Source organism: Bos grunniens, chromosome 5 (assembly GCF_055505025.1).
Source record: "Bos grunniens cultivar Pamir isolate PY7600 chromosome 5, Bosgru_T2T1.0, whole genome shotgun sequence".
In the NCBI taxonomy this organism is placed as follows: Eukaryota; Metazoa; Chordata; class Mammalia; order Artiodactyla; family Bovidae; genus Bos; species Bos grunniens.
Genome location: NC_141169.1, coordinates 100,855,973 through 100,928,061, shown reverse-complemented (window position 1 = coordinate 100,928,061; position 72,089 = coordinate 100,855,973). Strand labels below are relative to the sequence as shown.

The 72,089-nt window shown below is 38.2% G+C and overlaps 4 protein-coding genes across 10 annotated transcripts in view; 2 read left to right on the top strand and 2 right to left on the bottom strand.

Annotated features, from left to right (window-relative positions):
* The window catches only part of CLEC12A (C-type lectin domain family 12 member A), a 12,541-nt gene extending 1,391 nt beyond the window's left edge, over positions 1–11,150 (bottom strand). The window contains exons 1-5 of one of the 5 annotated variants that reach the window (XM_086404197.1): positions 10,916–11,150; positions 5,880–5,978; positions 5,004–5,192; positions 3,441–3,598; positions 1,288–1,391 (exon numbers count right to left, since the gene is read on the bottom strand). In XM_086404197.1, the coding sequence (XP_086260323.1) occupies positions 1,288–1,391; positions 3,441–3,598; positions 5,004–5,192; positions 5,880–5,978; positions 10,916–11,006 (641 nt within the window). In that variant the 5' untranslated portion in view covers positions 11,007–11,150. The remainder of the gene's footprint in view (positions 1–1,287; positions 1,392–3,440; positions 3,599–5,003; positions 5,193–5,879; positions 5,979–10,915) is intronic. The other 4 variants (XM_086404199.1, XM_086404198.1, XM_086404200.1 and 1 more) reach the window with 4 other exon arrangements.
* Positions 11,151–25,155: 14,005 nt separating this feature from the next.
* On the bottom strand, positions 25,156–30,302 carry LOC147372743 (C-type lectin domain family 12 member B). Its single transcript, XM_086404196.1, has 6 exons — positions 30,196–30,302; positions 28,313–28,411; positions 27,658–27,876; positions 26,995–27,149; positions 26,477–26,592; positions 25,156–25,463 (listed from the first exon to the last, which is right to left on the bottom strand). Exons 1-6 carry the CDS (start codon positions 30,284–30,286, stop codon positions 25,313–25,315), a joined length of 831 nt encoding a protein of 276 aa, XP_086260322.1. The 5' UTR covers positions 30,287–30,302; the 3' UTR covers positions 25,156–25,312.
* An 11,580-nt stretch (positions 30,303–41,882) lies between these two features.
* CLEC1B (C-type lectin domain family 1 member B) lies at positions 41,883–51,581 on the top strand. 3 transcript variants are annotated; one of them, XM_086404192.1, is made up of 6 exons: positions 41,883–42,454; positions 43,283–43,381; positions 44,449–44,562; positions 44,727–44,878; positions 48,406–48,512; positions 51,354–51,581. In XM_086404192.1, the coding sequence occupies exons 1-6, from the start codon at positions 42,391–42,393 to the stop codon at positions 51,496–51,498; spliced, it is 681 nt and encodes a 226-aa protein (XP_086260318.1). In that variant the 5' UTR covers positions 41,883–42,390; the 3' UTR covers positions 51,499–51,581. The 3 variants fall into 3 exon arrangements, with proteins under 3 accessions (XP_086260318.1, XP_086260319.1, XP_086260321.1); XM_086404193.1 differs by having other exon boundaries at positions 41,889–42,454; positions 48,460–48,512; XM_086404195.1 differs by having other exon boundaries at positions 41,891–42,454; positions 48,423–48,512.
* Positions 51,582–57,422: 5,841 nt separating this feature from the next.
* On the top strand, positions 57,423–69,223 carry CLEC9A (C-type lectin domain containing 9A). The gene is made up of 6 exons (XM_086404191.1): positions 57,423–57,614; positions 59,946–60,026; positions 63,951–64,097; positions 66,173–66,324; positions 67,428–67,549; positions 68,165–69,223. The coding sequence occupies exons 1-6, from the start codon at positions 57,524–57,526 to the stop codon at positions 68,295–68,297; spliced, it is 726 nt and encodes a 241-aa protein (XP_086260317.1). The 5' UTR covers positions 57,423–57,523; the 3' UTR covers positions 68,298–69,223.
* The last annotated feature ends 2,866 nt before the right edge of the window (positions 69,224–72,089 follow it).

The following is a 72,089-nucleotide window of genomic DNA, read 5'->3' as shown; positions in this document are numbered from 1 at the left end:
GCTATAGTCCATGGGATCACAAAGAGTTGGACAGGACTGAGCAACTAAGCATATCCCCTGTTCTGTGCTATTATTGCAGACCGACAAAGATGGAGCTGCAGTATCTTTATGACCCATATTCCTACCATACTATTTCTATCTGATGGAAAAAAACAAGCAGGACACAACAAAACAATAATCAAAACACAACCAAAGATTCTATTTGCTGCCTTGCCCAACGTCATGTATATGGAGGAATCTCGGGGTTTAGATTCAGAGTGTCAGCACCCCAGCACATATGTATGGAGCTCACTCCAGCTTCATGTGTCCTCAACAAACAAATCTGTACAAAATTGTGAGATTGTAAGGGTATCCAGTGGGCTTCCCCGATGGCTCAGTGATAAAGAATCCACCTGCCATGCAGGTGACCTGGGTTCAATGCCTGAGTTGGGAAAATCCCCTGGAGTAGTGCATGGGAACCCACTCCAGTATCCTTGCCTGGGAAATCCAGGAGCCTGGCAGACTACGGTCCATGGGGTCACAAAGAGTCAGACACAACTTAGCAACTAAACAACATCTAGCAGTTTGAGGCTGTTGTTTCTTTCTTTAGTTGAATCCTGCCTGCTTCCTAAATTTAAGGAATTATAAAACACAAATGAATTTTGGCATTCTTTTTATATACGCCTTGACCCCACCCCATTATAAGCAGAACAAATACAACATATGAGTCCATTTATACTGGCATATTTATAACCAATTTCTTACTATGTTGTACAACAAAATATTTTTTTATATCATGCCCATGTTCAGTTTATTCTCTTTACCAGAAGTGCTCTTCTAGTCAATCTCTAAATTTTTTATTAAAAAATGTCCACTTCAAATTTCAGTTATAACATAAATTTCAAAGATAAAATCTATTTTTTGTTATTCTGAGTATTATTACTGAAGCATTTACACATTTTATTCTTTTCATCTGTTGAATTAATTTGTCTGTGCATCCTCTTTCACTTGTTTTAGAATCCTAGCATTGCACAATTTTAAGTACATATTCAAGCCCAGTGAATTGTGTTGGCTTCTATAGTTTTCTTAGATAAAAGCATTATTCACAGAAATCCTTCCTTATTTGGCTTGTAGTTGTCAAGATAATGGGAAGCCCTTTGCAATAATTTTCTCATTATTAAACACATCATAGAAGTCTGATGGAAAGGGTTCTTTGAGGATACAATTTCAGTAGAAGCTACAGTGCCCCTGAGAAAATTCACCTTTACTGAAACCAGCTATTAAAATTCAACAAGAATAAAGACTTACCAGTTGAGGGGGAAAATTGTATCCAAGTTTCCGTATTTTGTGTTATCTTTCCTGGGAGATAATCTCAACCAATAGTTATTTAACTTCAGAGATTTTATAAATTCCTATAGGAAACAAAGGTGGCTTTTAAAATCATTGTCTCCCTTTTCTGTAAATTACCTCACAGTGTAATTTCTTACAAATTACTATGTCAAGGTGACATCTTTGACACTTTTCTACTATTTTCTATGCCATCAAAAAAAAACTGAGACAGAGTGCCCCTTACTGAGAGATGTCTTTCAACATTTATATCTCAGTTATTATCTGGGGGTGAAGAGATGGTTCATCGTCAAAAAACCCAAGTTAAGAGAAACATGAGTATGAGAAAAATGTAATAAGGTCAGAGGAGAATGGTTATAGACTAGAATTCAAATCCAGTTCAGAGATATGTAGCCAAAGTAATAGTTTTTTTTTTTTTCTTTTCTTTTCTTATATGCCAGTCATTTGGTAAGCAAATAACTATGAATGGATCATTTGAAAATAATAAGACTAGGCAGAAACTAGATTGATTTCCCCCCTTTTATAAAGAAGAAAAAGAATTCTGACAGTAAGGAAGCTGAGACTTTTGAAAAAAATATATTTTTGTTTTAAAATAAATATGGGATTACTATCTGAAAAACCACAAATGCCAATGAATGAGTAAACTCTAGAGAGTTGTTGTTGTTGTTATTGTTTATTTGCTAAGTAATGCCCTACACTTTTGCGACTCCACAGACTATAGCCCACCAGTTTCCTCTGTCCATGGAGTTCTCCAGGCAAGAATGAATACTGGAGTGGATTGCCATTTCCTACTCTAGGGGATCTTTTCCACCCAGGGGTCAAACCCACATCTGCATTGGCAGGTGGAGTCTTTACTGCTGAGCCACCAGGGAAGTCCAAAATGTGTGTGTGTGTGTGTGTTAGTCGCTCAGTTGTGTCCAGCTCTTTGAGACCCCATGAACTATAGCCCACCAGACTCCTCTTTCCATGGGATTCTTTATATTCTCCAAAATATAGAGATATAATTTAAATATTAGAAAAAAATAAGATAAATAAATAACTAAATCTTTCAGAGAATTCCCTTTTCCTGGGACCCAGGAACTCAGTGCAATATATCTGCTTGGCACTTGCCTTTGCCATCTCTCTTTTATTTATTTATTTGGCCCTGATGTGCCACACAACTTGTGGAATCTTAGTTCCCCAACCAAGGATTGAACCTGGGACCATAGCAGTGAAGGAGCCAAGTCTTTAAACTACTGGACCTCCAGGGGATTCCCGTTTGCCACCTAATCTTAATTCTTTTGTTCAGTTGCTCAGTCACATCTGACTCTTTGTGATCCCATGGACTGCAGCACACCAGGCCTTCCTGTCCTTTGCTATCTCCCAGAGTTTGTTTAAACTCATGTCCATCAAGTAGGTGATGCCATCCAACCATCTCATCCTGTCTTTCCCTTCTTCTCCTGCCTTCAATCTTTCCCAGCATCAGGGTCTTTTCTAATGAGTCGGCTCTTTGCATCAGGTGGCCAAAGTATTGGAGCTTCCACCTCAGCATCAATCCTTCCAATGAATATTCAGGGTTGGTTTCCTTGAGGTTTGACTTGTTGGATCACCTTGCAGTCCAAGCGACTCTCAAGTCTTCAACACCACAGTTCGAAAGCATCATTATTCTAGTATATGTAGCCTTTTCCTCTTAGTTAAAAAAATGCAAATGCAAAAGGGTGGAAACGGTGAACCTCCTTCTGTGTGATTTTACAGAATTGGTAAAACTCAGAAATAATTACAAATCTTCTGTTTTTAGATAAATGCTCAAACCTATGTCCTGAGAATTGATTCTAAAGTTCTAGTTTGGAAATATTCACAGACCTAAAGATTCTGGGGACTCCACATCTACCATCTGCCCATCAGCCTCTGAGAATCCACTGATGCTAAGGTGCTAAGCTAAAGTTTCACATGGCCTGTCTTGACTCGGTATCGTGATATGAGTATACTAAGTTCCGTTCAACTCATACCCCAACTAAAATAAGCCAGATTCATGTCTGGACTAATACAAATCTTCCCCAACATGTCTTCCCCCTCTATTCTATGTTGGGGAAAGTGACTTCTTCCCTTACAGGCAGAGATCCATGTGATCTTACCAACACACTTTTGCTTTTAATCGTCAACAGGCTGGCATTGTAGTCAGAACAAATCTCATCACTCTTTTGCCATGTTTCCTGACGTTGGTAGGCATGTAGAAGGTAGCATTTGTCATCATGCCACATCCACTCCTCTGGACAAGGTTTACATTTGTGCTCTGGAAGAAGAGCATACTTTCGTTTGGTTGTGTAGATATCTTCATAATTCTTATTATTCCCATTGTCCTCTCAGTTAAAAAAAATAAAGCATATTTACTTGTCTTTCTTCTTCTAACACCAAAAGTGAAGAAAATAAATCTTGTATTCCAGGCTCCCATATACAACCACAATGTGTCCGAAACATAATTTGAACACATTTGAAATTAAACACTTGGATTTCAGTCTATTTTCCAGTCTCAGGAGCCCTGATTAGCAACTAATTAATCTTCTTCTTTCACTTTGTCATTTTGTGTATTTCTACATGGCAATAAAGGCCAATCACAAGACATACTGCCTTTTCCAACTAGAGCATTTCCAGCTCTTTGACTTTTTGAATATTCGGGAGACTTCTTAAGATGACAATATGTTTTAGTTATAATAACTATAGAAACTGTTAGAGATATTAAAAGACTAATGCCTCCCAATTCCAAAGGTAAGACTAAACTTGAATTTTTTTTTCTATTAACTCTCATCAAACATTGAGTGACATTTAGGAACAAGGTCATCTATAAAAAGGTGATATATCTTCTATTGCTCTTCTTTTTAAAAAACATAAAGAGGTGATCTGATTTCCCTGGTGGTCCAATGTTTAAGAATCCAACTTCAAATGCTGGAGACGTGGGTTCAATTCCTGGTCCTGGAAGATTCCATATGCCATGGAGCAGCTAAGCCCATGCACCAACTACTGAAGCCCAGGCTCCACAATAAGAAGCCACTGCAGTGAGAAGCCTATGCACCACAACTAGAGTCTAGCCCCTGTTTGTCACAACTAGAGAAAGACTGCACACAGCAGCAAAGACTCAGTGTAGCCAAAAATCATATAGTGCTCAGATGTGCCTTATGCATGCTCAGCTGTGTCTGACTTTTTGCAACCCCATGGACTGTAGCCTGCCAGGCTCTTCTGTCCATGGGATTTTCCCCACAAGAATGCTGGAGTGGGTTGCCATTTTCTTTTCAGGGGATCTTCTCTACCCAGGGATGGAATTCACACTTCCTGCATTGCAGGTGGATTCTTTGCCACTGAACCCCACAGGAAAATAAATTAAAGAGGTGATCTATCCTTTCCTCTCTATATTCTATTGACTTCCGTGCCCAAAATAGTAGTGGTAAACGTCAGAATATAGAAACTGCAGACCATCTTATTCAGTAAGTATCATCTCCTGATAATTTGGGAATTATAGTTATTTTTCTGTTTTTCTTCTAACTGCACAGAAACATCAATGGGTCTTCAATCACCCACATTTAATTCTTTCTTCCAAATAATAGTTTCCTGGGAAAGGCTGCTAGCTTTTGGTGAAGTGATCAAGTGACTCCAAGGTTTAGTTCATTGTCTAATAAATAATTCAGAAAGAAATAATGGATTACCTTTGTTTTTTGTATATAACTCACGACATAATTTGGTGGCTATTTCTTCAAGTTTGATAGAAAGGTTCCTGATTTTCTGGGAACTATTTGTGTTCTGCATGAGTTGTAGAGACAGATTTCTTTGAAGTTCTTCTTTGAAATTTTGTAGCTTATTCAATTTTTCCATGCCTGTCTTCAAAGTTTTTAAATCTGATATGTGAATGTCACATTTGAAGAAAAGAGAAATGATAAAAACAAAACAAACAAACAAAAAAAAAACTGCAGTCTCTCAGTACAACCATCATCTCCTTTCCGCTGAATTAAGAACATTAAATGTCTAGGGAAGCAGTTATTTCACAGAAGTAAGGGAAAGAGACTGAATGCATATGACCCTATTTAGAGGACAAGAATAGAGGCGCAGATATAGAGAACAGACTTGTGGGCACACCTGGGGAAGGAAAGGGTGGGATGAATTGAGAGAGTAGCATTGAAACATATACATTCCCATATGTAAAATAAACAGGTATTTACATATAAGTGCTATATATAACATGGGGAACTCAACCGATGCTCTGTGCTAACCTAGAGGGGAGGGATGAGGCATTGGAAGGGAGGTTCAAGACGGAGGGGATACATGCATACATATAGCTGATTAACCCTGTTGTATAGCAGAAACCAACATAATATTGTAAAACAAGTATCCTCCAATTAAAAATAAAATTTTACATTTAAAAAATTTTTAATTGTAAAATTTTAGAAAGAGAGTAAGTACCGTGTTGTAACTGCCTAGTTTTAAGTCCCTTTGTGGACATATCATCTATTCCAAGGCTTCGATTTAAAGAGCAAAACTCACTTCTAAGTGTTTTCCCTGGCAGTAAAAACATAGGGAATACATACATATGGCTCCAAAGACTCCCAGGCCAATCAGCAGCAGAAGGCACAGAAGAGTCAGAGCCAAGGCTCCTTGACGCCATACGTGGGAAGGAACAGGTGGGTCTGTGGGAAGCAAAATTAGTAAAGACACTTAGAACGGTGTACATTTTAATTCGATTCATGTGTTCATTTATGTTGTCTTTATTTCTTTCCTCATAGGTCTGTGGTAAAGGAATGTGTTTTGCTAGAAACTCAAAGGCATTTAAAAATAACTTTTTAAAGACCAAGTAAGTCAAGAAGAAGTCAAAAAACATTGTGTTAATTGTTTTGCATGCAAACTGGTTTTCAAAGCAGAAGCTTGGGATTGATAGGCTGATTCAAGAAACAGAAGCAAAAATGGGGATGAAAAACCAGTGAGAAGGTACTGACCTAAAGGGGAAAGAAAGGGCTTCCCAGGTGGCCAAATGGTAAAAACTCTGCCTGCCGAGCAGGAGATGCGTGAGGAGTCATGATTCAATCCCTGGGTTGAGACAATCCCCTGGAGAAGGAAATGGCAGCCCACTCCAGTATACTTGCCTGGGAAATACCATGGTCAGAGGAGCCTGGTGGCTACAGTCCACGGGGTCAAAAAAGAGTCAGACATGACTGAGTGACTAAACAACAACAAAGGGGAAAGGAAATCCAAAATAGGACCATATGTACATGTATTTCTGATTCACTTTGCTTTACACCTGAAACTAACACCACAGTGGAAGCAATTTCACTCCAATAAAAATAAATAGTAAATCTATGAAAAAGAGAAAGAAAAAGAAGTGAGAAGACCAATTAATCTGAAAAAGATATATCTTGTCTGTACAAAATTGGGGAAACTGAGCAGCAAGCGGCTAACAGCAAGGTCAATTTAAGCATTCCTTCCTTGAGTTGACAAATGTGGGGTATCAGAGAAAATAATTTCCTTTGTCTATGTTTTCCCCAGAAAATACTGAGAGTTTGGCTGTGGAACATACATGAGAAAGTGTCCCTGTAATGTCCTGGGTGTTTTCCCATCAGCCAGTTCTTAGGTCAGACTGAATAGTTTCCTCAGAATTTTTTCATGCTTTGAGCAGCAAACTTTGATTGAATATTTCTTTTTTGTTGAACTGTGAACATTTGTTGAAAAGATCATTTCCCTATTAAAAAAAAACTCAAGAAATTATAAACTTCATATTATAAATTAATTGCTATTAAATTACTATGTGATTTAAATAATCATTACTTGTATAAATGGATACTAGATATTTCTTGAAAATATAATTCAGAGATAACATAACCTTACTATACTTCCTATACTGTACCTATGTCCTTCATATCACAGTTGGTGATACCATGATACTGTGAAATAGAGAGAGAATTGAAAATGAAATGTGAAACAATGTTTTTACACCTTGGACAATAGTTAACAGTGAAAGGATTACATAGTCAAGATCATTTCTAAGGTCAGAAACATGACTTCAAGTGCTATTATTTTTACACGCTTTTTCTAATTTATTTATATATTCAGTTAATCAATAGTTATTGAATATATCTGTACACTGGACAGTAGTCTGGATACTAACAATACAAAAGTGAGCAAGACATACCAGCCCCTGCTTTCACAGGAGACAAATTTTAATTATGAGAGAGCTGAGAGATATCTCTAACTGTTAAATGGTATGCATAGGTTTGAAACTGAGCTATATTATAAAGAGCATTTAGTTCAGAACTTATGGCCACTGGGAATGAAAAATCAGTGCAAAGAAATTGCAGATAGCAAGGACACCTAATTCAAAGACTCTAATTTGGAGAAAAGTTTTACCTGTTTGAAAAAAAAAACAGAAAAGATTCAGAGTGGCTAAAGAATTGTGGCCAAGGTGAGAAATGATGTTCAGTTCAGTTCAGTTGCCCAGTCGTGTCCGACTCTCTGTGACCCCATGAATCGCAGCATGCCAGGCCTCCCTGTCCATCACCAACTCCCGGAGTTCACTCAAACTCATGTCCATTGAGTCGGTGATGCTATCTAGCCATCTCATCCTCTGTCGTCCCCTTCTCCTCCTACCCCCAATCCCTCCCAGCATCAGAGTCTTTTCCAATGAGTCAACTCTTCGCATGAGATGGCCAAAGTACTGGAGTTTCAGCTTTAGCATCATTCCTTCCAAAGAACACCCAGGACTGATCTCCTTTAGATTGGACTGGTTGGATCTCCTTGCAGTCCAAGGGACTCTCAAGAGTCTTCTCCAACACCACAGTTCAAAAGCATCAGTTCTTCAGCACTCAGCTTTCTTCACAGTCCAACTCTCACATCCATACATGACCACTGGAAAAACCATAGCCTTGACTAGCCGGACCTTTGTTGGCAAAGTAATGTCTCTGCTTTTGAATATACTATCTAGGTTGGTCATAACTTTCCTTCCAAGGAGTAAGCATCTTTTAATTTCATGGCTGCAGTCACCATCTGCAGTGATTTTGGAGCCCCCCAAAATAAAGCCTGACACTGTTTCCAAGAGAAATGATATTAGAAGTGGTCAAAGGAGAAGTCAGGAGACAGATTAGAGCAGAGATGTGACTGTCACAATGGGTCAGGGATGAGGTCATCCATGACTGAAACAAGGATAATCCTCATGGAACACTGAGAGCAGAAACCTAGTAGAGTTAGATGAGAAGAGAGAGAGGGATAACTAGGAGTCTGTGACCAAAGACAATGGGTTCAACAAGTTGAGTTGTGGAAGGAGATGAAGAAATGGAGGGAAAATGGAGAGACTTAAGTGGTCAAGTGAGGATTATTTTTTGTTAAAATAGGGGTAGTATATGGCAACCCACTCCAGTACTCTTGTCTGGACAATCCCATGGACAGAGGAGCCAGGTGGGCTACAGTTCAGGGGTTGCAAAGAGTTGGAGACAGCTTAGTGACTAAATCACCATGGCCACCAAAAAGTATGTTGCTGTACCAGAAAGGGGTAATGAACTAAAGGAAGGAGAGAGAATAATAAAGCAAGAGAGAAAGTTGAAAATTGTTGAAGAAATGTGTTTGAGAAGGATACTTGGATTGAAATTTAGAACCAAATGAAAAGATTTGGTTTTTGATGAGTGAAACAGGATATTGTAAATATCATCTAGAAGTGAAACAGAGAGTATGAGTCAAAATAAAGCAGAATAGAAATTTTTGTAGTAGAAAGAAAAGGGATAGAATGAAATAGAAGCAAAGCTTGTCAAATGAAATGGACATCTCCAGTGGGTTAGCGATAAAGAATCTGCTTGCAATGCAGGAGACACAGGAGATATGGGTTCAACTCCTGGGTCAGGAAGATTCCCTGGAGAAGGAAATGGCAACCCACTTAACTCTTCTTACCTGGGAAAATCCCATGAACAGAGGAGCCTGGTGGGTTACAGCCCATAGAGTTGCACAGAGGCTACAAAGTTGGACAATACTGAACACACATATACATATATTGGCAAATGAGAGTAAGCTGGGTTTGAGAGTTTGTGCATTTTTATGTGGCAATGTTCAGCTGCTCAGATGGGGCACAAAGTGGGTAGATATTTAAGAACTGGAATTTTTCAAGGAAAAAGCACAAGGAGGGAGCATATGAGACTAAGGGATAGATGTTAAATAATACAAAGTTTATATTATACAGTATAAACTTTAAGCTGAATAATGAGAAACTTAGACAAAATTGAGAAAGCCAACAAGACATGGATTCAAGATTTTTTTGGAGTCAAAGAATTTCTGAAGTGGAAATTTAGAATAAGGACAATTAGTAGGACAGAAAATGAGATAGAATGTGATGAGATATGTTAAGAGCAATTATGGTATATTAAGTTCATGATATGTTCTATTCCTCTCAAACCATATAAAAGGAGAAATACCAACAAGGAAGTTGGCAGAAAGTATTGTAAAATCCTTAACTTCCTGTCCTTAAAAAAAAAGTTTGTATTAGAGGAAAAGGCCACAGAATTAAGGTGTTATCCCTTCTCAGGATTTACAATGCTAATGATAAATGGACCCAAGATTCAACAATGAAAATGCTGTTCACAATAAAGTTAGAACTTCAAAGAATGCTACATTTTGGGGAGAGGGAGAACACTTAAAGACTATATGAGAAGTTTTCTATTGGTTCTCTCCTAATTTCACTGCTTCTACCAACTTTTCGTGTTATCCATATCTACTGTTTAATTTATGCACACTGATTTTAAGTTTGCATATTCTGGGACAGATTTCATCCAAAAGACAAAAAGCCAGGAGGTAGAAGCTACATACAATTGGAGAAATACATAATTGTGAATAAGATGGAAATTACAGTATAGAAAGTAAACACAAGTAGTCCATTTATCTCATAAATAAATTAGGATTAAAAAATATCAAACTTCCTGGCACAGGATGGATTTGAATGTGTCTCTTCTGATATTTCTTTATCTCTTTTCTTCCTTTAATACTTGATGTATCCTTTCATTTAATTTAACCCCTTCTATTATTTTACTAAATTGGGAAAAGATCTCCAAAAGAAGTAGAAACATTTTTAGAGATTAATATAGGCTCAGTTTGGTAAAAAAAAAAAAATTCAAATGAAATCCTCTAAAGTTCCTCTCTGTCTCTCTCTCTGTCTCTCTGGTATCTTGTGCCCCAAACACACACACATACACACTAGCATTTATTTAGAAAAAGAAGGTACAAAGCCTTGACTTTCTTGGACAGCACATGTTCATTGTTCCATAGTTTCCTTTCATGGGGGAAAAATGTTTCACAATCCAGTCATATGAAAATATTATCCTATCATAATTATCTTGATTATGATATGAAAAAAAAAACCCAGAAAATTTGTAAAAGATTAAGTGTCCAGTACCTTGATCATTGCCTTAAAAAAACTTTACAGTCATTTTGTATGGACATTTTTGGTAGTTTGGATAAAATTAAGATGCTTAATTAAAAATTCAAATAGAGAAATCATTGCCAATTCACTAACATCCAAGCGGAACCTACTCTTAACGCTTCTGCCACTTTGTACACCCTGACCACCTTACAACACATCTATAGCTCAAAATCTTACCTTCTTTCTCAAATTTGTCAAACTTCTGGATATTTTCTGTCTGACTGGAGTCCTGGAATTTTAGATCTGCATAAGTAACTTCTTCAGACATTGATGTTATGCAAAGAAAGCCCAACAAACTGGAAAAAAGGAGAGGACAAAGTAATAGAGTTGGATGATAAACAGCTATGATTTCGATCTCTGTTTATAAGCCAAAGTTTAAACATATCTTTAAACTTCTGTTTTTTAAATCCACAGTACCAGTCACTCACAGCTCCGGAAATGAGCTGCTATACATGACCTCAGAGAAGAACAGAGAGCATTTTTCTTCCTCTTGTCTCTTCCCTTTCTCATTTCTCTGAATCTACGGACCACAGAAAGCGTTTTTTAAAATTGTGTTTGGGTATTATTAGTATTGTGCAATGGGGCACAAATTAACATGGTGCAAATATAACATGGAGTTTCTTGGAGAAAATCTCTCAAGGAAAAAAAATAACAGAAAGGACATGGCCCTCAAACTCTCACTAGTGTACAGCAGTGACTTGGCATAGATATTCTGTATGTGTCTTGGCAGAGGTCTTGATAGAGAGATTTGCTTAGCTGGGAGATCACACATGCACAGAGAGAGGGAGAGCAAAGCCCCACCCCAGGACTTCCCTGGTAGTCCAGTGGTTAAGAATCCACCTTCCAACACAGGGGACATGGGTTCAATACCTGGTTGGAGAACTAAAATCCCACATTCGTTTGGTTGCCAAAGTCATGTCTGACTCTTTTGCAACCCCACAAACTGTAGCCTGCCAAGCTCCTCTGTCCATGGGAATTTTCCAGGCAGGAATATTGAAGTGGATTGCCATTTCTTCCTCCAGGGGCTCTAACCTGCGTCTCCTGTATTGCAGGTGGATTCTTTACCATTGAGCCACCCATTCCACATGCTGCAGAACAGTTAAGCCCATGCACCACAACTACTGAACCTGCATGCTCTGGAGCCACGCACCACAACTAGAGAGAAGCCCACATGCCATAACTAGATAGTCCGTGCGCTGCCAGGAAAGATCCTGCATGATATAATGAAGATCCCATGTCAGGTGACTGAGAACCCATACAAATAGATAAATAATTTTTTTTAAAAGGAAAGCCTCACCTCTACACCCTGATACACAGGTACAGGATAGCCTAAAAGGGCCAAGGAACACCTAGTTTCTCTAAAAACAAAAAATATACTAAGGGATCTAGAAGAAAACCATACCAGGGAGTATGCATATTGATGGCTAGGGTCAGTATACCGAAAGTCCCAGAAATAGCTTTGCAGGTCAGGAGATTAGCACACATTGGATCCTTGCCAAAAGGTCCATGAGACATCTGGTCCATGCAAAAAGTTTCTTGACATTTTCCTCCTATCCGAAATGTCCATGACCATATTTGTGCTGTGCTGTGCTTAGTCATGTCCAACTCTTTGTGACCCCATGTGTAGTGCACCAGGCTCCTTTGTCCTTGGGGAGTCTCCAGACAAGAACACTGGAGTGGGTTTCCATGCCCTCCTCCAGGGGATCTTCCTAACCCAGGGATCAAACCCAGGTCTCCCATATTGTGGGTGGATCCTTTACCAGGAAAGCCCATGAATACTGGAGTGGGTAGACTATCTCTTCTCCAGAGGAACTTCTGGACCCAGGAATGGAACTGAGGTCTCTTGCACTGCAAATGGATTCTTTACCAGCTGAGCTACTCAAAAAGCCCATGAACATATTTTGTTCATGCCAAATGGTTTTCAGATCAGATCAGATCAAATCAGTCACTCAGTCATGTCCGACTCTTTGCGACCCCATGAATCGCAGCACGCCAGGCCTCCCTGTCCATCACCAACTCCCAGAGTTCACTGAGACTCATGTCCATCAAGTCAGTGATGCCATCCAGCCATCTCATCCTCTGTCGTCCCCTTCTCTTCCTGCCCCCAATCCCTCCAGCATGAGAGTCTTTTCCAATGAGTCAACTCTTCGCATGAGGTGGCCAAAGTACTGGAGTTTCAGCTTTGGCATCATTCCTTCCAAAGAAATCCCAGGGCTGATCTCCTTCAGAATGGACTGACCGGACCTCCTTGCAGTACAAGGGACTCTCAAGGGTCTTCTCCAACACCACAGTTGAAAAGCATCAATTCTTCGGTACTCAGCCTTCTTCACAGTCCAACTCTCACATCCATACATGACCACAGGAAAAACCATAGCCTTGACTAGACGAACCTTTGTTGGCAAAGTAATGTCTCTGCTTTTGAATATGCTATCTAGGTTGGTCATAACTTTCCTTCCAAGGAGTAAGCGTCTTTTAATTTCATGGCTGCAGTCACCATCTGATGTGATTTTGGAGCCCGGAAAAATAAAGTCTGACACTGTTTCCACTGTTTCCCTATCTATTTCCCATGAAGTGAGGGGACTGGATGCCATGATCTTCGTTTTCTGAATGTTGAGCGTTAAGCCAACTTTTTCACTCTCCACTTTCACTTTCATCAAGAGGCTTTTTAGTACCTCTTCACTTTCTGCCATAAGGGTGGTGTCATCTGCATATCTGAGGTTATTGATATTTCTGAAATTGAAGAAAGTAGGGAAAACCACTAGACCATTCAGGTATGACCTAAATCAAATCCCTTATGATTATACAGTGGAAGTGAGAAATAGATTTAAGGGCCTAGATCTGATAGATAGAGTGCCTGATGAACTATGGAATGAGGTTCATGACATTGTACAGGAGACAGGGATCAAGACCATCCCCATGGAAAAGAAATGCAAAAAAGCAAAATGGCTGTCTGGGGAGGCCTTACAAATAGCTGTGAAAAGAAGAGAAGTGAAAAGCAAAGGAGAAAAGGAAAGATATAAACATCTGAATGCAGAGTTCCAAAGAATAGCAAGAAGAGATAAGAAAGCCTTCCTCAGGGATCAATGCAAACAAATAGAGGAAAACAACAGAATGGGAAAGACTAGAGACCTCTTCAAGAAAATCAGGGATACCAAAGGAATATTTCATGCAAAGATGGGCTCGATAAAGGACAGAAATGGTATGGACCTAACAGAAGCAGAAGATATTAAGAAGAGATGGCAAGAATACACACAAGAACTGGACAAAAAAGATCTTCACGACCCAGATAATCACAATGGTGTGATCACTGACCTAGAGCCAGACATCCTGGAATGTGAAGTCAAATGGGCCTTAGAAAGCATCACTACAAACAAAGCTAGTGGAGGTGATAGAATTCCAGTTGAGCTATTTCAAATCCTGAAAGATGATGCTGTGAAAGTGCTGCACTCAATATGCCAGCAAATTTGGAAAACTCAGCAGTGGCCACAGGACTGGAAAAGGTCAGTTTTCATTCCAATCCCAAAGGCTATGCCAAAGAATGCTCAAACTACCACACAATTGCACTCATCTCACATGCTAATAAAGTAATGCTCAAAATTCTCTAAGCCAGGCTTCAGCAATATGTGAACTGTGAACTTCCAGATGTTCAAGCTGGTTTTAGAAAAGGCAGAGGAACCAGAGATCAAATTGCCAACATTCTCTGGATCATCAAAAAAGCGAGAGAGTTCCAGAAAAACATTGATTTCTGCTTTATTGACTATTCCAAAGCCTTTGACTGTGTGGATCACAATAAACTGGAAAATTCTGAAAGAGATGGGAATACCAGACCACCTGACCTGCCTCTTGAGAAACCTATATGCAGGTCAGGAAGCAACAGTTAGAACTGGACATGGAACAACAGACTGGTTCCAAATAGGAAAAGGAGTACGTCAAGGCTGTATATTGTCACCCTGTTTATTTAACTTATAGTCAGAGTACATCATGAGAAACACTGGACTGAAAGAAATGGTTTTAGACAAGACCAAATATGACCAGGTATCAAAGACCTTTCAGTATGACCAAGTATCAAAGACCTTTCAGTATGGGTCTTATGGATGTTTTGGACAGGACCAAATGCCTGGTAAGGGGGAATTCTGCCAGCCGATCTATTCCAATTGTACATTCTGGAAATGGAAATAACCACAGAATGGATTTTGGGGAAACACTGGGCCCACAGTGAGATGGACCTAAACTAAAACTCCACTGATCACCTAACCTCCCTAAGCTCCTACTCTGTCTGGTGGGTCACAATGATGTTATGGGTCTCCTGGAATTAGTATAGGTTCAGAGCCAGAGACTAGTATTTTCTGAAAGGTCTGATTATTTCCTTTTCTGAAATGCATGATTATGCTAGTAAAAGGGGAATTTGTGCTTATGTCCTCACCATTTTAGGATCTGTCAGAAGCTCTGGTTTCCTGAGTGCAAACTCAGGCAACACGGTGAGAATCTCATTAAATTTTAAGCTATGTCTGCTCCTCTGGATTTCTTATGCCAGGAGCCCAGCAGGAAAGAAAATGAGTCACAGTCCTAACAGGACTCATTAATCCTGGTTATCAGGAGAATGTAGGGCTGTTGCCTAAGGCTGGAAGTGAAGCATGTATTTGACTCCAAGCTGATCCACTAGATATCTCTTGATAGTCCCCTGTTAAGTTTTGACAGAAAATAGGTAAGTTCAGTAGAAATGGGGTATTATATCCAGGGGCTTAAACCCCTTAGTGATGAGTACCTTGGTCACCCTGCCAGGTGAAACATCTGGTCTATTTCAAGGTGTTGTCAAGGGTCATGGAACTAGAATTGTAGTGGGATAGGAAGGTGATGAATATTAGTTGCAGTTTCAGGACAGGCTGCAACGATTGGGAGTGTAGTTTGTCCCACTAATTTTTTGTGAGTTTCATCAAGAAAAGAGACTGGATAGAACATTGGAGGGGCTGGTAAAGGAAAGTCACCTACTAATCAAGCAAATCAAGCAGTGAGTACAGCAAGTACTCTGGTTTGCTACCAAGATTCTCCGATCAGGACTGATGTACTTCCCAAGCTACTGAGAATGTTAGCAACTGAATTCTATGCTGAGTCTTTTTCTGGGAATTGCTGTCTGCCAAAGTGAGTCACCCTTCTCAGGGACAGCCTACATCAAATGAATGGACAAGGTAACAGGTGTGGGGTATAAAGATTCAGCCTTCTGGCTTCCAGAGATGCAAATTTGAAGGACCAGCTTAGCTCCAGAGTTCCTTATAGGATTGCTACTGCTGCTAAGTCGCATCAGTCATTGTCTGACTCTGTGCAACCCCATAGACGGAAACCCACTGGGCTCCCCCGTCCCTGGGATTCTTCAGGCAAGAACACTGAAGTTGGTTGCCATTTCCTTCTCCAATGCATGAAAGTGAAAAGTGAAAAGTGAAAGTGAAGTCGCTCATTCATGTCCAAGTCTTCACGACCCCATGGACTGCAGCCTACCAGGCTCCTCAGTCCATGGGATTTTCCAGGCAAGAGTACTGGAGTAGGGTGCCATTGCCTTCTCCTCTCTATAGGATTCAGTTCAGTTCAGTTCAGTCGCTCAGTCGTGTCCGACTCTTTGAGACCCCATGGATCGCAGCACGCCAGGCCTCCCTGTCCAACGCCAACTCCCGGAGTTCACTCAGACTCACGTCCATCAAGTCAGTGATGCCATCCAGCCATCTCATCCTCTGTCGTCCCCTTTTCCTCCTGCCCCCAATCCCTCCCAGCATCAGAGTCTTTTCCAATGAGTCAACTCTTTGCATGAGGTGGCCAAAGTACTGGAGTTTCAGCTTTAGCATCATTCCTTCCAAAGAAATCCCAGGGCTGATCTCCTTTAGAATGGATTGGCTGGACCTCCTTGAATCCAAGGGACTCTCAAGTCTTCTCCAACACCACAGTTCAAAAGCATCAATTCTTCGGCACTCAGCCTTCTTCACAGTCCAACTCTCACATCCATACACGACCACAGGAAAAACCACAGCCCTGACTAGCCGGACCTTTGTTGGCAAAGTAATGTCTCTGCTTTTTAATATGCTGTCTAGGTGGGTCATAACTTTCCTTCCAAGGAGTAAATGTCTTTTAATCTCATGGCTGCAGTCACCATCTGCAGTGATTTTGGAGCCCAAAAAAATAAAGTCTGACACTGTTTCCACTGTTTCCCTATCTATTTGCCATGAAGTGATGGGACCAGAGGCCATGATCTTCGTTTTCTGAATGTTGAGCTTTAAGCCAACATTTTCACTCTCCACTTTCACCTTCATCAGCTGAGGCCTAATCCTCAACTGTGTTGTATGGATGAACTTTTACCTTTATCCAGTGTTGCTTGTCTTACCCTCTAAGTGCTTATTCTCAAGAACATATAGCATTAAATTTTCTACATAGAAATCTCAGAATTTTAGAGACTATTTGCTGAGGAATCCTACATATTAAAAAAAAAAAAAAAGCTAAAGTGATTATTTTCTGGATTCATTTTATATTTTTAAGGGAATAAAAACATGTTGTCATATATGACTCTAGTTGCTTCTTTTTTTACTTAACTCCTACTGTATTCACTTACTTATTCATTATCCAGCCAGTCAATCAATGAGCATGCTCTAATCACAGAAACGGTAGTTGTTGTTGTTCAGTCGCTCAGTCATGTCCAACTCTTTTGCAACCCCATGGACTGTAGCATACCAAGCTCCTCTGTCCTTCACTGTTTCCCAGAGTTTGCACAAATTCATGTTCACTGAGTCAGTGATGCTATCTAACCATCTTATCCTCTGCTGTCCACTTCTCCTTTTGCCTTTATCTTTTAAGATTACACAATAAATTACATACTTGTGGTTTTTAGTCTGACATGTAAGGAGTCTAGACATGATCATGCCCATTCACACAACAAGTTTAAGAAAAAAAAAAACTAAAAGTAAGCAACCTTTCTTATATCCATCAGAGAACCGCGGTCACAGGGCAAATCACCACACCATAAAATTGAAGAGACGGATAAGTAGAATCATAGCTTCCTGGAGCAGAGGCCCAGGAGTAGAAAAATACATAAGAGTTGCTACCAGAGCAGGAAAACCTAGACTGTAATTGACAAAATTATGGGAAAAAATGTTAAAGAAAAGTTCTGTAAAGATAATGACAGCTCATCCAAACAAGATCAATGAATAGACTGCTGCTACTGCTGCTGCTAAGTCGCTTCAATCGTGTCTGACTCTGTGCAACCCCATAGACGGCATCTCACCAGGCTCCCCTGTCCCTGGGATTCTCCAGGCAAGAATGGGGAAGGAAATAATCACTCAAGTCCAAGAAACCCAGACAGTCTCAAACAGGATAAACCCAAGGCGAAACACCCCAAGACATATATTAATCAAATTAACAAAGATCAAACACAAAGAACAAATATTAAAAGCAGCAAGGGAAAAACAACAAATAACACACAAGGGAATTCCCATAAGGATAACAGCTGATCTTTCAATAGAAACTCTCCAAGCCAGGAGAGAATGGCAAGACATACTTAAAGTGATGAAAGAAAATAACCTACAGCCCAGATTATTGTACCCAGCAAGGATCTCACTCAAATATGAAGGAGAAATCAAAAGCTTTACAGACAAGCAAAAGCTGAGAGAATTCAGCACCACCAAACCAGCTCTCCAACAAATACTAAAGGATATTCTCTAGACAGGAAACACAAAAACGGTGTATAAATTTGAACCCAAAACAATAAAGTAAATGGCAACAGGATCATACTTATTAATAATTACCTTAAATGTAAATGGGTTGAATGCCCCAACCAAAAGACAAAGACTGGCTGAATGGATACAAAAACAAGACCCCTACATATGTTGTCTACAAGAGACCCACCTCAAAACAGGGGACACATACAGACTGAAAGTGAAGGGCTGGAAAAAGATTTTCCATGCAAATAGGGACCAAAAGAAAGCAGGAGTAGCAATACTCATATCAGGTAAAATAGACTTTAAAACAAAGGCTGTGAAAAGAGACAAAGAAGGTCACTACATAATGATCAAAGGATCAGTCCAAGAAGAAGATATAACAATTATAAATATATATGCACCCAACATAGGAGCACCGCAATGTGTAAGACAAATACTAACAAGTATGAAAGGAGAAATTAACAATAACACAATAATAGTGGGAGACTTTAATACCCACTCACACCTATGGATAGATCAACTAAACAGAAAATTAACAAGGAAACACAAACTTTAAACGATACAATAGACCAGTTAGACCTAATTGATATCTATAGGACATTTCATCCCAAAACAATGAATTTCACCTTTTTCTCAAGCGCATACGGAACCTTCTCCAGGATAGATCACATCCTGGGCCATAAATCTAGCCTTGGTAAATTCAGAAAAATTGAAATCATTCCAAGCATCTTTTCTGAGCACAATGCAGTAAGATTAGATCTCAATTACAAGAGAAAAACTATTAAAAATTCCAACATATGAAGGCTGAAAAACACGCTGCTAAATAAGCAACAAATCACAGAAGAAATCAAAAAAGAAATCAAATTTGCATAGAAATGAAAGAAAATGAAAACACAACAACCCAAAATCTGTGGGATACTGTAAAAGCAGTCCTAAGGGGAAAGTTCATAGCAATACAGGCATACCTCAAGAAACAAGAAATAAGTCAAATAAATAATCTAACTCTACACCTAAAGCAACTAGAAAAGGAAGAAATGAAGAACCCCAGGGTTAGTAGAAGGAAAGAAATCTTAAAAATTAGGGCAGAAATACATGCAAAAGAAACAAAAGAGACCATAGCAAAAATCAACAAAGCCAAAAGCTGGTTCTTTGAAAGGATAAATAAAATTGGCAAACCATTAGCCAGACTCATCAAGAAACAAAGGGAGAAACATCAAATCAATAAAATTAGAAATGAAAATGGAGAGATCACAACAGACAACACAGAAATACAAAGGATCATAAGAGACTACTATCGGCAATTATATGGCACTAAAATGGACAATGTGGAAGAAATGGACAAGTTCTTAGAAAAGTACAACTTTCCAAAACTGGACCAGGAAGAAGTAGAAAATCTTAACAGACCCATCACAAGCACGGAAATTGAAACTGTAAACAGAAATCTTCCAGCAAACAAAAGCCCAGGTCCAAACGGCTTAACAGCTGAATTCTACCAAAAATTTAGAGAAGAAGTAACACCTAATCTACTCAAACTCTTCCAGAAAATTGCAGAGGAAGGTAAACTTCCAAACTCATTCTATGAGGCCACCATCACCCTAATCCCAAAACCTGACAAAGATGCCACAAAAAAAGAAAACTAGAGGCCAATATCACTGATGAACATAGATGCAAAAATCCTTAACAAAATTCTAGCAAACAGAATCCAACAACACATTAAAAAGATCATACACCATGACCAAGTGGGCTGTATCCCAGGGATGCAAGGATTCTTCAGTATCCACAAATCAATCAATGTAATACACCATATTAACAAATTGAAAAATAAAAACCATATGATTATCTGAATAGATGCAGAGAAAGCCTTTGACAAAATTCAACATCCATTTATGATAAAAACTCTCCAGAAAGCAGGAATAGAAGGAATATACCTCAACATAATAAAGGCTATATATGACAAACCCACAGCAAATATTATCCTCAATGGTGAAAAAGTGAAAGCATTCCCTCTAAAGTCAGGAACAAGACAAGGGTGCCCACTTTCACCATTACTATTCAACATAGTTTTGGAAGTTTTGGCCACAGCAATCAGAGCAGAAAAAGAAATAAAAGGAACCCAAATTGGAAAAGAAGAAGTAAAACTCTCACTGTTTGCAGATGACATGATCCTCTACATAGAAAACCCTAAAGACTCCACCAGAAAATTACTAGAACTAATCAATGAATATAATAAAGTTGCAGGATATAAAATCAACACACAGAAATCCCTTGCATTCCTATACACTAATAATGAGAAAATAGAAAGATAAATCAAGGAAACAATTCCATTCACCATTGCAACAAAAAGAATAAAATACTTAGGAATATATCTACCTAAAGAAACTAAAGACCTATATATAGAAAACTATAAAACACTGGTGAAAGAAATCAAAGAGGACACTAATAGATGGAGAAATATACCATGTCAGTGAAAATGAGTATACTACCCAAAGCAATTTATAGATTCAATGCAATCCCTATCAAGCTACCAACGGTATTCTTCACAGAGCTAGAACAAATAATTTCATAATTTGTATGGAAATACAAAAAACCTCAAATAGCCAAAGCTATCTTGAGAAAGAAGAATGGAACTGGAGGAATCAACCTGCCTGACTTCAGGCTCTACTACAAAGCCACAGTCATCAAGACAGTATGGTACTGGCACAAAGACAGAAATATAGATCAGTGGAACAAAATAGAAAGGCCAGAGATAAATCCACACGTATGGACACCTTATCTTTGACAAAGGAGGCAAGAATATACAATGGATTAAAGACAATCTCTTTAACAAGTGGTGCTGGGAAAACTGGTCAACCACTTGTAAAACAATGAAATTAGAGCACTTTCTTACACCATACACAAAAATAAACTCAAAATGGATTAAAGATCTAAACATAAGACCAGAAACTATAAAACTCCCAGAGAAAAACATAGGCAAAACACTCTCCAACATACATCACAGTAGGATCCTCTATGACCCACCTCCCAGAATATTGGAAATAAAAGCAAAAATAAATAAATGAGACCTAATTAAACTTAAAAGCTTCTGCAGAACAAAGGAAACTATAAGCAAGGTGAAAAGACAGCCTTCAGAATGGGAGAAAATAATAGCAAATGAAGCAACTGACAAACAACTAATCTCAAAAATATACAAGCAACTCCTACAGCTCAATTCCAGAAAAATAAATGACCCAATCAAAAAATGGGCCAAAGAACTAAACAGACATTTCTCCAAAGAAGACACACAGATGGCTAACAAACACATGAAAAGATGCTCAACATCACTCATTATCAGAGAAATGCAAATCAAAACCACTATGAGGTACCATTTCACACCAGTCAGAATGGCTGCGATCCAAAAGTCTACAAGCAATAAATGCTGGAGAGGGTGTGGAGAAAAGGGAACCCTCTTACACTGTTGGTGGGAATGCATACTAGTACAGTATGTAGAACAGTGTGAAGATTCCTTAAAAAACTGGAAATAGAACTGCCTTATGATCCAGCAATCCCACTGCTGGGCATACACACTGAGGAAACCAGAAGGGAAAGAGACACGTGTACCCCAATGTTCATCGCAGCACTGTTTATAATAGCCAGGACATGGAAGCAACCTAGATGTCCATCAGCAGATGAATGGATAAGAAAGCAGTGGTACATATACACAATGGAGTATTACTCAGCCATTAAAAAGAATACATTTGAATCAGTTCTAATGAGATGGATGAAACTGGAGCCTATTATACAGAGTGAAGTAAGCCAGAAAGAAAAACACCAATACAGTATACTAACGCATGTATATGGAATTTAGAAAGATGGTAACAATAACCCTGTATATGAGACAGCAAAAGAGACACTGATGTATAGAATAGTCTTTTGGACTCTGTGGGAGAGGGAGAGGGTGGGATGATTTGGGAGAATGGCATTGAAACATGTATAATATCATATATGAAACGAGTCACCAGTCCAGGTTCGATGCACAATACTGGATGCTTGGGGCTGGTGCACTGGGAAGACCCAGAGGGATGGTATGGGGAGGGAGGAGGGAGGAGGGTTCAGGATGGGGAACACATGTATACCTGTGGCAGATTCATTTTGATATATGGCAAAACCAATACAATATTGTAAAGTTAAATAAAATAAAATTTAAAAAAAGTTCCAAACCCTTGGCCACAACCACTAAGGCCTGCCATGATCTATCCCCTCTCACCTTCTTCCTGAGGCTCAACTGTTTATGCTGGTGGCAACTCTGTACCCACACTGCAGACTCACAGATCTGTGCCTTTGCGAGTCACATCACCTGGGACGATGATGCTCTCCCCACCCTTGCCCACCTGGAAGAGTCCTGTTCACTTTTCAAATGCACACTAGGCAGCATTTCCTCCTCCTTTACTGTCCTCTTCCCACCTCCTTTCTCCTGCTCATTCGACAGTACTTCTTTTAACTACTCTCTTTCCACCCAAAGCCCTTTCTTTATCACTCCCTGATTTTTTTACTTTTCTCATTTTTAAGGTTTAATTATAGACAGTAAATCGCGCCCCTTCTAGTCTATAGTCTGTGAATTTTGACAAATTCTGTGTCTGTTTTTGTAACTATAACCAGTTCCTTAACCAAAGAAATCAAGCCCTCCACCCACTCCCAGCCCAGGCAGCCACAGATTTGTTTTCTGTTCTGTAATTATGCCTTTTCCCATGTAAATGGAATTATTCAGTATGTAGCCACTTAGCAGAATGCATTTTAGACACATTCAGATTGTTTCGTGTGTCAATATCAGATCCTTTAAAATTGCTGAATAGTATTCCTTTGTGTGAATGTACCACAGCCTGCTTATCCATTCCCAGTTGAAAGATATTCTGGTTGTTTCTTGTTTTGGATGATTATGAATAAAGCAACTACGTACCTTTTCATATTAAAAAAAAAAAAAAAAAAAGAACACTGGAGTGGGTTGCCATTTCCTTCTCCAATGCATGAAAGTGAAAAGTGAAAGTGAAGTCGCTCAGTCATGTCCGACTCTTAGCGACCCCATGGACTGCAGCCTACCAGGCTCCTCCGTCCATGGGATTTTCCAGGCAAGAGTACTAGAGTGGGGCGCCATTGCCTTCTCCAGTGAATAGACTAAGTTATGTCAAACATTTTGCAAAAAACAATTTCTACATGTGATACTTCCTTCACTGAGTTGTTGTTATTTAGTTGCTGAGTTGTGTCTGACTCTTCTGCAACCCCATGGACTGTAGCCCATCAGGCTCCTCTGTCTATGGATTTTCGCAGGCAAAAATACTGAAGTGGATTACCATTGCCATCTCCAGGGGATCTTGCAGACCCAGGGATCAAACCCGCATCTCCTGTGTTGGCAGACAGGTTCTTTACCGCTAGTGCCACCCAGGAAGCCCTAGGGTTATTGTGAGAAACAAATAAATCAATAAATGTAAAGTTCTAAGGGGACTCTCCACATAAATCTGGTGTGAAGACAGGTTTGGAAATCATGTAATTATTCAATGAGGAAAGAGTTATCCAAAATAAATACAAAATTGGGCTCTCCCAAGGCAGTGTGTGTGTGTGTGTGTGTGTGTGTGTGCGCGTGTAATAGCTCCCAGGAGTTCTAACCAGGGCAGGAGAAAAAGATATAGTAGACAGAGAGAGAGAGACTGGTTGAGATTCTTGAGACACACTGTGTCTCATATGCCAAGCTATCATAAAAAGCAATGAGGGATAAACTATTCTGACACAAGAAGCTAATATATCCTCAAGAAAACCTCTGGATTTACTCCTACGCTGTAAAGGCTGCCAGGGATAACATGATGATAGCAGGCCAGCAGGGAGAGGACTATGAGCAATAGAATCTGATCAAATTTCAGAGTCACTCCAAGGTCGGAAACAAAAATAGTCATTTTTAGTGAATATGAAAGAGAGTCCACGAAATAAAAATTGAAAGACACAAGATTTCAAGGAAAAGAACTGTAACCTCTTTTTGCAAACAAACTAGCCAACAAAGATATCAAAATTATTAATAGCAGATATTTCTCTGGAGAGGAACAATAGAAGAAACTAGCTTTCCCATGAGAATAAAGAAAAACCCAGTGTATGGAGGTCAAGTGCAGAGTTTTTGACCTTCAATGAATAATTTTATCTTTCTGGGAATGACAGTGACAGTAGGCTACTTTTAAAAAGAAATGATAAAGTTGCTTTTTAAATCTGTGTATATGAGACTTCCATTTCAGTCTTATATGAGAATTAGTAAACCTGTTTACTTGAACTATGAGGCAAGACTACTGGAGTGGATTGCCATTTCCTTCTCCAGGGAATCTTTCCGACCCAGGGATCGAACCTCTGTCTCCTGCATTGGCAGCTGGATTCTTTACCACTGAGCCACCTAGGAAGCCCATCCCTTCTCCAGGATCCCCCAGATTTCTACATGAATCAGCAACTGTCACAACAGGGTTTCCTGGACCTTGTTCCACTGCTGTGGCCTGTCTCAGTTCTGGCTGTTAAATATTTACACATCGCCCCTGTTCACTTGGGCATATTTAACAACAAAGCAAGAAAAGTCTGTTATTTGAAAGAAAGGAAATTGAGTGAAATGAGTCTGAGATTGAAGATGGTCATAGAACAGCCGTTCCTGTAGGTTTCCAGTGACCTTGAGATGAAATAACAAGAACATCAGATCAGAAGGCATCAGACAATGACATGTAATGTGTTCTGTGTAGCAAGTTTATTTGCCTGTTGCCTGATGGTTTAAATATACAGACAGTCACTATTTAATCTGTTTTTTTTTTCCCTTTAATAGTAAAGCTCTTTCCTTCCTCATATCACCTTAATCATAAGTCCCTTACATCTTGGAGGAAGCATATTAATCCAAGTCTTCAATCTTCACTAATGCAGCTGTCTTCTCGCAAATCCAAGAAATTTCAGCACTGCAGCGGGATATATAAATATTCCCATTTTGAAAATAGGCACATCCCTTGGATTCATTGATCTGAGCATATTCATAAGCACTAAATCTGAAAAAGAATCAATTTTAAATTAATTACAAATATCACATTTGAATCGACCACAATTCATTGTTTTCAGCTTCCCTGACAATGAAACTCATGCGTGTGAATGTTGAAGGACTTCTGTGGTCAGCAACCATAAAAATCCCTAAAGCTTGCATATTTGAGTTTTTAAAAAGTTCCAATTACTCATGATCTCAGATAGAATTATTTAAGAAGTAAGCTTAAATCAGGAGTTGAGAATTTCTATTTTCTCCATAACATGATAGAAACTACCCCATGCAGATTATACATTAAAAGAACTAGAATTCCTTTACTCTGGAACTTTCTGAAGAAAAACAGAAAAATACAATCACATTCTGTATAAAAATATGTTACATTTTACTATGTACAAATATCATTTTGTATATATTTATACATACGTGGGGAGTGAAAAGAGAATAAAACAGGGGTTAGAGGAAATGAATGACAACATAGATGTAGTTCTGATATTGGTTCCTAGTTCTTCTGCTAAAGAATTGATGATAACTCTTAAGTAATGACATCAGAAAATGATGATCATGTCTAAATCTTCCATGTGCCCTGGACTGCTTTTATTCAAATGATCTGTACTACACTATAATATTCTTTTCTCACTTCAAGGCTTAGCTCACTAAATCTTACTTGCGATGTGTACACTTTTGTTTACTCTATGATAATTTTTTAATCTATAAAATGGGAATATAACAGTGCTTTTATCATAGGGATAGTAATAGTTTGAACATCATAAGTATTACTTGTGTTTGTTAAATAGAGAAATAAGCTTAAACTAATAGATGGAATTCAGTGTCCTGCCATGAATTTATCTCACACATGAAATGAAGTCCTCCTCATTTCCATCTCTATTAATGAAGCTCTCTTCTTGTTGGAGGTTGTACTTTTTTGTATCTAGATGTATAATTCTTATAATTCACATTTATTTTCTTTACATTCCATTTTTAATATCTTTTGCTTGTTTCTTTCCCCAATAATTAGAGACTTACAAGGATGGAGAGGGTCTAGAGCTATCCTCCCAAAGCCAACTTCTGCCAGATGGGTCCCAAGATAGTCCCAACCAGAAGAAAGGAAACTTGGGTAATGGTTGTGACCTCAGAAAATCCTGAAAGAGAAAACAGGAAAAAGTTCTGTGAGGGGCACATTCCTGTTTGCTGAAGTAAGAGAGATGGGACCATTCATCGAATTCATGTGAAAAGTGAAAGTGAAAGTTGCTCAGTCATGTCCCTCTTTGAGACCCTCAGTTGTGTCCGACTCTTTTGTGACCTGGAATTCTCCAGGCCAGATACTGGAGTGGGTTGCCATTCCATTCTCCAGGGAATCTTCCCAACCCAGAAATCAACTGGGGGTCTCCTGCATTGCAGGCATATTCCTTACCAGCTGAGCTACCAGGGAAGCCCAATTCTTACTCAAAATGCACTGAATTCCTACCATGTGATTCAGAAATTCTATTTACTTTCGAATACATGAATAATTTCTCTAACCAGGGAAGGAGATTCAACCTGACCTTTTCTTCTAGGCTGTCTATCTTCACCAGCGTGGAGTTCTTGTCCATGCAGTTTTTTCTACTGTTAGGCCAGGTTTTTTCCTCATTTACTGCAAAATAATAGCAGCTGGTTTGGTACCATCTCCAGGTCTTAGGACAAGGATTGCATTTGTGGTCTGAAAAAGAAATTACACCAAGTAGCATAAACTCAACAACTTTGGAGAGACCAGGACCTGGAAAATAAATCATTCAAATTGACAATAGGGCTTCAAAACCAGCAACCCTAAAAACAAACCGCTTTAGGAGCCCCTGGAAATAAAGTCATCCAATATTATGTGTTGGGACAATGGTAACTGAAATACTCTTTTCAGGGCTCAGTCTTCTGGCCCCAGAAATACCAGTTATATTTTTTAATTCCTTAAAACAACAAGATCACCTAAAAATAGTTCATAAAATGAGGAGCTGAAATATCCAGATTAATATCATCCCAAGATGTTTCCCAAATTCACCTCCATGTTTAAAAAAAAAAGAGAAAAACTTTTTATCTTCCCTGGTCTTCTGTAAATTTATGGCAGCATCATTAGAAGTCATTGGTAACACCCTCTCGTATTCTGATGTGCTGCACATCATCAATCTAAACCAGAGCAACAGATTTGATCTGACTGGTCAGCAAATCCTGATTACCTGAAGTATGAATGATTAGCTCTTGGCAGAGTTTGATGGCCATTTGTCCCTGCCTCTTCAATAGACTGGAGATTTGTGATTTGAGAAATTCCTCCTCCACAGGAAAGTTCCTGTACTTGCTCAGCTGCTGGGATAAGTTGTCCTGCTGTTGGTGGATGATTTTCTGGAGTTGAGTCAGTTTGTCTGAATCTGAGTTAATTTCGCTGGACATCTGTAAAACTCCAAGACAGAAGACAAACTCATATATATCCTTCCATCCTTTATGACAGCTGTAGATAATTCTCTTAACACAGAAACATTGCTTAGGTTTAATATTTATTAGTAGTCTCTAATCAGGTATCACGGAAAAAAACACAACTGATGCCTTTTTATTTCAACTCTTAGAAAAAAGAATAGAAAAATAAAAATCGTCTTCATAATCTAGTTTGTCAAGAGAAAACCATGTATTCAGGGCAAAATCCTCATAACAATGAAGTACATAATTTTCAGGTTTATCTTGGAGGCATAGAGAATGAGAGATAGCTGAGGTGGCAGAAAGTATTAAAGGGTTTATGATGCTAGCACCCATCATATTAATATAATCCAATCTAAATTTATATAGTTTACAGCTATATTTCCTAACCCCTTGCCCTGAGTTTGATGCAAGCACACTTACACATAATTCCCAAGGTCACCAGCCCAATCAGCAGCATCACACAAAGAGTTAGCAGACCCAGGGCAGCCTGACGCCATATAGAGGATGGAGCTGGATACCCTGAAAGAAGCCAACACAAAGATTAGCAAACAGAACTGCCTTGTGGTTGTTACACATTGAGTTGTTTACTTCTCCTACTTAACAACCATCCAGATATTAAAATTTCTCTCTTGCTTCTTCAAATCCTCTATCTCCAAAATATCTAAAATGATACAAAACAAGGGCCCTTCCACAGTTCTCAATTTTTTTTTTCTCCACCGTCCTCCGTTGCTTTAAGAGTCTCCTAATTTTCAGGCTTTTGTTTTACATCACCACACATATTTCTTCTTCAAGATGACTGAATTCATGAATGAGATATTGTGGAAAATCCTCTGATGATCTCGACAATGGAAGAAACCCTTAGAACTGCAAACCTCCACAAGGCAGGTGTTTTGTGAATTCTGCCTATATCTACTATGTGTACTATTTTTCACCTAGTAGATAATGAATTGATACTGAACGAGAGAATGAGTGAATATACAAGATAACCTACCAACAGCAGAACAGACCACAAAGCCAGAGGATAACTCTTCAAAATGTAATATCTTACCTATATATATATGTATGTATACATATATGTATATGTATGTATATATATTATATATATATAGTTTTTATACTTACCTCACCTTCCTATTCCTTAATTCTGGATCCAGGGGCATCTAGCTTAGTGTCTCAGATAGATGAAGGCAATCTCCAGGTGCCCTGACATATGCACCATATTCACCACTCCCTTTTTCTCAAGTATTAGATTTTTTTAACAACAAAACATAAATGCATAACCACTTTTATTAGACACATGAAAAATCTATCCTATCATCTTTTTGTATCTCATCCCCAAAACCGCACATACACATATATACACATACATGCTTAAAATGAAAACAAAGCTAATAAGCAGGAGAATGTTGTAGATGACTCAGGACAACAAACTGTCCTAAACCATCAGCAGATTCCTGAATGTAAAGGATGTAGTCTGATTCATTAAATTGGATTCCTGATCACAGAAACAGCTATTTCTTTCAATTTGGTACGAGAGAATGAGCAGAGGATAAGAACTGAGTCTCAACTCTACCACGTAACAATTGCATGAATTTGGTTAAGTCATTTAATGTTTTTCAGCTCAGTTTTGTCACTAATACTTCAGAGAAAGTACTACTATTGTTCCATGTCTTTCATAATTTTAGTTTGATGAAAGCATGATATCGTGTATATAAAATACTATACACATATCAACATTGATTCAGCATGACTAATTATACTGGGAATTTCAACTTCCCTTTGAAAATTTGTAAGTACTTATAAGACAGAAGCAAACTCTTGTCTATTTTTACCTCACTCATCCTCCAGTTTATCTTTTCAGATAAAGTTCAGATAACTGTACAAAAAAAAAAAAAAAAAAAAAATCCCTCTGACTTCTCTAGTTTAGAAGTTTCCAAACTGGATTGTAAAAGGATATTTCCCTTGGAATCTCTCACGAGGTATAAATATCAAGGACTACATTTATAAAAAGAAATCTCAGTCCCCAAACTCAATCTCTGGCATCTTCAGCTGAAATAATTCACTATAACACAGAGCTTGGTGACACACAGCAATATTTCCCAATTTTAAAAAGTCCTGGAAGCCACATATTTCCTCCTCAATGTAAAGCACACCACTCTACCAAAAATTTCTCCAACTTTGCCTCCATTTTGAAAATTCCAAAGCAGACTTCTCAAACAGCATCAATGTCAAAGCCAGCACCTCAGGGTATCTAACATGTGTCCATCCCCCAAGATCACATCTTGCCATCTCTGAACCCTTACCTCTTTTTCTTAGGTTGTTTCTATCCTGATTATTTCCTGCTGCAACAGAATCCTGAAACGTGAGTGTCGCATAGGTCACGTCTTCAGACATTGTGGAAGAAAGCTCTGCTCTTTGGGTAATTAATGTTTCAATATCATCAGACCCGGGAACACAATGTTCTTTGCAAGGCTGGGAGTTCTTATGTCCACACCCAACTGACACAAGACACATCCCACCATCCCCCCATCAGGACGGAATGAAGACCAGTTTTTCTGCAGAAAAAGTGAGACAAAGCAACTGTTGCCTTTAGCAATCAAAATACTATAGATCTCAACTCACTGCTCCTTCAGCATTGTTTCTTGCTGAAGCAAAGAAGGGATACTTGGAAGTGGAGCAGGGATGATGGCTTTGTGGGGAAGTTCCCATGATTCTCAGCACAGAGCCTGGGGACTGAATGTTTCCATTTCAGGCTTCTCTGAGTGTCTTAATAATGACATAGGTTGTCCTCTTCACTTGTGTCTAAGGTCAGCTAATCCTGTGAATCTGATTTACTTGCTCTTTAAAAAAATATATTTTGGAAGTGCTTTGTGCATGTGAGATCTTAGTTCCCTGACCAGGAATTGAATCCATGTCCCCCTGCAGTAGAACTGCAGAGTCTTGACCACTAAACCATCAGTGAAGTCCTGGATCTTGGTTTACCCTCACTCATATGAGATATCAAGGAGACACACATAAGACGGCAAGAGCTCTGTAGTTACACATATCAAGACAGGAAGAGCTGTACAGTTGAAAACCACTCATATATGGCTGCTGATTAAAGAAAAAAAAATGTTGGTGAGAGACAGACCGACAGCTGGTGTTGGCAATAGGCTCAGAGGAAAAATGAACAGCTATTGAAATGGGACATTATATGGGAGTTTCCTTCCTACATGACTATGTTCTTAACAGAATAATGCTCCTTTATATAATAGCTAACACTTAGAACAAGATTTTTAAAATGATTGCTTGATGCTTAGGAGAGTGAAAAAAGCAGGCAGGTTAGGGACAGAATGAGGCTGGCCCATGGGAAAATGCTTTTGTTTCTGTTTTTAATGTGTTTGCTTGCTTGGATTTTAGCCGAACGGCAGCCCACAGTCATTATTGAGGGACAGGTGAAACTCCTATAGAAAACGTGGTCTTCTAGGTACAAAAAATCAGAAGATAGAGTTTGGGGAAACCACAGGGATGGGTAGTGCTGGATATTCATAAGGAACACTGATAATGGGGAAATGGTCAGTGTGTTTTTATGCCTCTCCAGGGTTTCTCTTTCAGCTACAATTTACTTAACATTTCATTAAAAAAAAAAATTATGAAATAACCAACCTATATCTTTTCTTAGGCCTAAAAATGCTCTGAAAAAGTGTTTCCAATAAAACTGAAATAAACCCACTGCACAAAAACTGAAGTTAATCCACAGCTGGGACTATGGGTTTCAGCAATACCCCAATGAGCAATAAAGAGCTGACAATTTATATAGAAAGCATTCTGGCTGTTTTTTGGGGGTGAATATGAGAAAAAATAGCACACCACATGTGTGATTTGTCATTTAGTAGCAACAACCATCAGATTTAACAGTTCTTAGAGGACTGTGTATTTCCAATCCCATCAAACTTTTTAAAACATTCTCATTTATACAAGAAAGTAAATTGTTGTTAAGAACCTGTGGTAGGCAGAAGAAAAGCCCCCAAAAGATGTCTGTGTCCTAGTCCTCAGAACCTTTAAATAGGGTAGTTTACATGGCAAAAGGGACATTTCAAATGTGATTAAGATAACGAATTTTTGAGAGAGGAAATTATCCTGTATTATCTGGGTGGTCCTAAATTTTAACTATTTATTTTGTATTGGGGAATAGCCGATTGGGCTTCCCTGGTGGCTCAGACAGTCTGCCTGCAATGCAAGAGACCCATGTTCAATTCCTGGGTTAGGAAGATGCCCTGGAGAAGGGAATGGCAACCCACTCCAGTCCAGCTTGCAGAATTCCGAACCCCCCACCCGCCCAGTGGCTCAGCAGTAAATAATCTGTCTGCAATGCAGGAGCCTCAGGAAACATGGGTTCAATCCATATATCTGTAAGATCCCTTGGAGGAGGGCATGGCAATCCACTCCAGTGTTCTTACCTGGAGAATCCCATGGACAGAGAAGTCTGGTGGGCCACAGTCCATAGGGTCACAAAGACTCGGATATGACTGAAGCAACTTAGCATGCATGCATAGCCAAATAACAATGCTGTGATAGTTTCAGGTGGACACTGAAGGGACTCAACCATACATATATATACACTATCCATTCTCCCCTAAACTCTCCTCCCATCCAGTCTGCCATATAACATTGGGCAGAGTTCCATGTGCTACACAGTAGGTCCCTGTTGGTTATCCATTTTGAATATAGTAGTGTATACAGGCAACTATAAGTTCATTCTCTGTGAATTTCTTTCTGTTTAGTAAGTAAGTTTACTTGTATCATTTCTTTTCAGACTCTGCTTATAAGGATGCCACATGATATTTCTCCTTCTCTGCCTGACTTACTTCACTCAGTATAACAATGTCTAGGTCCAACTACTTTGCTGAAAATAGCATTATTTCATTCTGAGAGAAAGGATTAGGCTGTAAAAGTACTGTACTCAATATGTCAGAAAATTTGGAAAACTTAGCAGTAACCACAGGACTGGAAAAGGTCAGTTTTCATTCCAGTCCCAAGGAAAGGCAATGCCAAAGAATGCTCAAACTACCACACAATTGCACTCATTTCACACGCTAGTAAAGTAATGCTCAAAATTCTCCAAGGCAGGCTTCAGCAATATGTGAACCATGAACTTCCAGATGTTCAAGCTGGTTTTAGAAAAGGCAGAGGAACCAGAGATCAAATTGCCAACATTCTCTGGATCATCAAAAAAGCGAGAGAGTTCCAGAAAAACACTGATTTCTGCTTTATTGACTATGCCAAAACCTTTGACTGTGTGGATCACAATAAACTGTGGAAAATTCTTCAAGAGATGGGAATACCAGACCACCTGATCTGCCTCCTGAGAAACCTGTATACAGGTCAGGAAGCAACAGTTAGAACTGGACACAGAACAGCATACTGGTTCCAAATAGGAAAAGGAGTACGTCAAGGCTGTATATTGTCACCCTGCTTATTTAACTCATATGCAGAGTACATCATGAGAAACGCTGGGCTGGAAGAAGCACAAGCTGGAATCAAGATTGCCAGGAGAAACATCAATAACTTCAGATATGCAGATGACACCCACGCTTATGGCAGAAAATGAAGAAGAACTAAAGAACCTCTTGATGAAAGTGAAAGAGGAGAGTGAAAAAGTTGGCTTAAAACTCAACATTCAGAAAACTAAGATCATGGCATCCAGTCCCATCACTTCATGGCAAATAGATGGGGAAACAGTGGAAACAGTGGCTGACTTTATTTTTCTGGTCTCCAAAATCACTGCAGATGGTGAGTGCAGCCATGAAATTAAAAGATGCTTAGTCCTTGGAAGGAAAGTTACGACCCACCTAGACAGCATATTAAAAAGCAGAGACATTACTTTGCCAACAAAAGTCCGTCTAGTCAAGGCTATTGTTTTTCCAGTAATCATGTATGGATGTGAGAGTTGGACTATAAAGAAAACTGAGCACCAAAGAATTGATGCTTTTGAACTGTAGTGTTGGAGAAGACTCTTGAGAGTCCCTTGGACTGCACAGAGATCCAACCAGTCTATCCTAAAGGAAATCAGTCCTGAATATTCATTGGAAGGACTGATGTTGAAGCTGAAACTCCAGTAGTTTGGCCACCTGATGCAAAGAGCTGAGTCATTTGAAAAGACCCTGATGCTGGGAAAGATTGAGGGCAGGAGGAGAAGGGGACGACAGAGGATGAGATGGTTGGATGGCATCACTGACTCAATGGACATGGGTTTGGGTAAACTCCGGGAGTTGGTGATGAACAGGGAGGCCTGGCTTGCTGCGGTTCATGGGGTCACAAAGAGTCGGACACAAATGAGCAACTGAACTGAACTGAACATTCCATTATATAAATGTACCACATCTTCTTTAACCATTCCTCTGCTGATAGACATTTAGGTTGCTTCCATGTCTTGACTATTGTAAACAGTGCTGCAATGAACATTGGAGTGCATGGATCCTTTCAGATCATGTTTTTTTTTTTTTTTTCTGGATACATGCTCAGGAGTAGCATTGCAGAGTTATATGATAGCTCTGTTTTAGTTTTTTAAGGAACCTCCATACTGTTCTCCATACTGGCTGCATCAGTTTGCATTCTGAGTGCTCCCAATTTAATCCTAGGAAAGTGGGGAACCATTCCTAGATGTGATCAGAGAGACGTGAGACCCAAAGAAGGGTCAGAGAGATATAACGTTTCTGGGTGAATACACAGAAAAGGGGCCAGGTGCCAAGGAATACAAAGAAGCTTAGAAGCTAAAGGATAAAAACTCGAGGAAATGGATTCTTCCCACAGAACATTCAGAAGGAGCGCAGTTCAGCCTTGACTTTACCGAGATCGGGGTTGGCATTCTAACCTACAGAACTGTGAGACAATAAACTTGTATTGTTTAAGCTGTTGTTTCTGTGTAATTTGGTAAAGCAACAAACACAAAACTCTACAAATATTTGGAGACTATACATGAGGAAGGAAACAAAGAAATCATTTCTAAAGGCTTCCTTTGGGGTATTAGGTAACTGTACTCAGGAAGAGAATGTGGGTTAGGTTTTTGTTTTCACATGACTGGGGAAGTGGTTTGAAAGGTCTCAAGGTTCACCTCTGTGTGAAGATTAGCTTAGTCAAATGTCTCCAGAATGAACGGCAGCCACTTTAGGGGCATGAATTAATATCCAACAAGCTGCAGAAATGCAACAAATTATTATTCAGTAACACTTTGGCATGATCTCTAAATACATAAATGTACATATATTTCTTGTTTATTTTTTTTCAAACTTATGCAGTGCTCAGTCCAAAGCAAGCTAACAAACTAAAAGACATGAAAGTGAAAGAAAGTGAAGTCGCTCAGTCGTGTCCGACCGTAGCCTACCAGGCTTCTCCGTCCATGGGATTCTCCAGGCAAGAATACTGGAGTGGGTTACCATTTCCTTCTCCAGGGGATCGTCCCGACCCAGGGATCGAACCATAGTCTCCCGCATTGGAGGCAGACACTCTAACCTCTGAGCCACCAGGGAAACGTGGGGCAGCTCTAAATCGCACTGTCAAGAATGTGGAAATGAATAATAAATCTACATTCATGTTCTGTTCTAGGTAAATTAGGTGAAGGCACAGACCATTAGTATGAGCAAAAGTTAAATCAAACAAGTAATTACAAAAATGAGAACTTGAGCATTGCCTGATGGTCCCGTGGTTAAAACTTGGAACTTTCATTGCCGTGGACCTGGGTTCCATCTTTGGTTGGGGAACTGAAATCCTGGGAAATAAAATTCTGCAAGCTGCATTGCCATAAATAAATAAATAATAATAAATAAATATTAGCTGACCAATTAAAAAAAGGGAGAACTCAAGGTTGTTTTTCTTTGTTTTGGAATTTCATTAAATTTTGCAAAGATGGAGTTCTTGCTTTCATTTCCCCAATTCTTTCATTTGCCTTAAAGTTCCCTTAAAAACTAATTAATTTTTTACTATCTTACATGAAACAATACTTTGATAAAACAAATATGAAGAATCTCACCTGGTTCTGAATTATTTCTATAATGAAGATTGATCCTATATACACTCTACTATTATGGTCCTTAAATGCTATATCATCTATTATTCATTGATTTTAGAAATTACTGCCTATACTTTTCTCCCTTAAAAATTTCCAGCATCTCTGCCTTCCCTGGTGGCTCAGTGGTAAAGAATACACCTGCCAACGAAGGAGACATGGGTTAGATCCCTAGTTAAAGAAGATCCCACATGTCTTAAACCCGTGGGCCACAACTATTGAACCTGCGCTCTAGAGCCCAGGAGCCAAAACCACTGAGCCCATGTCCTGCAACTCCTGAAACCCTCGTGCCCTAGAACCTGCATTCCACAAGAAAAGAAGCCGCTGCATTGAGAAACCTGTGCACTGCAACTAGAAAGTTGCCCCTACTCACCACGACTAAAGAAAAGCCCATGCAGCAACAAAGAACCAGCACAGAGCAAAATAAGTAAATAAAATCAATATGATTAAAAAAATAATTCCTGCCTCTCAATAGCACTTTGTGCCAGATTATACTAGCAAATAACACTGCTTGCTGCAATCATCTACAATTTCTAGGACATTTCTCTTCATTTCTTCACCATTTTTCGACTGTCTTAAATCTCCTTGTTCACCTCTATTCCCGTCGTGATCATCAGTAATTTCAGTGCTCTTGTAGGTGAAATTCCAATACCCTGTGTGCTCAGATACTAGACTTACCTCCAATAACCTTGACCACACCCACAAATTAGTCACTCATTATGGTGATCATATATTAAAGCTATGCTTTTCTTTACTGTAGTTACTAGCCACATATGACAGTTTAAACTTCTATGAATTAAAATTAAAAACTCAATTCCTCAGTCATTCTAGTCGTAATTCAAATAGAATTTTCAGGCTGAACACATAAAAAAAAAAAATGAACAGCCCTTTTCTAGCTGTTTTACTGTACTTCTCCATTTCGGTAAATGAAAACTTCACACTTAACAGTTTCTCAGCCAAAAACTTAAAATCACCTTTGACTTCCCCTGCTGCTTTCAGATGAATTAAACCCGTGAGAAAATACATTCATTGCAGAAAATAAGGGAACATAGGCATTAAACATAGGAGTATTGTTCACTTGGGATATATTAAAAGAAATAATGAGTTTACATGACAGAAAATTGTGTTCTTGTTTCATTCTTCCATGATCATTCCATTCCCATATATTAGTCTTATTTCAGAGTATGCTTTTAAAGAGGGACCTATATTGGATAGTGCCTAGAGAATGAGAAGAATAGGAATGAATGCAAAATTATTTAGAAAAAGAAATGGACAAAAGTGAAAATTAAACTGGAGGTTATCAGATCTAAAGAAAAGATAAAAGCAACGGTAACAAAAAATGACCACTGGGTGGAGCCAAAGGATGAATATAGGAAAGAATTTTTTTTTAATGTATATTTATTCAAACAAGGTAATAAAATATTTTGCTTAAACTAAAGGGCTATGAAGACAGACTGATTGATTCAAATCCAGAACATTTGATAAACATTTACAAAAGTCCAGTGACTTTTGGCAAGTCCCTTATTCTCTGTGCTTCTTTTTCTTATTCGTAAAATTGGAGTAAAATCTACCACAAGGGTAATTAATTAAAGCAAATAGGAGTAATAACAAATGGTATCACTATTATACCAGAATTAACCTTAAATTATTCTGGATGCTCTTAAAAGTGGAATCTTTTGCACAACAAAGAAAACCAGTGACAAAACAAAAAGACAAGCTACTAAGTGGGAGAAAATACTTGAGAAATATTGGTGATGGATAAGGGGTTAATAGCCGAAGTATATAAAGAGCTCATACAACTCAATATTTAAAAAGAGACAACTTGATTAAAAAATTGACAGAATAGACCTGAATAGACATTTTTCCAAAGAAGATACACTGATGGCCAACAAGCACATGAAAAATGCTCAACATCTCTAGTCATCAGGGGAAATAACAAATCAAACCCACAATGAGATATCACCTCACACCTTTCAGAATGGTTATCAACAAAGAGACCACAAATAGGAAATTTTGGTGAGGATGTGGAGAGAAGTGAGTCCTCCTACACGGTGGTGGGAATGTAAATTGGTGAAGCCACTTCAAAAAACAGTACAGAGGTTTCTCAGAAAACTAAAAAAATAGAATTACCATACGATCCAGCAATTCCACTCGGGTATATATCGAAGAAAACAAAAACACTAATTTGAAAAGACATAGAACTCCAATGTTCACAGCAGTACTATTTACAATAGCCAAGATACAGAAGCAACCTAAGAGTCAATCAACAGATGAATAAAGATGTGGTTGCGAGCGTGTGCTAAGTCGCTTCAGTCGTGTCCAAATCTTTGCAACCCCATCAGTAGCCCACCAGGCTTCTCTGTCCATGTGATTCTCCAGGCAAGAATACTGGAGTGGCTGCTGTTTCCCTCTCCAGAGGATCTTCCCAACTCAGGGATTGAGCCCGAACCTCTCAAAACTCCAGCAATGCAGGTGGATTCTTTACCACTAAGCCACCAGGGAAGCCCAAAGATGTGGTGTGTGTATATATACACATATATGTATATGTGTGTGTGTGTGTGTGTGTATATACATATATATACATTCCAATTTAGGTACGTATGTGGCATATATATATACCATATTATATATACATGTATATATACACACAAAATGAAATACTACAGCCAAAAAAAAGAACAAAATTCTGCCATTTTCAACACTGTGGATGCACTTAGAAAGTTTTATGCTTAGTGAAATAAGTCAGACAGAGAGACACCAATATCAAAAGATATCGCTTGTATATGCAATCTAAAAGTTAAAATGAATGTGTATGATGAAATAGAAACACATCTGCAAATAAAGAGAACAAACTAACGGTTACCAGTAGGGAAGGGGCAGGGAGGAGAGGCACATTAGAGGTATGGGACTAAGAGATACAAACTGCTATGTATAAGATAGATAAATCACAAGGGTATATTGTACAGCATAGGAAAATATAGACATCGATTTGTAATAACTTTATTACAAGTATAATCTAGAAAAACATTGAATCTCCATTTTCTACACCTTAAAAAATAATATTGTAGATCAACTGAACTTCAGTTTAAAAAATGGAAAAAAGTTGCCCAATTCTCCAGCCCCCTTCTGCTGCTGCTGCGGCTGCTGCTAAGTCGCTTCAGTCGTGTCCGACTCTATGGGACCTCATAGACGGCAGCCTATCAGACTCCCTCGTCCCCTAGTCAAGTTCAAATGAGCACAACCAGGGTTTGCCTGAAGCCTCACCAGTAAGGCTCTATTATAAGACTTTTTTCATAGTCCTCATGATATCTGAAATAGTCTAGCTCTTTCCTTTCTTTGCTTCTTTGCTATCTGCATTCACCACCCTCCCCTAGAACATAACCTGAATAAGAGCACAACTTTCGTATGTTTCTTTCACCATTTGATCCCCCAGAAAATAGAACAGTGCTTAAGACATACACACAGTGATCAGTGGATACACATTCAACTGACTGGTTAACTTTCCATGAAATGTAAGTTTTGCAGTGATTTTAATAAGATGTCTTGTATCCCAGTATACCATGACATGAATTCTCATGCAAATAAGCTTAATCAGTTCACATCCCTCAATCACAGAACACAGCATACTCCTTCAAACTTAACTAGCTTTGTTTCAGGTGTGTGCCCCCTTGGATAAACTTTCCCCTTTCCTTCTCTTTTCTTATGCAATCTGTGCCTTTTCTTCAAATCTTGTCTATTCCATTTGATAAGATGTGGAGGAAGGCATGCCAACCCACTCCAGTATTCTTGCCTGGTGAAACCACAGACAGAGGAGCCGGATGGGCTACAGTCCATGGGGTCACAAAGAGTCGGACATGACTGAAGCGACTTAGCATGCACATTCCATTATCTAACCTTTTTACTTACAGGGATTTTGCACACACGTGCGTGATGAACATCTCAGTCAGCGTTGTGAAGGTGATCTAATACATTTTTCCCCTTTCATTTTCTCTCTTGTGTGTTACCAAAAGTTCTGTTACAGTTGTCATCTGATAATTATGCATTACTTAACTTATTCACTTCAGTTCAGTTCAGTCTCTCAGTCGTGTCCAACTCTTTGCGACCCCATGAATCACAGCACCCCAGGCCTCCCTGTCCATCACCAATTCCCAGAGTTCACTCAGACTCATGTCCATTGAGTCGGTGATACCATACAGCCATCTCATCCTCTGTCGCCCCCTTCTCCTCCTGCCCCCAATCACTCCCAGCATCAAAGTCTTTTCCAATGAGTCAACTCTTCACATGAGGTGGCCAAAGTACTGGAGTTTCAGCTTTAGCATCATTCCTTCCAAAGAACACCCAGGGCTGATCTCCTTTAGAATGGACTGGTTGGCTCTCCTTGCAGTCCAAGGGACTCTCAAGAGTCTTCTCCAGCACCACAGTTCAAAAGCATCAATTCTTCAGTACTCAGCTTTCTTCACAGTCCCACTCTCACATCCATACATGACCACAGGAAAAACCATAGCCTTGACTAGATGGACCTTTGTTGGCAAAGTAATGTCTCTGCTTTTGAATATGCTATCTAGGTTGGTCATAACTTTCCTTCCAAGGAGTAAGCGTCTTTTAATTTCATGGCTGCAGTCACCATCTGCAGTGATTTTGGAGCCCAAAAAAGTGAAGTCTGACACTGTTTCCACTGTTTCCCCATCTATTTTCCCATGAAGTGATGGGACCAGATGCCATGATCTTCGTTTTCTGAATGTTGAGCTTTAAGCCAACTTTTTCACTCTCCACTTTCACTTTCATCAAGAGGCTTTTTAGTACCTCTTCACTTTCTGCCATAAGGGATAATGCTTATTCCACTTTTCTGACTCCCTCTTCTCCTTCTGGCTTCTCTTTCTTTCTTTTTTACACATCCTCTATCCATCATTACCAAAACAAACCAGAAGCAATATTGTAACAAATTCAATAAAGGCTTTTTAAAAAGAGGTAATTTATATAACAATCCATCTCTAAAATATTAAACAAAGGTTTTTATTCCAAATGAAAACTCATCAGGCTATTTGGAATAAAAACTTCAGCTGTGCTTTCCTATGCCAAGAGAAGAAGGAACATTACTCAAGTAGAAAAGAATTTTAAAAAGATATGAAAAACTTATGGAACATATATACACTACTATCATAAAATAGGTAAACAAGAGCCTACTGAAAAAAATATGCAAGTAGAAATAAAATGTCAGTGGCAGGCTTTGTGGGGTGACTGAGAAACATCTGCAAACCTCTGGATTTTGGAGAAGGGAAAAGAAAAGCATTTATCTACCACTTTTTCCTGCAGTTCTCTGCTTAATTTTTGCTGAGTAATTCAGCTTGCGTTTATGGGGTATGTAGAGAGAGGAAGTAGAATTAAGACTAATGTTATCAGGCCTCCTTTGACCCTGAGAGTCTGTACTCACCCAGCATACTTCTAACACCACAAAACCACACTTGATAGATACAAATAAAGGCAAATATATTCTCATGGAACATAGATCCAAGCAAGAGACACTCAACCTGTGGTTAAAGTTATCATTACTGGCAATTTAAAGTGAAAGTGTGATAGTCTCTCAGTCGTGTCCGACTCTTTGAGACCCCATGGTCTGTCAGTGGGATTCTCTAGGCAGGAATACTGGAGTGGGTTGCCATTCCCTTCTCCCAGTATCTTCCCAACCCAGGGAATCAAACCTGGGTCTCCAGCATTGCAGGCAGATTTTTTTTTTCCCCCACCATCTGAGCTACCAGGGAATCCTGGTTTAAAGTGAAAACATTACTAAAAGACAATATATCAATTTTGTTTTATTTCACTGTATTAGATTTTTTTCCTTCGATGCATAAACCTAACCCATATAAATCCTGCCTCATGTGAATTTCCTGATTTTTTAAAAACTTTGACATGAAAAAGATGCAATAATTCAGAAGAATTCTAGGCCATAATTAGAAATTCTAACACAAGACCATGGAACATCGAATATAGCTCTTCTTAGATCAAATTATATCAGACTCATTTATCACAGAGAGATAAACTCTTTATCTGATGATATTTTATTTATGAATTTTCATCAGAAGCCAGTCTGCTTAAACAACATGATTTGCACTCTGCTGAGGTTAAGATGACACATGAACTTTTGTTCTTGGAAAGGATATACATGATGGAAGATTCAGAATGGAAGCTAAGGAAACAGGAAACAAATGCCATATCTACTCCTTTACCACAAGTTATTATTTTAGTGTTTTTGTGTTCAAGGTCCATGTATCTCTGAGAAGCTATCAAAGGGCTTCCTGGAAAGAAACAAAAAACAAAAAAACATGTGCCCCAACTCATGTGGCTCCAACTTAGCAAACAGAGGAGAATCACAGGCGGGTAGACATTGAAATGATCAGAGTGGACAAATTTTGTGAAGCCACTGAACACTGAACTCACTTGCAGCCCAAGGAAAGCCATGCAGGATGAAGATGGATATGTCACCTTAAATATTAAAACTCAAAAACCAGCTCTGACTTCAGGTAAGAACACCCAGAGCCAGCAACTTGCAAATGAACTATTGAAATTGTTCTACCCTAGAGTCCTTTTTTCTACTAGTGACAGCATGTATAGTTTTGTTTTCTTTTCCTGAATGACCTTTTTTTCCCAACAGCATTTAAGTGGTATCTGCATAAACTCAGATAGATTTACTTAGAATATAAACAACATAGGTCTTGCCTTGACTCAGTTGGTCAAGTCTGCGTTTAATGTGGGAGATCCAGGTTCAGTCCCTGGGTTGGGAAGATCCCCTGGAGGAGGGCCTGGCAATCCACTCCAGTATTCTTGCCTGGAGAATTCCATGGACAGAAGAGCCTGGTGGGCTACCATCCTTAAAGTTGGACACAACGGAGTGACTAACACTACACACTTCACATAAACAACAAAGGATACAAGCAGGGCACATTATATTAAGGTTTACAGAGTTAAATGTGGAGGGAATAGAAGTCTAGGGGATAAGAGAAGAGAACATTCAGAAATTCCATTTTATAAGATGTCAGCAAATGAGTGTGATTCTATAGTTGCTCCTTATCACCACAATTGTTTATACGGCTGGGCACAAAACAAAGACAAATACAAACACACAAGACCTTAACAACTAGTTACATTCTGACTCAGAGAGAAGCCCAGTGGGAGTGGGAATGGAGCGGGTTGTGTTTACCGTTGGTGATCACCATGGGAGCAAAGGCAAGATGGACGGAAGAAGCAGTTTATATCACTTGGAGAATCCTGACAGGGCAGGGATGGGGTGATGCTGTCCCATAGCTATGCCATGCTGCCCGCCCTCTGACATCTTTATTGTATGCCCACAGTGGAACCTGCTTCCTCCCCTTTGTGGCGTGTGATGGCTTTGACTCTGCTGGTCTTATGCGTGGGGATGGTTGTTGGGCTGGTGGCTCTGGGGCTTATGTGTAAGTATTGACTTTTTCCTAATGATGTGACATAACTAAGTGTCCTGGTGTATGTCACTAAGCCTAATTGTCACGATTTGTATATTTGTCACCACACCAGTCATCCTATGCTTAGGGGCCAGGATGCTCTCAGTAAGGGAGAATTCTGACCTTTACCTTCTGACTAAAATTAAATTTTAGATTAAATTAATTGGGCTTCTCTGATGGCTCAGATGGTAAAGAATCTGCCTACAATGTGGAAGACTCAGATTCAATCCTTGGGTCCGGAAGATCCCCTGGAGAAGAAAATAATAACCTGCTCCAGTATCCTTGCCTGGGAAATTCCATGGATAGAGGGGCCCAGTGGGCTGCCATCCATGATATCTCAAGAGAGTCGGACATAACTGAGCTAATAAACAATAACAAATCTGTATAAAATTGTTCATATACTGTTTATTTTTCCATAAGATATTTTAGAATGTTTCATTCACCACCTTTGATTGATTTCAATGTCACTGTATTTTGAGCAAAACAAGAATGAATATTCTGGTATTACATGGAAGCATAATAATAGAGGTCATTCACCTCTGTGAAACGCGCTTAGAAGTTTGTGTTCAAGGAAAAGTCAAAGCAGCCGCTTTGGGCACATGATTTGATCACGGCATGTTCTTACTTGTGATTATCTCCTTCAAGTATTGACAGTTCTCTTATTATTATTATTATTTTTTTGGAGAACCCTCAGCTGCCATTCTGCACAGTACTTAATGTGTTCTTTATACCCATTTTACCCTGATCCCTCTTCAGCACTCATCTACTCATATATCTCCTGGAGGAGGAAATGACAACCCACTCCAGTATTCTTGCCTAGAAAATTCTGTGGACAGAGGAACTGAGTGGGCTACCATCCATTAGTTTGCAAAGAGTTGGACACAACTGAGTGACTGAGCACACACACACACTACTCATATGTATCTAGTAAATACTTCATAGATTGACAACTCTACTGAATTTAAAGTTCATAGAGAGGACATTTTTTGCAGCACCTTTTTAATCCTAATTACAAATGATTATCTAATGTTTCCATCTAGCTGTCATGCAGCAAAACTACCTACAAGCTGAGAATGAAAATCTCTCAGGAACTATGAAACTGTTAGTAAAGAAGGTCTGCCAAGATTTAATACAACTATCAGGACAAAAGCAAAGTAAGTATGGTTTGGTAACCTCTTCATCTCCCCTAATTCTGGAGTTTTTTTTTTTTTTGATGCTATATGTAAAGAATCTTGAGATATGCAGGAAACAAGGAAGATGAGGAAAAAGTACACTAAATTCAGAATGAAAGGGATCCTATGCTTGGTTTCTCCTCAAGGCCATAAGTGTAACCCATGTGACACACACTGGCGATACTATGGAGACAGTTGCTATGGATTCTTCAGGCACAACCTGACATGGGAAGAGAGTAAGAAGTACTGTATTGACGTAAATGCTACTCTTGTGAAGATCTCCAGCAAGAGCATCCTGGTAAGGATATTTCTATGTCAAATATCTTGGGAGTCATAAGGAGATAAATTTCAAAGGAGACAAATCTTCAGCATTTTCCTTTTTTTCACATGTCTATGTTGTCCAGTTTTTTCTCATCTGAGAAGTTTATCAAGCTAGGTAAAAATTACAACCTTTGAGAGTAGAAAGTACTGAAATAGAACTAACAAAACTTTGAGTTCTGGTATTATAACAAAAGTTAAGATAATTTCTTAGTTTCCTTAACTCAATTCATGAATTCAAAAAAGAATCTGAAAGTATAAAGAAACTCAATATGATTGTGAAATATAAATATCAGTGTTATCCCAACATAACATGCCTTCTCAGTTTTTGCTAAGTTGTTGACTCTTTGAATGAACCATGGTGCAAACTCTGTCTTTTCACAGATTCTTCCAGACATAGTTTTATTAGCTTAAATTAATAGTTTAAATTATTTTTATTGGAGTACAGTTGGTTTGCTTTACAATAGTGTGTTAGTTTCTACTGCACAGCAAAATGAATCAGCTCTATACATGTATTCCCTCGCTTTTGGATTTCTTTCCCATTCAGGTCATTACGGTGCATTGAGTAGAGTTCCCTGTGCTATGTGGAATTTAGAAAAATGGTATAGCTGATCTTATCTGAAAAGTAGAAATAGAGACACAGATGTAACGTATGGATACCAAGTCTGGAAAGGAGGTGTTTTGGGAGGAATTGGGAGTTTGAGACTGACACAGTTGAAAACATTTTAAAACGTTTCTCCTCTTCTACATCTCCCTCTTTGACAGCTTTTAACAAAAGCTCTTTCCAAGCAAAACACATTCACATCCACTACTGCATTCTCCCTTTTTTTATTGAATGTAGCTTCTCTTTTTGTAAATCTTGGAAGCAAGCCAGGAGCCAAGAACTGAAGTTTCCCTTCTACCCAATAACAGTTTGTCAAAACATTGTTGTTCAATCACTCGGACAGTCCAACTCTTTGCGACCCCATGGACTGCAGCACGCCAGGCTTCCCTATCCTTCACCATCTCCCAGAGCTTTCTCAAATTCATGTCCATTGAGTCAGTGATAACATCCAACCATCTCATCCTCTATTGTACACCTTCTCTTCCTGCCTTCAATCTTTCCCAGCATCAGGGTCTTTTCCAATGAGTCAGCTCCTGGCATCAGGTGGCCAAAGTATTGGAGTTTCAGCTTCAGCATCAGTCCTTCCAATGAATATGCAGGGTTGATTTCCTTTAGGATTGACTAGTTTGATATCCTTGTAGAACGAACCCAAGAGTCTTCTCCAACACCACAGTTCAAAAGTGTCAGTTCTTCGGTACTCAGTTTTCTTTATGGTCCAACTCTCACAGCCATACACGACTACTGGAAAAACCATAGCTTTGACTAAATGGACCTTTGTCAGCAAATTAATGTTCGCTTACTAGCAAGCTGTCTAGGTTTGTCATAGCTTTCCTTCCAAGGAGCAAGTGTCTTTTAATTTCATGGCTGCAGTCACCATCCACAGTGATTTTAGAGCCCAAGAAAATAGTCTTTCACTGTTTCTATCATTTCCCCATCTTTATGCCATGAAGTGATGAGACTGGATGCCATGATATTCATTTTTTGAATGATGAGTTTTAAACCAGATTTTTCACTCTCCTCTTTCACCTTAATCAAGAGACTCTTGCATATATATATATATATATATATATATGCATATTTTTAAACTTTTAATTTTGTATTGCGATATAACCCATAAACAATGTTGTGTAGTTTTAGATGAACAGTGAAGGGACTCAGCCATACATATACATGAAAGCACATATTCTTTAAAAGGAAGAAATTGTTTATTGTATTTATCCCACAATTTGAATATAGTATTCATTCACATTTTTGCGTATTAAAATTAAATCAAATGTAAATTGGAATAGATCAGGATTTGGGTTCTATGCAGACAGAGATTCAATAGAATTCAAAGATTTAGGCAAGTCATTTTCTATAGAACTGCTATGACTAATCAGCAAAACTGACTTGTACCTTATTGAGAGCTGAAATAACCAGTAACTGACCAGAAAAGAGGAAATTAACCCAGTGACATTCATGCTCATTTGTATGTCCTGTTATTCTAACTTGCTGTACCACATATTTGCTCTTCTTGTGGGCTCAGGCTCATAGAGAAGATATTCAGATAAATTAATTTCTTTCAAATCAGACAAAATAAGAGAGTGCCTTAAAATCTCAATTCTATTACAAGGAGGTTAATTAGAGACTAAACATGTCTTCTCAAGTCTTATTACTATAGGCCAATATCATGTTGAAGATCTACAATTAAAAGAAGTAATGTGATTTTGGAGGAATATAGTTGAATTTTGGGCAGAATTTCAGGTAGAATCTATCTGTCAATTCTATAGTGAAGTATATAATGCGGATGTATTTTAAAGAAACAAAAGTTAATAGAAACATGACAAGTAGCTCACATTTAAGAAATAAGGGACTCTCACGAAATCCCCCTCATGGAATGCCATCTTGTGTTTCACGTTCCTGCCAAGATGCTCAGGCCATTTTTATTTGCCAAGAACATGTTCTCATCTATTTTTTTCTGGGAGGTATGCGAGCACGTGAACATTTGACTTTTTTCTAATTTTGCTACCCATAGATAGATTGATTGATTGACTGATCCTCCATTAATTCAACAAATCCATCCATTAATTCAACAAATTCCAGGACTTGAACCTGTGTGTTAATAAAACCTACAAAAATTCTTAGCTTCATGGAACTTTATTCCGGTTGGAGCAACAGGCAATGAACAAAATAAATAATTATTACTGTGTTTAGTCACTAAGTCATGTCCAACTCTTTGAGACCCCATGGACTGTAGCCTGCCAGGCTCCTGTCTATGGGATTTACCAGGCAAGAACACTGGAGTGTGTTGTTGTTTCCTTCTCCAGGGGATCTTCCCAACCCAGGGATCAAACCCCTGTCTCCTGCATTACTGGTGGATTGTTTACTGCTGTGCCACCAGGGAAGCCCATATAGTATAGTAAATAGAGATAATTTCAAAGTAAAAAATTGTAGATGTATGTCTTTGTAAATCCTTTTGAGAAAGACATCTCTTTTATCCAGTCAACTAAAAGAAATTGATATTTCTATATGAAGATTTTGTAGACAAGCTAAGCAATGAAACCAAAGCAAGCAGAGCTTAATTCTAGGGAATATAAAATCTCATCAACAATGTATTTTTCATTTTCCTTCTCATATGTGGTACTTTATTTGGGATTCTAACCTTCAACTGATGGAAGATAAATATATAGGATTATTAGAATATTGTCTATCTTGTTTACAGTTTTTCCTGGTATCCTACAACTATTTTTATGCTAAAACAAGTAAACTTGGTATAATTCTAAATATCAAATATAATCAGTTAGCATTAATATAGACATATAATCCATTGTTTTTCCAGAGTCATATTATGAAGTTTTTCCTTTATGCCATTATAAGAACTGTAGAAACACTCTGACCATTATAATTATTTGCATTTGCAATAGCAATATTTCAATAGCAGGACTGGATTAATTCGTTGGATTGGATTGTCCCGCCAGAAATCCAGTGACGTCTGGAGATGGGAAGACGGCTCAGTTCTTTCCAAAACTATGTAAGTCATAGAACACTCAGAACACAAGGCACAACTAGGAATTTTCATTCCTGAGATCTTCTCTGCTCTTGAGTACAAGTTACTTAAAAGTTGGGAAGTGGCTCTATGTTGTACTGTGTGTTACAAAGGAGATGACTGAGTTACTTACTCCCTAATCCTAACAAGAGAGTGCTTGCAATTAGAATCTATTTTCCAACTCTCCCATTCTCTGCTCTTTATCTAAGTTGTAATCCACCCTTACTCCTGATACTTTTTTCCCACTTGTTTCTACCCTTAACTTTACCGTTGAACATTTTAAACGTGTGTTTGGTTTGGTTTTGGTTTTTTAGTAGCATGATCTGATTCTCTTCACTTATTTTGAGAACAAAATTTTCATCCTTATAATTTATGGTTGGAACATCTTACTTTTAGTCTTTTTTTGACTTTTCAGTATCATTTTCCCTTGTCTTCTACCTTAGGGGGGCTTCCCTGATAGCTCAGTTGGTAAAGAATCCACCTGCAATGCAGGAGACCCTGGTTTGATTCTTGGGTTGGGAAGATCCTCTGGAGAAGGGATAGGCTACCCACTCCAGTATTCTTGGGCTTCCCTTGTGGCTCAGCTGGTAAAGAATCCACCTGTAATGTGGGAAACCTGGGTTCAATCCTTGGGTTGGGAAGACCCCCTGAAGAAGGGAAAGGCTACCCACTCCAGTATTCTGGCCTAAAGAATTCATGGACTATAGAGTCCATGAGGTCTCAAAGAGCCGGACATGACTGAACGACTTTCACTTTTTACCTCAGAGGTCTCCAAGAATCAGGCACATTATCAATTACAAGAGGATTCTAAAGTCCATGTCAAAAGGCTCTAACCTTCTACAGACAATCCAGGGAAAAGGATCAATTATGCTGAGTTACTCAAAATGATTTTCTAATCTCCAGTCACCTTTTGTTCACGTTGTGCAATGTCTCTACATTTAAAATGTAAATTGACAACCCAAACTTGCATAATTTGATCATTACTTAATTTTTAATTAATTCATTCAACAGATACTTATTAATTTTTATTATGGACAGAACTCAAGAGTACTAGGAGTACAAGCAAGCTTCTTCATAGATCTGGACCTTACATTTATCACTTGCTGACTTTTCACGGTAGTTCAGGTACACTGGTGACCCCTCTGTTCCTTCAATAAATTAAACATGCTTTGTGGTCTTAGGGTGGAGAAGGCAATGGCACCCCACTCCGGTACTCTTGCCTGGAAAATCCCATGGACAGAGAAGCCTGGAAGGCTGCAGTCCATGGGGTTGCTGAGGGTCAGACACGACTGAGTGACTTCACTTTCACTTTTCACTTGCATGCATTGGAAAAGAAAATGGCAACCCACTCCAGTGTTCTTGCCTGGAGAATCCCAGGGACGGGGGAGCCTGGTGACCTGCCATCTATGGGGTCGCACAGAGTCGGACACTACTAAAGTGACTTAGCAGCAGCAGTGGTCTTAGGGCTTTGTACCTGCTGTTTCCTTCTAGAATGCCCTCCTCCATGGCAGGCTCCCTCTTGTCACTCAAGTCCATTTAAACATCATTTTCTCAATGAGACCATCTTTAATTACCCAAACTAAACTAGCCTCCCTCCACCGCGTCCACTCAAGTCTATCACATCACACTGTTCCATTATTACTTTTACCAGTCTCTGAGATTTTCTATTTATTTGCTGGCTTCTTACCAACTCCCTCACTACAATGTAAGTTCCCCAGTGGAAAAGATCTTGTGTTTTGTTTATCGCTCTATTAGCAGCACACGAACAACTTTGGCAGGTAGTAGGTATCCCATGCTCGTGCTTGTGCTTGTACTAACTTAGTCATGTCCAACTCTTTGCGAACTTATGGACTGTAGCCCACTAGGCTCCTCTGTCCTTGGGATTCTCCAGGCAAGAATACTGGAGTGGATTGTTATTTCCTCCTGCCAGGGATCTTCCTGACCAAGGGATTGAACCTGAGTCTCCTGAGTCTTCTGCATTGGAAGGGGGGATTCTTTACCACTGAGCTACCTAGGTATCCCATAGATATTGGCAAATGAATTAATAAATATCCATTTTTTTCCTCTTGTTATAGTAGTGTAGCAGGTAATATAGACAAGTGAACAAGCAATTATAATGCAGTCTTATATCTGTTACCCTGTAACATAAATCCTCATTTCAGAAATAACTAATCGATTTAATTTTCCTTGAGCTCACTTCCACCCTGTGTAGGTACTTGTCTGACAGGGCTTCTTTCTATCTAAATCCTGCCCTTCTTTCAAAACAGAACTAAAGCATGATCTTCCATGAAAAGGTGAAAAAGTAAAGCCTTTCTCATCATTTCAGATCCCCATCCATCTTTTCCTCTGGATTCTTATTGTACCTATTGTTCACTTCTACTTAATCCTAAAGTATATTAAATTGCTATTGTGTTATTCACATGTACATACTTTATACTCCAAAGCAGGCTGGAAGTTCCTCAAAGATCTGAATGTTGCTTTTTATTTTTTTCTCTCATACTTCTTATCTTCACTTTGTTCAACAGACTACTTCACACAGAGTTTGACTGAGTGTTAGTCTCTCAGTTGTGTCTGACTCTTTGTGACCCCAAGAACCATAGTCCACCAGGCTCCTCTGTTCATGGAATTCTCCAGGCAAGAATACTGGAATGGGTTGCCATTTCCTTCTCCGGGACATCTTCCCAACCCAGAGATCGAACCTGGGTCTCCTGCATTGCAAGCAGGTTCTTTACCATCTGAGCCATCCAAGAAGCCCAGACCCAGAGTTTTATTGCTGATTGTTTATTTAGCTTTCAAAGGAGCTCATTCTATCTTTTCCATTCACAGGTTGAAGCTTTCTGGAACTGGAACAGAAAATATGAACTGTGCTTATTTTCATAACGGAAAAATTCACCCTACCTTCTGTGAGAATAGACATTACTTAATGTGTGAAAGGAAAGCAGGCGTAGTAAAGGTGGAACATCTACTTTAATGCAAAGACAGGGGCAGAATGTCACGGATAAGCGCTTGATTGGACAATAAAAGATCTGGGCGAAGGAACCACTAGCCACAGAATTGCCTGTTTTTCCCTTTTTTTCTGCTTGGAGTCATTATCCATGACTTTGCATTATCTATCCTACCAACAACACGTGGTTCCTTCTTTATATAGTCCTTTATACTGAGGAACAGGTTAGTGCCTTCTTTAAACATCCAGAAGCCAGTGTGTGAACCCATCATTTGTTTCCCACTTGTTCTGTTTCCATTAATTTTCATTCTCCTTGTCTTCCATTCCTAATTATCACAAGATATTAATACTATGATTCACTGCATCTTCAGACATAAATACATACATTTTACATTGAAACAAAAAAGTTAGGGCTTCAGTGACTTAAGCTATGCAAAATATCTAAGTTTGAAGGACAATATAAGGTAAGAGAAAGTATACTAAACTTGGAATCAGTAGAATTATTTATTTTTATATTAATTTTTAATGGAGTATAGTTGCTTTACAATGTTGTGTTAGTTTCTGCTGTACAGAAAAGTGAGTCAGCTCTACATATACATATCTTCCCTCTTTTTTGGATTTCCTTTCCATTTAGGTAGCCACAGAGCACTGAGTAGAGTTCCCTGTGCTATACAGTAGGTTCTCATTAGTTATCTATTTTATACGTAATATCAATAGTGAAAATACATCAATTCCAATCTTCCAATTCATCCCACCCCCCATTTCCCCAATTAGTGTCCATATGTTTGTTCTCTACGTCTGTGTCTCTGCTTTGCAAATAACATCATCTATACTTTTTTTTTTCTAGATTCCACATATGTGCATTAATATACAATATTTGTTTTTCTCTTTCTGACTTACTTTGATCTGTATGATAGTCTCTAGAGACATGGATGGAATCAGAATAATTTAGATGGCGTGATCACCCAAGTACAACCATGGACCAGTCATGTGGCCTCTTAACTTTCATTTTCTCACATTTAAAAATAAGATAACACCCATCATATACCTCACAGTCCTACAACGTAAAATAAAACCTCAGAGCATTAATTATATCAGAGATTCCATGAAAGCAAACGCAATGTTGCTCCTAATTTTTATTCTATGCCTTTAAGCACAGCTCCTGGCTCATAAAAAACAAAAATATTTGCTTCTCATTGTTTGAGACAGTTCCTAAAAGCACAGCAATCAGTAAAACACTATACAAATATATAATTTCTATTCAAAGTCTACCTCTGGTCAGACTCAATAGCAATAATTTTCTGTCCAAGAGAAGAAAAAGTTTACAAGAAAACAAATGGGGCTTGAAAATGAGTAAATGCAAGGTTCACAGGCTAGTTGAGCAGCAAGCACAAATGCTTTATCTAGTTCTTTTCCTGACAGTCCTATGTTTGGTTTTTGCTGAATAACTCATGCAATATTTATAGATATGTGGAGACAGAGGCACCCTTTAACAGGATAACAGGCAAAATTTTCATTTCTTTTCACAGCTTCCCTAAAGGTACTCTTTCTTCTTAAATTTGTGGTATTAAAATTTATGAACATGATTCTCAAAATCCCAGCTAAGGTGCTTGTTAAAACATGCAGAAGTTCAAATACAAATAGTTATGGTACTCAGTGGGAAGGCCGAGAAGGAAAAGTCCTGTTTCTTGTTTTGTTTTATTGGAGTATAATTGCTTTACAATGTGGTATTAGTTTCTGCTGTACAATGAAGTGAATTAGCTATATATTGGGGGCAGTAGGAGACGGGGACGACAGAGGATGAGATGGCTGGATGGCATCACTGACTCGATGGACGTGAGTCTGAGCGAACTCCGGGAGTTGGTGATGGACAGGGAGGCCTGGCGTGCTGCGATTCATGGGGTTGCAAAGAGTCGGACATGACTGAGCGACTGAACTGAACTGATTCCCTCCCTTTTGAGCCTCCCTCCCATCCAGTTTCATTCATCTGTTATATGGAACAGAAAAGTCAGCTTGGTGCTTTGTGATAACCCAGAGTCCTATGTTTTTAATAAGTGTTCCAACTTGATTCTGACACAAATATCCTTTAATACATCTTGAGAAACACTACTTTATAGCTTATTCCCTATCTGCCTTTTGATAAATTGGTTAGTCTTTTTAAAACTCAGTTTATTCATCTATGAAATGAGTTTAATATTATTACCCTACTTATAAAGTAATGTGAGGATCATTTAATACAGTGTGTAAAGCATTGAGCAGAGTACCAAGCATATAATTAATACTCAACACATACGTGTAACTTTTATAGCTCTGGACTCTGACATCCAAAGACACTTGATTGTTTTGCTGTAAACAATCAATAAACAAGCAGATTTGGCAGGGGGAGGGACACTGAGGAAAAACAGAAATACTAAGGATTCTGCTGCTACTTTAAATATCTTGAGATTTGGCTTTGGAGCATAATGTCATTATTTTCCTATTTTCACTTGTCCATTTAGAAAGTACAAATTGGAACTAATAACTGAGAAAACCAAATTATTAGTTCCAAAGATCAGCCATGTCTCTGCAATTTAGTGTTTTATCTCTCCCCAATGGAAAAGCACAGATTTTATATCACTATATATGACTGAATTGTAAAGAAAAATATTTTAGTGGATGGAAAAATTATAATTAAAAAATGTAAACCAATCAAGCCATACCTACAAAGATTCTTTTTATCTGATACTCATACCAAAAGTATCTTGTACAAGACGTCAGAATAGCTTGGATTTTAGTAGCACAGTTTCTGTGATCAGCTCACCTAGTTTACATACTAACTCTTCCACTTAATACATGAATGAATTTGGGTAAATACTTTAACTTGTCTATGCCTCTATTTGCAGTTTAGTTACAACATACTAATAATAGTAACTATTTCACAGAGCTGCTGTGAGTCAAAGTAATGCATGTAAAAGACCTTCAAAACAGTACTTGGAACAATAAATAAGACAGTATGATTAAAAACATTAAAAGTAATACAAGTAACATATTAATCTTTGGTTAAGAGGTCCCAGTGTTTTTCCCAAAGAGATTTATCAGAGAATATACCATATTGGGAAAAAACTAGATCTTTCTGAGCCTGATATTTAGTGAGGATAAAATTTGAGAGCCCCTGGAAATTAATGTCTGTCACTGAAGTTCCATTTCTTCATTCTTGACATGACTCTTAATGCATATTTTTATGTATATTGTTTCTTCCTCTTTGTCACCTCAAGATAGAAACTGCCCTATTGAAAAGATTGAAGGGAGTTAAGTCACATTATTTTTTATGTCAGAATCTCAGGTCACATAAATATCATATGAAATATTTGGAGAATTTTCTGAATATTCTTTGCTTCTGGAGATGCTCTTGGTCCCATCATACACCTTGGGAAGCAGAACTCAAATATACAGCAATATCTGGGCAAACTTGGCCTCTGATTTCCCGTTAATTCAGCTTTTGGGAGGTATTAGCAATGTTCATGGGGTGGAAGGGGAGAATGGTCCTGGTGTTTATTCCACTGGCTTTCTCCTATCATGCTGTGGTCTGGCAAAGGCTGCACATTCTATACCTTAGGCCATGACCTTATCAGATAGGTCACAAAGTTCCAACAAACACCCTTTTCTTAACCTTTCAGGCCCAGGGGTGACAATAACTCACCAATGCATATTTCACCACCCCTTTTTGGTTTCCTTGTTGCTGTGGTTTTTCAGCCACTAAATTGTGTCTGACTCTTTGTGACCCATGAACTGCAGCACTCCAGGCTTCCCTATCCTTCACTATCTCCCTGAGTTTGCTCAAACTCATGTCCATTGAGTCAGTGATGCCATCCAAGCATCTCATCCTCTGTTGCCCTCTTATCTTCTTGCCCTCAATCTTTTCCAAGATCGGGGTCTTTTCCAATGAGTCCCTTAATCCTTCCCAAAACTGTATAAAAGTGTCCTTGTTAAATGCCCTCAGATGACCCCTGGAATGTGCCCTTTGATTTCTTCTGTTACAGAGATCAATGATTGATCCAGTGAGACACTGAAACAAAAGAGACTTTTGCAGCTAGTTGGGATTTGCAGACTGTAAATTACTAAGATATGACTTTTGGCCACGAGGACAAATGGCCAATATACGAATGAGGATTAAAGTATCAAGTTTCTCAATACCAATACTGTAGTCACAGGATGTGGCAGAAACAACCCTCCATCCATTAAATAATTCATGCTTCCCTTCTACAGTGAAATTACTACCAGCCAGGCAAAAAATATTTTGATCTGGCCCAACCTTTAGAACCAAACACAGACATTATTAGTGGATGTGAATGTGATACCCAGTATTTCAAGGTCATGGCTTTTAAGAAATGGTTGTAGATTTTCCAGCTTCTCCTTTTCTATCCAATGGCTAGAAGTAGGACAGTTTAATCACTCACAAGATGGAAGGAGCAAGGCTACATTCAGAAGACAACTACCCATTAACTAGGATTTGTTGTTGTTCAATCACTAAGTCGTGTCCAACTCTTTGTGACCCCATGGACTATAGTAACCAGGCTCCTCTGTCCATTGGGTTTTTCAGGTAAGAATACTGGAGTGGGTTGCCATTTACTTCTGCAGGGGATCTTTCAGGATGAGGGATCAAATCCGCATTGGCAAGTGGGTTCTTTACCACTTAGTCACCTGGGAAGCCCATTAAATCAGGATTACTGGAGCTAAAATTGTTACAGGGGAGAATTTACTCCATGCGGATCTGTTATCTTTTACTTTAACCTTTGCTTCCTGTTGCTTTGTTCACTAAAAGGATACCTTTTTTTTTTTTTTCAAGGATAATGTATTCTCTTTCTTTTTTTTTTCCTTTGTTGAATTTTTTTTAATATTTTAAAAAATTTTACAATGTAGTGTTGGTTTCTGCCATACAACAATGCCAATCAGCCATAATTATACATACATCCCCTCCTTCCCTAGCCTCCCCCGCCTCTACAGGGAAACAACAGAAATAACACAATAATAAATGCATATGTTAGCATTATTGAGTCTAAGATTAAAATAGCAATGATCGAAGACAGTAACAACAAAAAAAAGGATACTGTTCACACATAATAATCTGCCTTGGGGAACCCTGCCCCTGTGCCTTAATGTTAAACAAAAATACCTTTGTTCGGGACCCTGTCCACCTGTGGATGGCTACAGAAAGGAAAAAATTAACATATCCCCCATGCTCATTCCACAGAGACTGGCCATTCCAGGAAATATTTGTGAGATTAATGGCCTTTTTTATTTTACCTCCTCATCCCCATCCCATCTGTTCTATAAAAGAATCTGGTATTAAGTCCCCATAAGATGGTTATTTTGAGACATTTGTCTGCCATCTTCTCCTGTTCATTGCCTCAATACTTCATCTCTCATTTAATTGGCCTGTTGAGTGGTGAGCAGAGTGAGCTTGGACTAGGTAACAAAATGTTATGTAAGTGAGAAATAAACTCTGTGTTAAACAATAATTATTTTGAGGTTTATGTGTCACAACAACTGCATCACCAACTAATATATAATGTGTATATTTATTTTAGGGATTAAATCCCTTTCCAGCTTCCTTGTTTAAAGATATACAGTAATGTAAAACTCTTTCCATACTGGTTTGCCCAATGTGAGTTATCCTCATTCTTTGCTATCAAGGTCATTCTCATCTTCATATTCTATCTGAAATATAAGCTCATTCTCTGTCCTTTTCATCTTGACAGTAATCCAGTACTATCACCTTCAACATCTGCTACATTGTAAAAACCAGAGCAATAATCTATTCTGTAACTGGCCATATTGGTTCAGTTTCTTTCTCATTTCCTTCTTTACCAAGTTATGCTTTGGCTAAAACCTCATAAACTTCTACTTTCTGGATGAAGATGTATGTATCCTATTCCTTAAACTCAACATGTTTTCCCAGGGGTGTGAAAAGTTAACTAATTTCAGTTCTTGCATTATTCTGCTCCTGACTACAAAAGGAGAATTTGTCTCAGCCTTTCATGTGGACTGCCTTATCCATCAAAGCATCCCAGACATGCAAGAGGATGAAATATACACCTCTCTTCAGTGGGATACTCCAACATCAAACCCTTATCAGAAACATCTGTCTTCTACCAAAAATTCAGGTAACCAGTTCTAACTATTTACACTTAGACTTTGTGGTTTATGGGTTTTCTTTTCTCCTGTTTTATGATGAGCCCAAGGTGACATTTATAACCTGAGATAACCCACTTAAAATTATAATAATATGCATAATATGCATAATATTAAAAATGAAATAAAGTGGAGGAGGAGTAAGTAGAGGTGAAAAAGGGAAAGAGAAATGGACTTGACATATGTAGTACATTGGGTTTCTCTCTCTCTCTCTCTCTTGCTGGAAAGACAATTCCTGGATTTGGAAAATAAGTGAAAGAACTCACATAGTTTGTGTAATTTTAGCTTCCACATAAAAAATATCCTGTAAATTATCTGATAAATACTAAGAAATAAAAGAGAAAACATAGGTTGAGAAAAGTGGCAAACACTCATCAGCCTGGGTCAGTTCTGTCTTTAATATAAAATATTTATATCAGTTTCCTTTTGTTTAGGTAATAAATTACCACAGACTTAGGGGCATAATACAACATAGTTTTATTTTCTTATAGTCCTAGAGATCAGAAGTCCAAAATGGATTCTGCTGGATTGAAACCAAGGTGTCGTGGGGTTACCTTCCATAAAGAGGCTCTAGGGGAGGAGTCCCCAAGTTCTAGGAACTAATGACTGGTGATTTGAACTGGAGCTGATACAATAATAATAGAAATAAAGTACACAACAAACATAATGCACTTGAATCATCCTCAAACCATCATGGAAAAACCATTTTCCATGAAACCAGCCCCTGATGCCAAAAGATTGGGGAACACTGCTCTAGGGGACAAACCATTCCCTGTCTTCTCCAGTTTCTAGAGTTGCGTCCTTGCTTTCCTTAACCTGTGGCTCCTTTTCCACCTTCAACTATAGTGGCACATCTTCAGATGTGTCTTGGCTTTCTTTATTATATGGCAGTCTGTTCCTCTGATCTATGTCTCACTTATAAGGGCCAGATAAAACAGGATGATCTCCCCATTCAAAGATCTTTTACCTAATTATACATTTAAAGTCTCCTTCTCCTCATAAGGAAAATTTATTGGTTCCAGAGATTAGAACATAGGCATTTTGGGTAGAGTCACTATTCAGTCTTCATCATTATCCAGAGATAAATTGTATGCTTTTTTCTCTTACTAGCATTAAGAATATAACAAATCACTCACTCATTTTTGCTCCCTGAATTGTTGCCAAATTGTCTTTAAAAATGTTCCTTATCCAAAATCATACGTTCAAAGGGAAATACCTTTGAATCAATCGTGCTCAAATGACACTGACCAGAGATGAGGAGATTGGAGACAGCTTTTTAAAATTAATGAATTTATTATTTAATTTGGGGGACTGCACTGGGTCTTCCTTGCTGCACGTGGACTTTGTCTAGTCATGACAAGTGGTAGCTACTTTCTAGTTGCAGTGTGTGGGCTTCTCATTGCAGTGGTTTCTCTTGTTGTGGAGCACGGGCTCTGGAGCACAAGCTCAGTAGTTGAGGTACAGGAGTTTAGTTGCTCCATGTTATTTGGGATCTTTCCAGACCAGGGATCGAACCTGTGTCCCCTTTATTGGCAAGAGGATTCTTAACCACTGAAAGTGAAAGTGTTAGTAGTTCAGTCGTGTTTGACTCCTTGAAACCCCATAGATTGTAGCCCACCAGGCTCCTCTGTCCATGGAATTCTCCAGGAAAGAATACTGGAGGGTTTGCCCTTCCTTTCTCCAGGGGATCTTCCTGACCCAGCGATTGAACCTGGGCCTCCCGCATCGCAGGCAGATTCTTTGTCTCTGAACCACCAGGGAAGCCCTCTGAACCACTAGACTCCCAAGAAGTCCCGAAAACAGCCCTTTTGCTCTCAAAAATCAAAACTTACTGCCTAGTTTGCCATCATCTCTAAAAGACTGTTGGAAGAGAATACATCTAACAAGTTACTGAGCTGGTGGTGTCATACAAGGATAAAGGAAGTATATTGTGAAAGCTGTCCAAGCTGGCATTTTTCCAAGTTATGTCTTGCATTTCAAAGAGTTTGAGTTCACCTTTTCTTGTTATACACAGTTACAACATTACCTCCTCATTTTGCTCGGTTTAGTCTTTTCCTATAGATTGAGGGCAGGAAGAGAAGGGGACGACAGAGGATGAGATGGTTGGATGGCATCACCGACTCGATGGACATGGGTTTGGGTGGACTCTGGGAGTTGGTGATGAACAGGGAGGCCTGGCATGCTGCGGTTCATGGGGTCGCAAAGAGTCAGACATGACTGAGCAAGTGAACAGAACTGAACTGACCCACTTCTTTCCCCTAACTTTCTCTAAATCAATTTCATTGCCTCTATTTCTTGTTTAGGAGTATGGTGTCTTGTGATGGTGATCTTATGTATTTTCTGCATTGGCTCATTAGCAACCTCTATTTTCTTGGGCATCAAATGTAAGTATAAAAAGATATCTTCAAAATAATCTATATAGATAGATAGGTTGCATACTACATGTAGCATTACATAGAAGTATGCATATCATTTTAACTGGAACTTCATAATTTATAAATTGATAACTAAATAAATTAGAAACACCTAAATGAATATAATTATATAAAATAATGACTTCCTTATTTAAGTTATGGGACATCCATTAGCTATAACTCTCTAAAGCACTCAGATGCCACTGATAACTTCTAATATTCAATGGTAAGCTGTTTAACTCAAATCTAATACCATAGGTCTCTTTGGGAAAAATGATGCAAATAATCGCTTATATTATGATCCAATTTATGAATTATGTTAATATGCCAAAGCATGCAATTTGAAGGTTTTCAGTAATATGCTCTTCCTTTTCTAATATACATTTATTCTAAATTATACAGATTATTTTATTATGAACTTTTCAGTTTATATTAGACAAGGTACAATTTAGTATGTTTAAGGCAAATGTGAGGATTTTATTTGGGCCAATATTTTGCCACATTTCTTTTTTTCTTTCAGTTCAAAGTGAAGACATGCTTTTATATGTAGCAAATGAATTTTTTATAAAAGTGTAACAATTACAGAAGCACAGGTTCCAGAAAAAAGACCAAGAACCTTCATTGCCACTTATGCTAGCACAAAAAAATATGCTTAGAAAGACAGTGATGAAGAGTAATTGTCTAGATAATTCTTATGTCTTGTATGCCTTGGCAAATCATTTCTCCATCTAGGAGGAATTAGCTGCTGTAGCAAATGAATAGAACCCAGGAGGAAGTCATGGAAACTTCTAATTTGTAGGCAAATCAAAAAGAAGTCATGCTAACCTGGGAATCTACTACTTGCATTGGCATCTGAGGTGGGGAGCAGTCTTTGGGGCTGAGCCCTTAACCTTTGGAAACTGACGCTATTTCCAGGAAGATAGTGTCAGATTAAATTAAATTATAGGACACCCAATTGGTGTTGTAGAGCAGGGCAAGGGGGTGGGGTGGAATGGGGACAATACATTTGGTGAACAGAAGTGTCAGAAGTGTGAGTGTGGTAGTAGTGTAAAAGTCAAGGAGATTCAAACCTATGCAGTTTGCATCAGGATACATGGAAGGTAATTTGGAAATATCTAATGCAATGTAAATGCACAAAACTTTGACCTATTATGTTTGAAACTATGTATAACTATGGTTCCTCATGATAGTATTTCTTTCTACAATAAAAAAAGATTACAAATAGTGTAAAAGTCAATGAAGCATTGTTAAAATAAATCATGATATATTCATACAATAGACTCCAATATAAAAAAGAATGAGAAAGCTCTTTATGTACTAACAGTATTATGTCAAAAATACATTTTAAGTGATCAAATGAAAAGTGAAAAACCATGTAAAAAGATTGTTATCATTTGTGTAAAGAAGATTGAGGGAACTTTATATTCATTTGCATGTAAATTTCAAAACACCTCTGAAAGAATAAAAAATAAATTGATAAATCTGAGTGCATCAAAGAGCTGGAATTAAGTGGGTAAGGAATCAGGGATGGCAAAGAGCTTTTTTGCTGTACATCCTTTGCAGCTTTTTAAAAAAATTAATTGGAATATAGTTGCTTTACAATATTGTATTAGTGTCTGCTGTACTGTGAAGTGAATCAATTATATGTATCCATATTTCCCCCCTTTTTTAGATTTCCTTCCCTTTTAGGCCACCACAGAGCACTGAGTAGAGTTCCCTGTGTTATACAATAGGTTCTAATTAGTTATTTATTTTATACATTGTAGTATATGTATGTCAAGCCTAATCTCCCAATCCATCCCACTTCCCCTTCCCCTTTAGTATCTATAAATTTGTTCTCTGTATCTGTGTCTCTATTTCCACTTTGTACATAAGTTCATCTGTATCATTTTTCTAGATTCCACATATAAGTAATATGATATGATACTTGTTTTTCTCTTTCTGACTTATTTCACTTTGTATGACAGTCTCTAGGTCTATCTATGTCTCTGCAAATGACACTATTTCATTCCTTTTTTTGGCTGAATAATATTCCATTGTATGTATCTTCTTTATCCATTCCTCTGTTGATGGAAATTTAGATTGCTTCCACATCCTGGCTGTTGTAAATAGGGCTGCAATGAACATTTGGGTGCATGTGTCTTTTGGAATTATGGTTTTCCCTGAGTATGTGCCAAGTAGTGGGATTGCTAGGTCATACTCTTTCTTCCCCCTTCTGATGCCTATGTCAGAAGCTTTCTCTATCTCCTTTATGTTTTAATAAAACTTTATTACACAAAAGCTCTGAGTGATTAAGCCTCGTCTCTGGGCCCAGATTGAATTCTTCTCCTATGGGGGCCAAGAATCCCGGTGTCTTTGTGTGATTCAACAACAACCTTTCATCTTGGGGGCTCGTCCGGGATCCTTCAGGACAAGATGGGAGCTAACAATTCCAGCCTCACTCCTTTGAACTGTATCCTGAAAAACTGGGATAAATTTGATCCCCAGGGCTTAAAGAAGACACACCTGGTCTTCCTATGTGATACTGCATGGCCATGGTATCCATTGGAGGACGGCGAACGGTGGCCCTTTGGAGGGTCTCTTACGTATAATACTGTTCTACAATTAGACTGGTTCTGTGAGGAACAAGGGAAATGGGTAGAAGTAGCATATGTGTTGGAGAAGGAAATGGCAACCCACTCCAGTGTTCTTGCCTGGAGAATCCCAGGGACGGGGGAGCCTGGTGGGCTGCTGTCTATGGGGTCGCACAGAGTTGGACACGACTGAAGCGACTTAGCAGTAGCAGTATGATACTTCTATTTTTAGTTTTTTAAGGAACATCCACACTGTTCTCCATAGAAACTGTATCAATTTACATTTCCACAAACACTATAGGAGGGTTCCCGTTTCTCCACATCTTCTCCAGCATTTATTGTTCGTAGATTTTTTAGTGATGGCAAAACTATAGAATACTGATGAAAGAAAGAAATCAAAGATGACACCAAGAGATAGAGAGATATACCATGTTCTTAGACTGGAAAAATCAATATTGTGAAATACTACTCAAAATAATTTACAGATTCAATGCAATTCTTATCAAATTAGCAAGGGCATTTTTCACATGATTAGAAAAAATTACAATTTGTATGGAAATACAAAAGACCCTAGGTAGCCAAAGCAAGCTTGAGAAAGAAAAACGGAGCTGGAGGAATCAGACTCCCTGACTTCAGACTATACTGCAAAGCTTCAGTCATCAATACAGTATGGTATGGGCACAAAAACAGAAATATAGGTCAATGGATAGAAAGCCCAGAGATAAACCCATGAACCTATGGTCAAAAATATACATTAGAAAAAAGACAGCCTCTTCAAAAAGTGGCATTGGGAAAACCAGACAACTATATGTAAAAGAATGAAATAAGAGCATTCTCTAACACCATACACAAAAATAAACTCAAAATGGATTAAAGACATAAATGTAAGGCTGGACAATGTAAAACTTAAAGGAAGACATAGGCAAGAACACTCTTTGACATAAATCACAAGATCTTTTTTAACCCACCTTCTAGAGTAATGAAAAAAAAAAATAAATAAACAGAGGAGACTTAAAAGATTTTGCAAAGCAAAGAAATACATAAATGAGACTAAAAGACAACCCTAAGGATGGGAGAAAATATTTTCAAATCAAGCAACCAATAAGGGGATTGATCTTCAAAATATACTAATAGCTCATGTAGCTCAATATAAAAAAGCGAACAACACAATAAAAAAAAAGGGCAGAACACCTAAATAGATATCCTTTGTAGCTTTTAATCACAAATATAATGAGTAATATGTAGTTCTCTTCAGTCTAGATTGAAGGCTTATTTTGTTACGTGTCAGTATTTTATCAGGAATGGTTGTTATTGTTTGAAGTGTTTCAGATGTCCACTACTATAATGAAGCAGCAAGAAAAACTCATCCAACAGGAGAGAGCACTGCTCAACTTCACACAGTGGAAGAGAAACCCCAACCTACAGATGACATATTGCCAAACCTTAATGCAGAAGTCTCTCAGTTCAGGTAATTGATATAAAATCAATTTTCACTGTACAGATAACAATGTATACACCAGTTCCTCAAAACAACAACAGCAAAACAAAAAACCCACAGCAACGTATATTTCTCTGTAAATTATAGTCAGGATTTCATAAAAAATAGGATAGAGATACTCTTGATCTGCTCTTTAGTTCAATGTCATTTATACATACATCAATGCTAAGTCACTTTAGTGGTATCCAACTCTTTGTGACTGTATGGACTGTAGCCCGCCAGACTCCTCTGTCCATGGGATTCTCCAGGCAAGAATACTGGAGTGGGTTGCCAATCCCTCCTCCAGGGGAATCTTCCTGACTCAGGGATGGAACTCACTTCTTCTGCATCTCTTGCATTGTAGGCTGATTCTTTACCACTAATGCCACCTGGTAAGCCCACATTACATTAATAGTATGTGGAAAATACTGAGGTTCCAAGAAATAGAAAAAAAGGAAAATATACAGTCAAATGTCAAAATGTAATGAGCGAGATGAGTAGGTAAGATTAAACAAAAAAAGCATTTTATGTTTTATCCAATCATTCAAATTTTTGTGTATCTCCAGTATTCTTGCCTGGAGAATTCTATAGACAGAGGAGCCTGGTGAGCTGCATGCAGTCCATGGGTTCACAAAGAGTCGGGTACAACTGAACACACACTCGTACACTTACACATAAAATTTAGAAAATTAACTTCTCTGTAGTGGCTATCATTTTAGTAATCGTCAATAAGCCAGGTAGTTAGTTCCTTCTAACTGAGATTTAGTCAAGTAAATATTTAAAAAAATAACGTTTTATGATCTGCTGAAAGCATGGCTTAGGCCTACCTCTGAATCATCAACCTTACTTAATCAGCGTTGTTGTTTAGTTGCTCAGTCACGTGATCACTTAAATCAGTGACAAAATCCATTTTGGAGATTAATTCAAATCCCGCATGTTCTCAGCCTTTCAACTGCCATTGTCAGCACTGCTTATGCTATAACTTTAATAATATTCAGGATACTGATTAGAGTTGTTCTCAAAGGATATTGAAGAAGAGCCCTAAATAATTTGACATCTGAGCCACGGAAACTGATAATGAACTATTTGTGACCCTAAGTAGAAGGCTTTTCCCTGGAGACTACAGTTCTGGAAGTATCAGAGTCTTTCCTTCTATAAAATTGTGCTAGAAACACTTGGTCAAAGTCTTGATCTTTGGTTCCCCTTTTACACATCTGAGCATCCTTCTTTCATGAATACATTTTTTCTTAAGATAAGTTCTATAAAACTGGTGAAACATTAAGACTTACTTCTTAGTTATATCAAAGTCCTAAATTAAACATATTGGTCACTTGTTCAATTTTCCTCACCTACATATTTTAAAATCACTCCTCAAGGTGCCCTGTTTGTTCTCTCCACTATATGAGAAACATTTTCATGCTTGACTCTCAGAATTTAAAAATCAACTTGAGGCTTACTACTCTACTCACCTAATGGCTCATTACATTCTCAATTAAATTGGGCCAATAATATTAATGGACACAAAACAATAAGCAAACAAGTGAAGATTATAAATGATGTAAAATTAAAAGGTGGAAAGATATCTAAAAATAGAATAATCAGATCAATTATTGTAGAAGAGAAACAATCTGGGGAAAATATTCCCAAATTAATTTTATCTTAAACTCTTAGAGACCTATTGCATTTGGAAGTAATTGTACAAACCTTACTGTATTCAGCTTCAAAGGAGCTTAAATTGCTGAGAACTGCATCATATGAGCCACTGGGTTAAAGCAGGGGTCCCCAACCTATGGGATCTAATGTCTGATGATCTGAGCTGCAGCTGATGTAATAATAATAAAAATAAAGTGCATAATAAATGTAATGTGCTTGAATCACCCTAAAACCACACCCTGCTCCCAGGTCCATGGAAAAATTGCCTTCCACAAAACTGACCCCTGGTGCAAAAAAAGTTGGGGATCATTGGAGAGAATTCAGCTTCCCTGGGAATAATACAAAGGGTTCTTTTGCAGAGGTGTGCTACCAATATTTTTACAATAACTTTAATGAAATGTTTATATTTGAAGCCTATAACTGCAGCCCTTGTCCAGACAACTGGATTCAGAATGGAGAAAGTTGTTATCATGTCTTTGAAAGCTGGACATTCTGGCACACTAGTAGAAAGGATTGTTGGAAGAAGGGCTCTGATCTTCTGCAAATAGAGAGCAAAGAAGAAATGGTAAACACTGCTTTATGACTTCATATCATTCTCAAAATACCTATGAAATGAAAAGAGTGATTCTCATAGAATTCCTTAATACTCTGTAACAATGGTATATTTGTTGGGAAAAAAATGTTTTAATATTCAAAGTAGGAATTGGCATGGCTTGCTTTCCTTTTAATTGGAGAAACAAAATACAGGATGGTTATTCAGAAATCACGGAGAAAATGTTAATTCTGTGTTCTTTGTTACTCAAAAAAGGAGGGAGCAAGAGAAATTCCATTTTGTAACACGCTAATCCACTCCCAGATATGCACACATTATGATTGTATATATGTTTAATTTGTTTTAAATTTGAAGTTTCAACACTTTAGGGCGGTATACTAAACTATAACAATTATATAATTATCAAGAAAAGTAGGAGTACAAAAAGTGAGGTGACATCATGAAATGGAGAGATTTGTGAAAATAAACATTTGCTAAATGAACTGTTTAATTGACATTATACCTAGTTTACTAATATTTTAATGAGTAAGATGTTTCCTTGAAATCGTTATACCCATAAATTATGTGTGAAGTAGAAAGCACAGTTGCACATTTCTGAATTTATTAAAAATGTACATCTACCATATTCAGTAATTAGTCAAAGCTCATTTTTATAAGAATAACAGAACAATTTGTTAAGGATAGGTAATGAACCAAAATAAATTGGACTAGCTAATGACAGTTATGGGTTTGCACTATTTTTTCTGTGCAAATTAAGTGATAAAAGTTAGAAGTATTTATTCCTACAAAATATGCCTGCAGTTAATTGCTTCTGGAGTCTTCTAAACTATTTCTCACACTGACGTATCCTGGAAAAGACATATATATACTATCTGCCAAATTCTGAATCCATTAAAATTACTTTGACATCAGATGCCAATTTTTTTCATAGTTTTTAACACCACCTTGATCATTTAGCAATAAGGGGGAAAGTATACTTTCTTTAAGGTTTCTCTCTTTCCAGCCTTCAAGTTCCAATTGCATTTGTAGAGGCAAAATATCACACTTCTATTTCATGGTAGTTTATTAGCTTTTTGTTTGTTTTGGAGTACCTGTTCAAGTCTTGTTTCTTATAGGACTTTATCACGGGCAGCCTGAAGAAGATCAAGAGAAACTATGATTACTGGGTAGGACTGTCACAGAATGGGTCCAACCAACCTTGGCTTTGGCAGGATGGTTCCTCTCCTTCTGCTGACCTGTAAGTCTCTAAGGGAAATGTTCCAAGAATTAGACACAGGTGGGAAATCAGCCATTCATTTTATCTTATACCTTACATTTCCTCCAGGAGATATAATGAGCATGATAATTTCATAGGCTTGATTGGAATCCAAGCCACGATAAAGAGTAGCTATGTGGCTTCTAAATCTTTCTCCTTCTCAGCCCCACGCGAGCACATTCACATCAAAATCTGAAAGTCTGAATGAATGATATTATGTGATTATTAAGTACATTTCCTTTGTATCATTGAATGGAGAGAGTGCTAAGTAAGTGAGTCCCATAGTAAGATTTCAGAAAGAACTGGAGAGACTGATCAGCAGTGCCTTCATATTTTGAAAATTAAGAGTCAGAAAAGAGATTTGAAATTAGAGCCTGCCTTTGTGTATTCAAGCATTTTTAAAAATATGCTGCCCATTGAAATAATATTTGCACATTTTATTTTGAGAAAATAGCTCTGTTATTGAAGAAGAAGGGAAAAACTACCACAAGAGGGGGACAGATTAAAACAAAAAGCTGTGCCTCTCTCATTTTATTGCCCAAAGAACATCTCCGTAAGCCCACACCTAACCTCAGATGCACTGACTTGCCGCTCCAGGTTGCCAAGACAGGGACCCCAGTCAACAAATCAGGTCTGTGGATACCTCAGAGACAACGAGCTTTCTTCTGCTAACTGCAGCGTTTGGAAATATTTCATCTGTGAGAAGTATGCACTAAGATCTTCTACCTGAAAGAAATTTTGCTTAAAGTGATGACTCCATTATGACCATATTTGCAATAGATCCTTCAAAACCCTGTAATAATGAGCCTAAGAGCCAGAGCAAAACTAAACCAGTGCAAGAGCTGTAAAACCAGCTACCTGGAACACAAAACCTATCTTGCCTTTACACTTGGTAATATTCCTCAGTGCTTTCCAGATGTTTCTTTGACACTGTTCAAATTAATTACCAAGAATAAAATTGGTTTAGAGCAACAGAGGACAAATCGGTAAAGAATGGAGAACAAGCTGAAGAAAAACCATTTCCATTTGTCTTTTTTTTTTCTTTCTCTCTCTTTCTATTTTTTTAAATTTAGAGTGACTATAAACTCTACAGAAAAATCAATACATCACTGATGATGCAATTTTAGCTAACTGATACCCTTTTTAATAAATGAATAAATGTGATCTTTCAAACTCTGTTTGCAAAATCTTTCTATGCATTTGCTAGGCTTGCCAGGCGTTATGTTATCAGACTGGTAGGATGGGAAGACAGTGACATGGATTTTCAAACTGGAAGGAAGATAGGCTGCTATCTGCTGCCTATAAGACAAAATCATTTTTAGGACTGTAGAATTTTACTGGAGAGAAGAAGAACCAGAGCTACATGTATGTGGAAGGAATAGTCAGGCTGGCACAGCAGCGTGTATCCAGTAAAGAAGAGCTGTGACCCATATGTAAAATAGGCAGCTAGTGGTGGGAAGTTGCTGTATAACAGGGAGCTCAACCCGGTGCTTGGTGAAAACCTATAGAGGCAGGATAGGATGAGGGGGTTGGGAAGAAGGTTCAGGTTCACGTATGCTTATGGCTGATTCACATTGTTGTTTGGCAGAAATCAACACAACACTGTAAAACAATTATCCTTCAATTCAAAATAAATTTTAAAAAAAACTACAAAAATAGAAGAACTATGATCTTCCTTTCTACCTCTTACTGACCATCCCCACTGCTCACATATCAAAAGACTCAAGACCTGTATGACAGACTCCAGGTTCACCCACACTACTACAAATGACTCAATTTCATTCCTTTTTATGGCTAAATAATATTCCTTGGTATGTATGTACCACATCTTTATCCATTCATCTGTTGATGGACATCTAGTTTGCTTCCTTGTCCTGGCTAAAATAGTTGCTGCAATGAACTGTTATACACAGTGAAGTAAGTCAGAAAGAGAAAATCAAATATCAGATATTAATGCATGTATATGGAATCTAGAAAAATGGTACTGCTGAACCTATTTGCAGAGTAAGAAGGAATAGAGACACAGGTGTAGAAAACAAACTTGTGGACACAGGGTTGAAAAGGAGAGGGTGGGACGAACTGAGACTGTAGCTACCATGTGTCGAATGGCATCTGGTGGGAAGCTACTGTATAACACAAGGAGCTCGGCTTGGTGCTCTGTAATGACCTAGTTGGGTGGAATGGAGGGTGGGGGTGGGAGGGAGGCTCAAGAGGGAGAAGATATATGTATACATATGGCTGATTCACCTCATTGTACAGCAGAAACTAACACAACATTGTAAAGCTATTACATTCCAATTTTAAGAGAGAAAAAAAAAAGACTCATGACCTGGATCCCTGAGACTAACACTCCAGCACTTTTAACTACATCTCTCAATGCCTCAATTTCCTCTTTGAAAATAAATATAGACTTTGCTTCAAATATTGTTTGAGGATGAGATTATCCATATATGTAAATTTGCTGAGAAGAGCATCTTACATGGAATTTTACACTCTACTTGTGCTTGCTGCTGTTGTCTGGGTAAATCCCCAGTCATCTCTAGACATCAACCGCTTTGTGTACTCCAGATTAAAATGATCCCTTTACTGCTCATGTTATAAGGATATCAAGAAGATAAAGTTTACAGGTAAATTGTCACCAAGTTTCCGGAGAGGATACCTGTCTTAAACCTAATGAATCTATAGACAATCTTTGTCCTAGATCTGCAGGCTCCCCTAAGCATGGACTAGCTTGTTCCCTAGAGACAGTGGATGTGAAAGTGTCTTGAGACTTACAGGAAGGAAATTTCCACTAATTATTATTATTATACTAGTAATATTTCACTAATTATTGTTATTAGTATACTATTATATATATTTTATATATATTATATATATTATATAATATATAATAATTATATATATAATAGTATACTATGATGCTTTTGAACTGTGGTGTTAGAGAAATATATATATATATATTATATATATTATATATATATTACATATATTATATATATAAAATATATAATAATTTCCACTAATTATTATTATTATACTAGTAATATTTCACTAATTATTGTTATTAGTATACTATTATATATAATATAATTATTATATATTATATAATATATAGTATATAATATATATAATATATATACAATATATTATATATAATATAATAGTATACTATGATGCTTTTGAACTGTGGTGTTAGAGAAGACTCTTGAGAATCCCTTGGACTGCAAGGAGATCCAACCAGTTCACTCTGAAGGAGATCAGCCCTGGGATTTCTTTGGAAGGAATGATGCTAAAGCTGAAACTCCAGTACTTTGGCCACCTCATGCGAAGAGTTGACTCATTGGAAAAGACTCTGATGCTGGGAGGGATTGGGGGCAGGAGGAGAAGGGGATGACAGAGGATGAGATGGCTGGATGGCATCACTGACTTGATGGACTTGAGTGTGAGTGAACTTAGGGAGTTGGTGATGGACAGGGAGGCCTGGCGTGCTGCGATTCATGGGGTTGCTAAGAGTCAGACAAGACTAAGCGACTGAACTGAACTGAACTGATTATACTATTACTTTTCTACCACTTATCTACCATCCCTAGAACAACACCTTACCATAAAGCAGACTCTCATCAAATACATGCTAAATTAAAAATACTTCTACTTAATCTCTCATTTCTCACCAAAAGTAGCTGAGATATGTAAGATTCTTATCATTCTCTCCTTATAATAAAGACACCACTTAGAGTAAAATGAAATCTAATTTACTGCGGCAGTAGAAATCATTGGCCTCCTATACAATGTCAGGAACCTTTGTTCTTGGCTCTTCAGGCACTCTGTCTATCAGATCTAATCCCTTGAATCTATTTCTTTCTTCCACTGCATGAAAAAAGGCAAAATGGTTGTCTGAGGAGGCCTTACAAATAGCTGTGAAAAGAAGAGAAGCCAAAAGCAAGGGAGAAAAGGGAAGATATACCCATTTGAATGCAGAGTTCCAAAGAATAGCAAGGAGAGGTAAGAAAGCCTTCCTCAGTGATCAATGCAAAGAAATAGAGGAAAACAATAGAATGGGAAAGGCTAGAGATCTCTTCAAGAAAATTAGAGATACCAAGGGAATATTTTATGCAACGATGGGCACAATAAAGGTATGGACCTAACAGAAGCAGAAGATTTTAAGAAGAGGTGGCAAGAGTACACAGAAGAACTGTACAAAAAAGATCTTCATGACCCAGATAATCAAGATGATGTGATTACTCACCTAGAGCCAGACATCCTGGAATGCGAAGTTAAGCGGGCCTTAGAAATGCCCTACAGACAAAGCTTGTGGAGGTGATGGAATTCCAGTGGAGCTATTTCAAATCCTAAAAGATGATGCTGTGTAAGTGTTTCACTCAACATGCCAGAAAATTTGGAAAACTCAGCAGTGGCCACAGGACTAGAAAAGATCAGTTTTCATTCCAATCCCAAAGAAAGGCAATGCCAAAGAATGCTCAAACTACTGCACAATTGCACTCATCTCACACGCTAGTAAAGT

What these genes read in the sequence shown, in the direction of transcription:
- CLEC1B (XM_086404192.1), top strand. Translation starts at nt 42,391, where the DNA reads ATGCAGGATGAAGATGGATATGTCACCTTAAATATTAAAACTCAAAAA. An exon ending in GGTGGCTCTGGGGCTTATGT is followed by an intron (nt 43,382 to 44,448) that starts GTAAGTATTGAC and finishes GTTTCCATCTAG; the next exon opens with CTGTCATGCAGCAAAACTAC. An exon ending in ACTATCAGGACAAAAGCAAA is followed by an intron (nt 44,563 to 44,726) that starts GTAAGTATGGTT and finishes TTTCTCCTCAAG; the next exon opens with GCCATAAGTGTAACCCATGT.
- LOC147372743 (XM_086404196.1), bottom strand. Translation starts at nt 30,286, where the DNA reads ATGTCTGAAGACGTGACCTATGCGACACTCACGTTTCAGGATTCTGTT. An exon ending in GGTGACCTTGGGAATTATGT is followed by an intron (nt 27,877 to 28,312) that starts GTAAGTGTGCTT and finishes TCTGTCTTGGAG; the next exon opens with TTTTACAGATGTCCAGCGAA. An exon ending in GCTAATCATTCATACTTCAG is followed by an intron (nt 27,150 to 27,657) that starts GTAATCAGGATT and finishes TTTCTTTTTCAG; the next exon opens with ACCACAAATGCAATCCTTGT.
- CLEC9A (XM_086404191.1), top strand. Translation starts at nt 57,524, where the DNA reads ATGCAAGAGGATGAAATATACACCTCTCTTCAGTGGGATACTCCAACA. An exon ending in TAGAGAGCAAAGAAGAAATG is followed by an intron (nt 66,325 to 67,427) that starts GTAAACACTGCT and finishes TGTTTCTTATAG; the next exon opens with GACTTTATCACGGGCAGCCT. An exon ending in TCCTCTCCTTCTGCTGACCT is followed by an intron (nt 67,550 to 68,164) that starts GTAAGTCTCTAA and finishes TTGCCGCTCCAG; the next exon opens with GTTGCCAAGACAGGGACCCC.